The 66,167-nt window shown below is 39.8% G+C and overlaps 4 protein-coding genes across 4 annotated transcripts; 2 read left to right on the forward strand and 2 right to left on the reverse strand.

Moving 5' to 3' along the window:
* The first annotated feature begins 2,788 nt into the window (after positions 1–2,788).
* LOC135464223 (uncharacterized) lies at positions 2,789–6,797 on the forward strand. The gene is made up of 3 exons (XM_064741727.1): positions 2,789–3,093; positions 4,297–4,390; positions 6,619–6,797. The coding sequence occupies exons 1-3, from the start codon at positions 2,927–2,929 to the stop codon at positions 6,763–6,765; spliced, it is 408 nt and encodes a 135-aa protein (XP_064597797.1). The 5' UTR covers positions 2,789–2,926; the 3' UTR covers positions 6,766–6,797.
* A 5,399-nt stretch (positions 6,798–12,196) lies between these two features.
* Positions 12,197–13,497, forward strand: LOC135464101 (18S rRNA aminocarboxypropyltransferase-like). Its single transcript, XM_064741592.1, has one exon. The coding sequence runs from the start codon at positions 12,202–12,204 to the stop codon at positions 13,210–13,212; it is 1,011 nt and encodes a 336-aa protein (XP_064597662.1). The 5' UTR covers positions 12,197–12,201; the 3' UTR covers positions 13,213–13,497.
* Positions 13,498–27,227: 13,730 nt separating this feature from the next.
* LOC135464114 (sperm microtubule associated protein 2-like) lies at positions 27,228–34,221 on the reverse strand. The gene is made up of 4 exons (XM_064741606.1): positions 34,033–34,221; positions 32,822–32,883; positions 29,948–30,014; positions 27,228–28,713 (listed from the first exon to the last, which is right to left on the reverse strand). Exons 1-4 carry the CDS (start codon positions 34,107–34,109, stop codon positions 28,182–28,184), a joined length of 738 nt encoding a protein of 245 aa, XP_064597676.1. The 5' UTR covers positions 34,110–34,221; the 3' UTR covers positions 27,228–28,181.
* A 5,766-nt stretch (positions 34,222–39,987) lies between these two features.
* LOC135464074 (proton-coupled zinc antiporter SLC30A2-like) lies at positions 39,988–54,542 on the reverse strand. The gene is made up of 9 exons (XM_064741559.1): positions 54,444–54,542; positions 46,695–46,756; positions 46,010–46,120; positions 45,341–45,487; positions 44,138–44,291; positions 42,922–43,174; positions 41,729–41,834; positions 41,214–41,348; positions 39,988–40,483 (listed from the first exon to the last, which is right to left on the reverse strand). Exons 1-9 carry the CDS (start codon positions 54,485–54,487, stop codon positions 40,338–40,340), a joined length of 1,158 nt encoding a protein of 385 aa, XP_064597629.1. The 5' UTR covers positions 54,488–54,542; the 3' UTR covers positions 39,988–40,337.
* Positions 54,543–66,167: the final 11,625 nt, after the last annotated feature.

Genomic DNA, 66,167 nt, shown 5'->3' on the forward strand with positions numbered 1-66,167 from the left:
ATACATGTAGGAAGGTAAATTAGCCACCGTCCTCCTCGTGGATGTTGTACTTTATACCAGTAGGAAGGTAAACTAGCCACCGTCCTCCTCGTGGATGTTGAACTTTATACCTATAGAAAGGTAAACTAGTCACCGTCCTCCTCGTGGATGTTGTACTTTATACCTATAGGAAGGTAAATCAGCCACCGTCCTTATCGTGGATGTTGTACTTTATACCAGTAGAAAGGTAAACTAGTCACCGTCCTCCTCGTGGATGTTGAACTTTATACCTATAGAAAGGTAAACTAGCCACCGTCCTCCTCGTGGATGTTGTACTTTATACCTATATGAAGGTAAATCAGCCACCGTCCTCCTCGTGGATGTTGAACTTTATACCTATAGAAAGGTAAACTAGTCACCGTCCTCCTCGTGGATGTTGAACTTTATACCTGCAGTAAAGTAAAGTAGCCATCGTCCTCTTCGTCGATGTTCTAACTAATACCTATAGGAAGGTAAACTAGTCACCGTCCTCCTCATGGATGTTGTACTTTATAGCTATAGGAAGGTAAATTAGCCACCGTCCTCCTCGTGGATGTTGTACTTTATACCTACATGAAGGTAAATTAGCCACCGTCCTCCTCGTGGATGTTGTACTTTATGGCTATAGGAAAGTAAATTAGCCACCGTCCTCCTCGTGGATGTTGTACTTTATGGCTAAAGGAAGGTAAATTAGCCACCGTCCTCCTCGTGGATGTTGTACTTTGTACCTATAGGAAGGTAAATTAGCCACCGTCCTCCTCGTGGATGTTGTACTTTATAACTATATGAAGGTAAATTAGCCACCGTCCTCATCGTGGATGTTGTACCTTATACCTATGGGAAAGCAAATTAGCCACCGTCCTCCGGGTGGACGTTGTACCTCATGCCTACATGGAGGTAAATTAGCCCCCGTCCTCCTCCTGGATGTTGCACTTTATACCAGTAGGAAGGTAAATTAGGCACAGTCCTCCTCGTGGATGTTATACCTGACACCTCCAGAAAGGTAAACTAGCCAACGTTCCCTTCGTGGGTGTTGTACTTTACGCCTGAGGAAAGGTAAATTAGCCACCGTCCTCTTTGTGGATGTTGTACCTAATACCTGCAGGAAGGTAAATTGGCCACCGTCCTCCTCATGGATGTTGTACTTTATACCTACATGAAGGTAAATTAGCCACCGTCCTCCTCGTGCATGTTGTACTTTATGGCTATAGGAAGGTAAATTAGCCACCGTCCTCCTCGTGGATGTTGTACTTTATACCTATATGAAGGTAAATTAGCCACCGTCCTCCTCGTGGATGTTGTACCCCATGCTTACATGGAGGTAAGTTAGCCACCGTCCTCCTCGTGGATGTTGTACCTTATACCTACATGGAGGTAAATTAGCCACCGTCCTCCTTACGGATGTTGTACTTTATACCTATATGAAGGTAAATTAGCCACCGTCCTCCTCGTGGATGTTGTACTTTATAACTATATGAAGGTAAATTAGCCACCGTCCTCATCGTGGATGTTGTACCTTATACCTATGGGAAAGCAAATTAGCCACCGTCCTCCGCGTGGATGTTGTACCTCATGCCTACATGGAGGTAAGTTAGCCCTCGTCCTCCTCCTGGATGTTGTACCTTATACCTACATGGAGGTAAATTAGCCCCCGTCCTCCTCATGGATGTTGTACTTTATACCAGTAGGAAGGTAAATTAGGCACAGTCCTCCTCGTGGATGTTATACCTGACACCTCCAGAAAGGTAAACTAGCCAACGTTCCCTTCGTGGATGTTGTACTTTACACCTGAGGAAAGGTAAATTAGCCACCGTCCTCTTTGTGGATGTTGTACGGTACCTAATACCTGCAGGAAGGTAAATTGGCCACCGTCCTCCTCATGGATGTTGTACTTTATACCTATAGTACGGTAAATTAGCCTCCGTGTTCTTTGTAGATGTTGTACCTGATATCTGCAGGAAGGTAAACTGGTCACCGTCCTCCTCATGGATGTTGTACCTTATACCTGCAGGAAGGTAAATTAGCCACCGTCCTCCTCGTGGATGTTGTACTTTATGGCTATAGGAAGGTAAATTAGCCACCGTCCTCCTCATGGATGTTGTACCTTATACCTATATGAAGTTAAATTAGCCACCGTCCTCCTCGTGGATGTTGTACCTGATACCTGCAGTAAGGTAAAGTAGCCACCGTCCTCCTCGTGGAGGTTCTACCTCATACTTATAGGAAGGTAAACTAGCAACCGTCCTCCTCGTGGATGTTGTACTTTATACCTACATGAAGGTAAATTAGCCACCGTCCTCCTCGTGGATGTTGTACCTTTTACCTGGAGGAAGGTAAATTAGCCACTGTCCTTCTCGTCGATGTAGTATCTTATGCCAGTAGGAAGGTAAATTAGCCACCGTCCTCCTCGTGGATGTTATACTTTATACCTATGGGGAGGTGAACTAGGCAAGGTCCTCCTCGTGGATCTTTAATATTTTTTCTTTAAGTCAGTGATGGAGGACTATTAGGTTACTAATTAACAATGACACATTAGAGAAGGTCTTTAGGGTTACAGTAATGTCTGTGTTTTCGGATAATAAGGGGTTTAAAGTGTTGAGAATTTATCTGCTCGGCTATAGGCCTATATAAATATGCAGGCCTATACTCTCGTACCTTGCCCAATTATTCGTAAACGAACAAGTTACTTGTTCCGTTCTGCTCATGGATGTCCGTTCTCCTCGTGGACGTTCTCCTCATGGATGGCGGCTGCCCAGTGCTACTCGGGAGGAGGTTAACGATAGGTTGTGGTACATTGTTTCAACTTGCAACGTTTGCACACCGAGAAGACCTTGCAGCATTTCTTCAAAAATGATCTAGAAGTTAGTCGAAACATCTTGAGTTGCAGGTGTTGTCACCATTTCGACAGATGGCGTTATCTTTACGACCACGTGGTGAAATAAGAGATGATACTAAACGCACGAAATCAACAACTGTCAACAGGTCGGCTGCTACTGCTGATGAGGCTGCAAATGTGAAATCTACAAGGCGAGCCAATACACAGTACACAGAACACGTGTTTGAAGTCCAGTATAGGTAATGGAAGTCTTACGAGATAAGAAAAGAAATAAGAGAATTTGTACAAAAAACAGAATCTAAAAATTGAAAGTATGATGTAAACGGAATTGGACCTCGCTGGCTAAGTGATCTAAATCCCTTGGGTACATCTGTTCAGACGTGTAATTAAAGACAACACTAGACCAAATGTAGTCGGAGATACCACTGACATTAGGTTTGGCAAAACTTTGTTCGGCCAATGTCAGAGCACCCTCCATTTGAAAACCTGATGAAGTTGGCGTGGAGGTGTATCACAGCATTTGAGACAACAATTATCGGTCAAATACGTGTCAATGTGCTTAAATTTGCAGACACTTGTGTTTGTTATTTTTTTGCAGAGGTTTTATCGTAAGCAGAATGTCGATCTGTTATTTCCTATGCCGTATGGGCCTGAGATTCTTTAGTGATGGTCAAAGCGAACGACAGTACTGATGGCCTCGACAAGGGCATGCGACTGGTTTTTAATTTTAGGGCACTTTGACGTTGGTTTTGGGCCATTCTTCGCCGAACAAAATTTTGCCAAGCCTGACATCAGAGCTATCTCGGACTACACCAGTTATATTTATGCATTGATACAGTATCCCACATATAGTTTAAAAAGCATCTGGACCTACCTTTTTATATTTGTTATGTTGCATAATCGGGGTTTCACAGTTCAAAGTAAACAAAATCATACACATGGAGAAAAAGCACAGCCATGTTATCAATGTTAACCAATCAGGCGTGAGTTGTTTCTATAACCTGAGACAGGAGCTGTTTTTTACAGATGTCAGATTAACACTGTTCTGCCTTTAAGCCATACGAGGACAAGGTATAGGCGAGGTGACATCATGTTTTCAGTTTACTCTGAGATATTGTGCAAACCCATGGCCACTCTGGAAATTCCAGATTAAAAGTTCATGAAGTTCTCTTCCCAGCCATCTTTCGAAATAATTAAGGTTATATTATTTGTTGGCTTTTTTACGAGTCTTGTTCTGATACAAAAACAAATGGGACATTAGCTCAGACAAAAGGTAATACCAATCTTAAGTGATAGTATACTTTTGACCAGCTGTTGGTTCTAACAAACACCTTTCAGATCAAGAAATCTGATAATTATATTTTCTGTTTGTGGAAGAATACCAGTGAGTCATGACATATATGCAAATGAATTTAGGTCTTGTTTTCCTCTTTTATTTCAAGTGACTCCTTGTTGCGCCTGCTGTCTTACATAACATTCAGCCTATTTGTGGGTCTGTTTTTGATACAGCTTCGCTTCCTGTGGAATACTTACATGGTAAGAGTGTCTGGACACCTGCAGACTTTTTATGTATAGTAAGAGGCCATGCACAGGGCACATGGACCTTTAAGCTCAATGTACCCCAACATGCGGACTGAAAAAGTGAAATTGTATAAGTGAAATATCCCTAAGTGCAATAACACCAATTGAATAAATAAAATTTATTAGAAATTAGAGAAATTTGTTCTCCAGTGTCATGATGATGCATTGTGGATGTATCATTGTGGATGTATCAGTGTGGATGTATCAGTGTGGATGTAGCATTGTGGATGTATCATTGTGGATGTATCAGTGTGGATGTATCATTGTGGATGTATCAGTGTGGATGTATCATTGTGGATGTATCAGTGTGGAAATTCAACTAATGCCATCACTTTACATCGTTTTTAATCTGGGGCCTCCGTCGCTCAGTCGGTTAGCGCACTAGCGCAGCGTAGTGACCCTGAAGCCTCTCAATAATGCGGTTGCTGTGAGTTCAAGACCAGCTCATGCTGGCTTCCTCTCTGGCTTTACGTGGGAAGATCTCCCAGCAACCTGCGGATGGCCGTGGGTTTCCCCCGGGCTCTGCCCGGTTGCTGCTCACCATAATGCTGGCCGCCGTCGTATAAGTGAAATATTCTAGAGTACTGTGTAAAACACCAATCAAATAAATAAATAAATAAATAAACATTTTTAATCTTATATAATAACTGTAAAACATTTATTCTGAAGTACTAAACCTGGAAAATGTGAATTTTGGGCTGGAAATTTGATGTCTTTATTACAAGTATAAATGTGATATGGTTATAGGCTCTGCTTGGTTTTCTCCCACTGCAATGTTGGTCGCCGTGGTAGAAGTGAAATATTGTTGAGTATGGTGAAAAACACCAAATAAGTAAACAAATCTGGGAGGCATACAGTATTTCGTGTTACTATGGCTGTATGGCAGACAGACATGTACATGGTATTCCTTCAGGTGTACATATAGATCTAGGTAATGAAATTCCTGCATTCTGCAGATGATTACCAGGTGGGTTGTTGTGATGGTACCTAGCATGTTAATATGTCCTGTGCAGATGTTAATTACAGTATTACATCATCAGTTAGTGTAGACTGATGCTTCTGATGCTGAATTAACACATTCACACACCCCCACCCCCTCCCCCATCCCCCCCCACCCCCACCTTCTCTCTCTCTGTCACTATTCCCGCATCCTGGTCACCATATTTAAGGAGAAGAAAATTTAAATACCAGTTAAATACCATTGAAAGGAGTATGCATTTCCTCGCAGGTGCATGTCATAAAAAATAATTCTAATATGTACCTCAAGGTGATAAATTATTAATAATGTCAGCACCAACATCTGCTGTGAGCGACTCCATTTTGTCTAAGAACTAGTCCTGAAGTCTTCTATGTTAGGAGGAGAATTGCTGTCGTAAACCGCCAAAGTGCAGTTCGTACATTTCCGGTAGAACTCTTCTTCCCCGAAGGCAGCGAACAGTACAGTTCTTTTTCCGCTTGACAATCGGGAAACCGGAATGTGGGACGTAGGCTCCGAGTTTACACGAACAAGCCGGCAGTTTTAACGTCTCATTGGCTGAGAGGCAACACACCTCCGGCATAAATTATAGGGTGTTAAAATGGAGGATGCAATGGACTTTTGATTTAGACATTGTTTATTGTGCCATTCCCAAATTTCATGTGATATCTCAGTAGCAAAGCCTGTGAGTTTTAGAAGAAGGCTTTTAAAACTATGAAATCATTATCGTGGTCATTGTCACAAGCTTCAGGTATCTCCGATTGGTATACTTTTGTCAGGGGTCAGGGGTCGTCTGGACAAGCCGGTATTCGGTCCATCGATTCAATTATAAACTCCGCTGTGAGTTCAAATCCAGCTGATGCCGGCTTCCTCTCCGGCTGTACGTGGGAAGGTCTGTCAGCAACCTGCGGATGGTCATGGGTTTCTCCCGGGCTCAGCCCGTTTTCCTCCCACCATAATGCTGGTCATCGTCGTATAAGTGAAATATTCTTGAGTACAGCGTAAAACACAAATCAAATAAATAAATAAATAAATCAATAAAAAAACTCAATAGCTGGTTATATTTATTCAATTTCATGTTGTTTTTGGAAAGAAATATTCAAAATTTCACATAAACTGAATTTGAACACATTAAAAAGCTTCCCAATGTTTCTTTTGTTAAGTTTTTATTCACAGCAGTAATCATATGTTTTTTACCTGTTTTCAGATTTTGCAATACGATACCCCCACTCGTGCACCTATAATACCAGCTCTGCCTGATGACCTGCTGGCACACTACAGACATGATGATTGGCTGCATTTCCAGTATTTGAATGGTCAGCTGAGGGTCAACACCACATTTTTTGTCTGCTGAGATTTTCACTGCCACCGAGAAAAACCTCGAGGTTTTAGGTATGTATTAAGCTATAAATGAAAAGACATCCAAAAAAAGAAAACAGATTCATTATACTGTGAAATATTGTTAGGAACTTGTTATTTATTTATTTATTTATTTATTTGATTGGTGTTTTACACCATACTCAAGAATATATCACTTATACGACGGCGGTCAGCATTATGGTGGGAGGCAACTGGGCAGAGCCCAGAAACTCACGACCATCCGCAGGTTGCTGCCAGATCTTCCCACTTACGGCCGGAGAGGCAGCCGGTATGAGCTGGACTTAAACTGACAGCAATCGCATTGGTGAGAGGCTTCTGGGCCATTACACTGCGCTAGAGCGCTAACCAGCTGAGCCACGGAGGCCCCTAGGAACTCATTTTATCCACGAATATATAAGGTACCATAAGACTATAACCTACTATCTATTATGTGCATTCTGTTAGGCATAGGCTCAATTAAAAAACACACGATTTCACTCCACAGTTGTTTCCTATTCAGTTTTCTAAGAAGATAAATTGTTAGAAACTTTGCTTTTTTATTCACAACATAGTGGAACACTCGCTTTCAAATCGCAGTGGAACACTCAGATTGATATCCTAGTGGAACACCCGGGTGGAAATCATGATGGAACACCCTCTGAAATCATAGTGGAACACTCATAAGCACCATAATGCTGGCCGCCGTTGTATTTGTAAAATATTGCTGAGTACGGCATGAAACACCAGTCATATAAATAAATAAATTTTTTAATTGTGGGACACCCACTTTGAAATCATAGTGGAAAACCTGCTATGAAATCATAGTGGAACACCCGCTTTCAAATCATCGTGGAACACCCAGGTTAAAATCATTGTGGAACACCCAGGTTGAACTCACAGCAGAACACCTTGGGTTGAACTCACAGCAGAACACCTTGGGTTGAACTCACAGCAGAACACCTGGGGTTGAAATCATTGTGGAACACCTGCTTTGAAATCATAGCAGAACACCCGCGTTGAAACCCTAGTAGAACACCCATGTAGAAATCGCAGCAGAACAACCGCTTTGAAATCGTAGTGGAACACCTGTGTTGAAATCGCAGCAGAACAACCGCTTTGAAGTCATAGTGAAACACTTGGGTTGAAATCCTAGTGGAACACCCAGTTTCAAACAGGGTTTGCACAGTCTTTGAAACTCCTTGAATTTTCTGGAAAAACGAAATTCCGTTTCAAGTACAGTACTTGAACTTCCTGGAAAGAAATAAAAACTCCTTGAAAATTTCGATGTTGGATGGAAGCAAATGTTTGTTGCGTACATCATTCTTAATCCAAACGTGAGGAAAACTGAATTCCTAGAGCTAATTTTTCTAAAACCAATAACAAACGTTTCTGAGACGTTTGGCTGTTAAAGCATTATACATGGTCCAGTTTCCGTTACCTGGCCACTGCATATCCACACGTTTTACCTTATAAACTGGCTCGTTGTGTATCAAACAGATATGGTGTCTTGGCTTCTCTTCATTACCCTAGTAGGGTGCAGTGTTTTACTAATTCCGTTTAAACAAAACCGGGTCAAAACACACTTAAAGTATGTTGATGTGACATCATATATGGCTCTGCTTGTAGTTGTCCCCTCATTATCTATGCTTGATCCAGCTGTGTTACGTAGGCCTAATATTGTGAAAGTGTCAAATCAGCATAATCATAAGAATTCCCATACAGAGCAAAATTTAGGAGTTTATTCGATCGGGGCGAAAAAGTCGTTCTGTTTAAGCAAAGATCTTATTATACAAGTGGGGGGCCTCTGTGGCTCAGTCGGTTAGCGCGCTAGCGCAGCGTAATGACCCAGGAGCCTCTCACCAATGCGGTCGTTGTGAGTTCAAGTACAGCTAGTGCTGGCTTCCTCTCCGGCCGTATGTGGGAAGGTCTGCCAGCAACCTGCGGATGGTCGTGGGTTTCCCCCGGGCTGTGCCCGGTTTCCACCCACCATAATGCTGGCCGCCGTCGTATAAGTGAAATATTCTTGAGTATGGCGTAAAACACCAACCAAATAAATCAAATCAAATCAATGAAATATTATACAAGTCAACCATTTTGTCTGTTAAATAAACAAATCCATTTTGAAGGTACATGTAGCCAATTGTAGTGACAACCGATACCGGTACCTCTCAGATTGGGCAAGAAATAAAGAAAGAACTCATAAGGTTGAACTAATTTGACTACCTCTCAAATTGGGCAAGAAATAAATACACAACTCAGATGGTTAAACTGAAGAAGAAAAAAAGACTTTTTTCCCATGGAAAATAAAGCAGAAAAAGTATATTTGAAAGAAAACTGCAGTATTAAATAAACACAGTTTAAAGCTAAAAAAAAAAACTTTGTAAGATAAAAATATAAATCACTGTTAAAAAATCAAATCAGATTTTCTGTGTTTGTCAAGAATGTCTCAGATAATTGCCTTTCAGTAAATATCAGACCTGAACTATTGAAATTATTGTATTAAAATGGTTCTAAAATTTTGAAAGTTATAGTGCAACCTGCTTGATATAATTTTAGAAACTTTATTACTGGATTTGAACAGTAACATGTGCCCAGACAAGGCTGGTATTTAGTGGAAGGTTATTACTTAAACTATGTGGAAGTTTGACTGGATTTATGCACAAAATTTTGTACAAAATCTTTTATAAAACTACATAAAATCTTTCCATGAAAATTGTAATTTGGTCCTGGAAAACTCCTGAAATTTCATTTGTATTTCTCTTTCTGAACTATGTGAAACCATAATGGAACAAACAAATAGAAATTATATGGAAAACCCACTTTCAAATCATAGTGAAACCCCCACTTTAAAGTCATAGTGAAACACCCATGTTGATATCTTAGCAGAACACCTGCTTTGAAATCATATGGAACACACACTTTCAAATCATAGTGGAACCCCTGCTTTAAAGTCATAGTGAAACACCCATCTTGATATCACATAGCACTCAGATTGAAATTATAGCAGAACACCCAGGCTTAAGTACTAGTGGAACACCCAGGTTCAGCAGATAGTGGGACACGTGGGTTGAAATCAGAGTGGAGGACAGAACACCCTGATTAAAATCACGGCAGAACACCCTGTTTAAAATCTTGGCAGAACACACCGGTTGAAATCATACTGAAACACTAAGGTTAAAATAGTAGCAGAACACCTGGGCTGAAATCATTGTGAAACATGTGGGTTCAGCCAATAGTGGAACATTGGCTTGAAATCACCCAGATTGAAAGTCATTGTGGAACATTGGCTTGAAATCACCCAGATTGAATAGTGAGTGAGTGAGTGCTTGGGGTTTAACGTCGTACTCAACAATTTTTCAGTCATATGACGACGAAGGAATCATTAGGGTGCATGCACGTGTAATGTGCCTCCTTGTTGCAGGACGGATTTCCACCGCTCTTTTATTTAGTGCTGCATCACTGAGACGACTTACCGAAGGCAAGTAAGCCGCCCCGCCCGAGCCATTATACTGATACGGGTCAACCAGTCGTTGCACTATCCCCTTCATGCTGAACGCCAAGCGAGGAAGTTACAACTTCCTCTTTTAAAGTCTTAGGTGTGACTCGACCAAGGATTGATCCTGGATCTACCGGTCCCGAAGCGGACGCTCTACCAACTGTGCTATCCGGGCCGGTTCCCAGATTGAAAGTCATTGTGGAACATTGGGTTGAAATCACCCAGATTGACTGTCATTGTGGAACATTGGGTTGAAATTACCCAGATTGAAAGTCATTGTGGAACATTGGGTTGAAATTACCCAGATTGAAAGTCATTGTGGAACATTGGGTTGAAATTACCCAGATTGAAAGTCATTGTGGAACATTGGGTTGAAATCACCCAGATTGCCTGTCATTGTGGAATATTGAGTTGAAATTCACCAGATTGAAAGTCATTGTGGAACATTGGGTTGAAATCACCCAGATTGAAAGTCATTGTGGAACATTGGGTTGAAATCACCAAGATTGCCTGTCATTATGGAACATTGGGTTGGTATCACCCAGATTGACAGTCATTGTGAAACATTAAGTGAAATCACCCAGATTGAAATTCATTGTGGAACATTGGGTAGAAATCATCCAGATTGAAAATCATTGTGGAACATTGGGTTGAAATCACCTAGATTGAAGGTCATTGTGGAACATTGGGTGGAAATAACCCAGATTGAAAGTCATTGTGGAACATTGGGTAGAAATCACCCAAATTGAAAGTCATTGTGGAACATTGGGTTGAAATCACCCAGATTGCCTGTCATTATGGAACATTGGGTTGGTATCACCCAGATTGAAAGTCATTGTGGAACATTGGGTTGGTATGACCCAGATTGAAAGTCATTGTGGAACATTGGGTTGGTATCACCCAGATTGAAAGTCATTGTGGAACATTGGGTTGAAATCACCCAGATTGACAGTGATTGTGAAACATTGAGTGAAATCACCCAGATTGAAATTCATTGTGGAACATTGGGTAGAAATCACCCAGATTGACTGTCATTGTGGAACATTGGGTTGAAATCACCTAGATTGAAGGTCATTGTGGAACATTGGGTTGAAATCACCCAGATTGACAGTCATTGTGGAACATTGGGTAGAAATCACCCAGATTGAAAATCATTGTGGAACATTGGGTTGAAATCACCTAGATTGAAGGTCATTGTGGAACATTGGGTTGAAATCACCCAGATTGACAGTCATTGTGGAACATTGGGTTGAAATCACCCAGATTGAAAATCATTGTGGAACATTGGGTTGAAATCACCCAGATTGAAATTCATTGTGGAACATTGGGTTAAAATCACCCAGATTGACTGTCATTGTGGAACATTGGGTTGAAATCATCCAGATTGAAAATCATTGTGGAACAGTTGGTTGAAATCACCCAGATTGAAAGTCATTGTGGAACATTGGGTTGAAATCACCCAGATTGAAAGTCATTGTGGAACATTGGGTTGAAATCACCTAGATTGAAAGTCATTGTGGAACAGTTGGTTGAAATCAACCAGAGTTAAAGTCATTGTGGAACATTGGGTTGAAATCATCCAGATTGAAAGTCATTGTGGAACATTTGGTTTGAGTCATAGTAGACTGACTAGCAGCACAGAAAACATTGTATTCCTGTGTACATTGTAACTTTTAAACTGACCTTATACTATTTCTTGTAAAAATTCAGAATTTTATGTGTCTAAATTTGCAGACAAATAATAAATTTTTGTTGTCAGAATTGAAATTCTGGAAAAGATTCTTAATTATTTAAATATATTAATTTGGTTAATTAGTATAGCAGTAATGATGATAATTATTTCTGAATTTCACATAGATAACTTATGGTCTCATTTCTCAGTACTAATACATGTATAGTCTTTTTTCTTTAACCTTTATTTATTGTTTATATTCCATGACAGTGCTCAGAAAAAAAATTAGCATGCCAGGAAAATACAAAAGAGGAGGGGGTGCCGGTCGAGGAAAAGGAAACTTCAAACAAAGTCGGCGAAACGAGCGAGATAAGAAGTTTACAGAGGACAGGTTTGTGAGTGAGATGAAGGCGGCTGTGAAAGACGTTGAAACCGATGTATACGTGGCCGCCTTCCCGTTTCCGTTGGGCATGTGGGACTTGGAACAGTGCGACCCTAAGAAATGCACTGGCCGAAAACTCTGTCGAAAAGGGTTTGTCAAAACATTGAAGCTGCAACAGAAGTTTAATGGCCTTGTCCTGTCACCTGTGGGAGAAAAATGTGTGTCTCGCCAAGACCGAGAGATCATTCTTGCGAAAGGAATTGCTGTCGTAGATTGCTCATGGGCTCGCCTTGAGGATACGCCGTTCAGTCGAATGCGCACAAATCATCCACGCTTGTTGCCTTACCTGATCGCAACGAATCCCATTAATTATGGACGACCGTGTAAACTTTCTTGCGTCGAGGCGTTCGCTGCAACTCTTTATATAACAGGGTTTAAAGATCTGGGTGCGATCTTGATGAAGCGATTTAAATGGGGTCATACATTTTATGAGGTGAACGGCGAGTTGTTGGAGAAGTATCACCAGTGCGTTGACAGTGCAGAAGTTATTTCTGCTCAGCACAGATACCTTGAGGAAATTGAGCGTGAGAGTTCGGCTAACAAGAATGTTGATTGGACAATCATTGATGAAGAGCTTGATTTTTGTAATCCGAACAGAGGTGCTGGAAAGTATGCAGAGGAGTTTTCAGACGAAGACGATGAAGACGACGGCAACGACGATGATGATGATAGTGATGAAAATCCTGATGAAAGTGATGGTGAGGATGATGTAAATGATAACCCTGAAGATGAAAGTGGTGATGAATATGTTGATGAAAATAACGAAGATGATATACATGTAGGTGGTGATAATGATGAAAGTGACAAGGAGGAAACAAGGAAACAGTGGTGATGATAACATTGTCAACCATAATAATGGATAATATGTTTAGATGCTAGGGAAGTATATGCATGTACAATATAAGCGATGTAAATGTAATGTACCAAATGTTTGTTGGAAAGAGAAAATTTGCAAAGAACATTGACGACTGATGAGAAAAATTTAGCTTCAGCTATGGAAGGGATGCCTCCGTGGTTCAGTTGGTTAGCGCGCTAGCTCAGCACAATAACCCAGGAGCCTCTCACCAATGCGGTCGCTGTGAGTTCAAAGTTCAGTTCATGGTGGCTTCCTCTCCGGCCATATTTTCCCCGGGCTCTGCCCGGTTTCCTCCCATCGTAATGCTGTCTGTCTTAAATACAGTGTAAAAAAACAATCAAATAAATAAATAAATCAAGTAAGCTATTGAAGGGGTGGCCATGAAGCTAACAGTATTATCGGCTTTTTTTTAAATTATTTATCCAGGTTGTATTTAGAATGGATAATATTGAGTTGTGCAATTAAATATGCATATTAGGCACATTTGTATTAACATGATAAGTGAAGTTATATTATTCAATTTAAGGTAGAAACAGCAGTATGTATATAAATTTCGTGTCGGTATCTACATCTGACCAGGTATGAAAGCAGATCAGTTCAACTGATTCAATAATTAAATTGTTTGAGCAGTGCTCACTTGTTCAGTGCGATAAAGCGCTGGTCTGATTAGTCTGCTTAATTAATCATCTACCAGCTTTTGTTGGTTTGGCTGCCGCATTAAGCCAGGGTGGTTGTTTTTGTACACGTCTCCGGGCACCGACATTTCCTGCAGCTCTACAAGACCAGCATGCTGTTGTCTATTTGTGAGTCATTGTGGAACAGTGGGTTGGAATCACCCAGATTGACTGTCATTGTGGAACATTGGGTTGAAATCAACCAGATTGAAAGTCATTGTGGAACATTGGGTTGAAATCACCCAGATTGACTGTCATTGTGAAACATTGGGTTGGTATCACCCAGACTGCTGTTGTCTATTTGTGAGTCATTGTGGAACATTGGGTTGGAATCAACCAGATAGAAAGTCATTGTGGAACATTGGGTTGAAATCACCTAGATTGACAGTGATTGTGAAACATTGGGTTGAAATCACCTAGATTGACAGTGATTGTGAAACATTGGGTTGAAATCGCCCCGATTGAAAGTCATTGTGGAACATTGGGTTGAAATCACCTAGATTGACAGTGATTGTGAAACATTGGGTTGAAATTGCCCAGATTGAAAGTCATTGTGGAACATTGGGTTGAAATCACCAAGATTGAAAGTCATTGTGGAACATTGGGTTGAAATCACCAAGATTGAAAGTCATTGTGGAACATTGGGTTGAAATCACCCAGATTGACTGTCATTGTGGAACATTGGGTTGAAATCACCCAGATTGAAAGTCATTGTGGAACAATGGGTTGGAATCAACCAGATTGAAAGTCATTGTGGAACATTGGGTTGAAATCACCCAGATTGACTGTCATTGTGGAACATTGGGTTGGTATCACCCAGACTGCTGTTGTCTATTTGTGAGTCATTGTGGAACAGTGGGTTGGAATCAACCAGATTGAAAGTCATTGTGGAACATTGGGTTGAAATCACCCAGATTGACTGTCATTGTGGAACATTGGGTTGAAATCACCCAGGCTGCTGTTGTCTATTTTTGAGTTAACATAGAATGTAGCCAATCCCACGGCCAGTACATCAGCATTCGATTATTTCTGACAATTTACTTTAGTCTGGCATATAACTGACGTGCATCAGGTAAAGAGCATTTTATTTTTTTATGGTATGACTGTGTCACATTAAACGGCCATTAAATAAATAAAGAAATCAACACCAAAAACAATCAGTAAAATATGCTGATATAAAAGAAGTGAGAGATTTTAAGCTCAGGTTGCTGTCACGGGGCAGAGTGACATCAGTATAGTGAGAAACCACTTCTTCATCAGAGAAGGGGCTCGCTGACAAATAAAAGCGTCAGGCTAATCTTCACAACTGCCCAAATATTGGAAATCATCTGCAAGCTATAACAGTGCATGTTGTGTGTTTAAAGGAGAGGAAAACATAAAAATGGTGCCAAAAGCAGATGAAAGAACATCAAAACTTATTTGCAAATATGGTCTTTAAAATTTTTTTTTTCAAGAGAAAAGGGTATTTGAAAATATTTTTGCATGGTGGGTATTTGGGACTAACTTTGGTATTTATCACTTGTGCATAATAATGTTCTAAATAAGGGTGTGATACTTTTCTAATAAATTTATTGGAATGTAAATTTGTTGTTTATATCGAAACGTGTATTTAATTTAAATTATGATTATACTTATGAACATATTAAAAATATAAATATGATCCAAATTGAGGTTTAATACATTTGTTAGCTGAAAAGAACAAATTCTAGTGCAAAATATTTATTTAACCTATGTTACATCCTCATTTATGACATATATGTATATAAACAAAAACTATAAATAGCAAAAGGTGGTCCCAAATACTCACCATACAAAAATTATTTTCAGTCTTTTTCGCCTTAAGAAAAAATCAGAAAAAATATTGAAGATCTCATTTAGGAATAACTTTTCGCACTCTTTCATCTGACTTTCGTCATTTTTATATTTTCTCCACCTAATGAATAAAGTACATGTGTGTGAAGTGGAAGTGAAAAGACAAACAATGACTACACAGACATCAAACAATGACTACACAGACATCAAACAATGACTTCAGAGACATCAAACAATAACTACACAGACATCAAACAATGACTTCAGAGACATCAAACAGTAACTACACAGATATCAAACAATGACTTCAGAGACATCAAACAATGACTACACAGACATCAAACAATGACTACACAGACATCAAACAATGACTTCAGAGACATCAAACAGTAACTACACAGACATCAAACAGTGACTTTACAGACATCAAACAATGACTACACAGATATCAAACAATGACTTCACATACATCAGACAGTAACTACACAGACATCAAACAATGACTTCAGAGACATCAAACAGTAACTACACAGACATCAAACAATGACTTCAGAGACATCAAACAGTAACTACACAGACATCAAACAATGACTTCAGAGACATCAAACAATAACTACACAGACATCAAACAATGACTTCAGAGACATCAAACAGTAACTACACAGGCATCAAACAGTGACTTTACAGACATCAAACAGTAACTACACAGACATCAAGCAATGACTTCAGAGACCTCAAACAGTAACTACACAGACATCAAACTGACTTCAGAGACATCAAACAGTAACTACACAGACATCAAACAATGACTTCAGAGACATCAAACAGTAACTACACAGACATCAAACAATGACTTCAGAGACTTCAAACAGTAACTACACAGACATCAAACAATAATTACACAGACATCAAACAGTAACTACACAGACATCAAACAATGACTACACCGACATCAATCAGTGACTACAGAGACCTACATATGCACACCGTAGTACAGCAGGGCGGTTTACTGTCAAAGACATGCCTATATTTAACCTTGCATAATTTTTCATCACTTTCTTGTTTTTTATTTAGCATACAGTTGTTGAAAAATTCCCAGCAGTTTTATGGCGACTTACATATACATATGGGGTACATATACTTATATTAACTCCTTTTTACTCTCTGTATGATATTTCCTATGGAGATGCAAGGTGGCGTCTTCTCTAATCGTACGTGGGAAGGTCTGCCAGCAACCTGCGGATGGTTGTGGCTTTCCCCTGGGCTCTGCTCGGTTTCCTGCCAACATAATACTGGTCACAGTCATCTAAGTGAAATATTCTTGAGTACGGCATAAAACACTAGTCAAGTAAATAACTAAATACATGCTGGCTTCCTCTGTGATCATACATGAGAAGATCTGGCAGCAACCTGCGGATGGTAGTGGGTTTCCTCCTACCATGTAACTGAGATATTGTGGAGTAAAACTCCTGTCAAATAAATGCATATATGTAATTAAATCAGTCTTGTGTAGATACATATATGACCTTGTGATTTGTTCTGATTTGACCTTTGATTTGGTGTGTCTAGTCAGATCAGATACAAGATATTTTTGCAGTAATGCATATTTTTGATAACTCTCCTCTGTGATTTTTGACATTAGATATTACTTAAAAAAAAAAAAACACTTCAAGATTTTATATTATTGGCAGAAAATAAAGCCTCATAAAAAAAATAAGGCTTGTTTTCATCACTGTCTATTCCATCTGCTTCCTCAGTATTTTTTATTTATTATAAAAATTTTTGTTATAGTTGTGGCAATGTGTCGTGGCAAGTAAGGCTTTTCTCTGGTTGTTATGGCTATAAACAGTTGAGTACATCGTTGTGCAATGACGGGAAGGATCAGACAAAGGATTTATTTTCTAAACCTACTGATACCCAAAAGTGACCGTTATTTTTCAGATAAGTGATGGGAAGGAGTTTTTTTTTTTTATGTGGACTTTAGAATGTAGGATGTTTCAATTTTAAAATTGTTTGCTGCATTCATAGGCGTAAAAATGTTTCAATTTTCCTTCTAAACTTGAAATATATGAATACGTGATGTTTAAAAAATGTTGTAAAATATTTACAACAATCATTGAATGTCTTTATTTACAAGGAAAGTGTGTATGTAAACAGTATATAATACAATATGTGTTACATATATTTAAGTGAAAGGTAGAAATGTATTTATTGATATACCTGGTGAATGTCAATATACAACAACTTTGGTGGGGGGGGGGGGGGGCGGTAAGGGGAGGTAGAAATATACAACTTGTGTTTGCAAGCTCAGCAGTGTGCAGTGCTGTTGAATAAATGGAATTTCTGAATTACTTCGTCTGTGTTTGTCTCTACCATTATTATTCTCTTAGGATGGAAAGGGACAACAATTTTTTTTTTGTTTTACAGTTATGCCAACAGGAAAAAATCCAAAAATGGAATAAATATGAAATTAAAACTCTGCTTTTTTTTGTGGGGGGGTGGGGGTGGATCTTAATGTTTTCCCCTTATTTCAAAGCTTCAGTTTTATTCTAATTTGTGTTGAAAACGGTTTATTTTGCCAGTAAAGCAAACTTTACATTCATGTGGCCTCATCTTAACGTTTAAAAAAAAAATCAATAAGTAAAGAATTTATCAGCATCTTCATGCCATTGAAAAAAAACACACAAAAGAGTTGGTAAGCTAGGACTTGTCTGTAAGCTCAGGCACGTTGGAAACAATTTGAAAATTGATTTTGATTTTTTTTTTTTTTTAAGCGCGCTAGGGCAGCGAGCGTAATTACTCAGGGGCCTCTCAGCGATGTGGTCATTGTGAGTTCAAGTCCAGCTCATGCTGGCTTCCTCTATGGCCATACGTGGGAAGGTCAGGCAGCAACCTGTGGATGGTCATAGGTTTCCACCGGGCTCTGCCTGGTTTCCTCGTACCATTATTCTGGTCACCGTTTACGTTTACATTCACATGCTAAGAGCCTTGAGCAGACTGAACAAACACTTAAGTTCATATCTTCACTGCGATCAACAGTTTGCTTGATACCCATACATGTGTTTTGTTAGAACTGACACCGTACTGTAGAGGATGCAAGGATTGACTAATACTAGTATGATGGGTGGTAAGACTGGCTGACTGGTTGTGCTTTGTTAGAACTGACACCGTACTGTAGAGGATGCAAGGATTGGCTAATATTAGTATGATGGGTGGTAAGACTGGTTGACTGGGTGTGCTTTGTTAGAACTGACACCGTACTGTAGAGGATGCAAGGATTGACTAATACTAGTATGATGGGTGGTAAGACTGGCTGACTGGTTGTGCTTTGTTAGAACTCACACCGTACTGTAGAGGATGCAAGGACTGGCTAATACTAGTATGATGGATGGTAAGACTGGCTGACTGGTTGTGCTTTGTTAGAACTCACACCGTACTGTAGAGGATGCAAGGACGGGCTAATACTAGTATGATGGGTGGTAAGACTGGCTGACTGGTTGTGCTTTGTTAGAACTGACACCGTGCTGTAGAGGATGCAAGGATTGGCTAATAGTAGTATGATGGGTGGTAAGACTGGCTGACTGGGTGTGCTTTGTTAGAACTGACACCGTGCTGTAGAGGATGCAAGGACTGGCTAATACTAGTATGATGGGTGGTAAGACTGGCTGACTGGTTGTGCTTTGTTAGAACTGACGCTGTGCTGTAGAGGATGCAAGGATTGGCTAATACTAGTATGATGGATGGTAAGACTGGCTGACTGGTTGTGCTTTGTTAGAGCTGACACCGGACTGTAGAGGATGCAAGGATTGGCTAATACTAGTATGATGGGTGGTAAGACTGGCTGACTGGGTGTGCTTTGTTAGAACTGACACCGTACTGTAGAGGATGCAAGGATTGGCTAATACTAGTATGATGGGTGGTAAGACTGGCTGACTGCTTGTGCTTTGTTAGAGCTGACACCGTACTGTAGAGGATGCAACGATTGACTAATACTAGTATGATGGGTGGTATGACTGGCTGACTGGTTGTGCTTTGTTAGAGCTGACACCGTACTGTAGAGGATGCAAGGACTGGCTAATACTAGTATGATGGGTGGTAAGACTGGCTGACTGGTTGTGCTTTGTTAGAGCTGACACTGTACTGTAGAGGATGCAAGGACTGGCTAATACTAGTATGATGGCTGGTAAGACTGGCTGACTGGGTGTGCTTTGTTAGAACTGATACTGTACTGCAGAGGATGCAAGGACTGGCTAATACTAGTATGATGGATGGTAAGACTGGCTGACTGGTTGTGCTTTGTCAGAACTCACACCGTACTGTAGAGGATGCAAGGATTGGCTAATACTAGTATGATGGGTGGTAAGACTGGCTGACTGGGTGTGCTTTGTTAGAACTCACACCGGACTGTAGAGGATGCAAGGATTGGCTAATACTAGTATGATGGGTGGTAAGACTGGCTGACTAGGTGTGCTTTGTTAGAGCTGACACCGTACTGTAGAGGATGCAAGGATTGGCTAATACTAGTATGATGGCTGGTAAGACTGGCTGACTGGTTGTGCTTTGTTAGAGCTGACACCGCACTGTAGAGGATGCAAGGATTGGCTAATACTAGTATGATGGGTGGTAAGACTGGCTGACTGGTTGTGCTTTGTTAGAGCTGACACCGTACTGTAGAGGATGCAAGGACTGGCTAATACTAGTATGATGGATGGTAAGACTGGCTGACTGGGTGTGCTTTGTTAGAGCTGACACCGTACTGTAGAGGATGCAAGGACTGGCTAATAGTAGTATGATGGATGGTAAGACTGGCTGACTGGGTGTGCTTTGTTAGAGCTGACACCGTACTGTAGAGGATGCAAGGATTGGCTAATAGTAGTATGATGGGTGGTAAGACTGGCTGACTGGTTGTGCTTTGTTAGAGCTGACACCATACTGTAGAGGATGCAAGGACTGGCTAATACTAGTATGATGCATGGTAAGACTGGCTGACTGGGTGTGCTTTGTTAGAACTGACACCATACTGTAGAGGATGCAAGGACTGGCTAATACTAGTATGATGGGTGGTAAGACTGGTTGGCTTGGTGTGCTTTGTTAGAGCTGACACCGTGCTGTAGAGGATGCAAGGATTGGCTAATACTAGTATGATGGGTGGTAAGACTGGCTGACTGGTTGTGCTTTGTTAGAGCTGACACCGTACTGTAGAGGATGCAAGGATTGGCTAATACTAGTATGATGGGTGGTAAGACTGGCTGACTGGTTGTGCTTTGTTAGAGCTGACACCGTACTGTAGAGGATGCAAGGACTGGCTAATACTAGTATGATGGATGGTAAGACTGGCTGACTGGATGTGCTTTGTTAGAACTGACACCGTACTGTAGAGGATGCAAGGATTGGCTAATACTAGTATGATGGGTGGTAAGACTGGCTGACTGGTTGTGCATTGTTAGAGCTGACACCGTACTGTAGAGGATGCAAGGATTGGCTAATACTAGTATGATGGGTGGTAAGACTGGCTGACTGGGTGTGCTTTGTTAGAGCTGACACCGTACTGTAGAGGATGCAACGATTGGCTAATACTAGTATGATGGGTGGTAAGACTGGCTGACTGGTTGTGCATTGTTAGAGTTGACACCGTACTGTAGAGGATGCAAGGATTGCCTAATACTAGTATGATGGATGGTAAGACTGGCTGACTGGGTGTGCTTTGTTAGAGCTGACACCGTACTGTAGAGGATGCAAGGATTGGCTAATACTAGTATGATGGATGGTAAGACTGGCTGACTGGTTGTGCTTTGTTAGAACTGACACCGTACTGTAGAGGATGCAAGGATTGGCTAATACTAGTATGATGGGTGGTAAGACTGGCTGACTGGTTGTGCTTTGTTAGAGCTGACACCATACTGTAGAGGATGCAAGGATTGGCTAATACTAGTATGATGGATGGTAAGACTGGCTGACTGGTTGTCCTTTGTTAGAACTGACACCATACTGTAGAAGATGCAAGGACGGGCTAATACTAGTATGATGGATGGTAAGACTGGCTGACTGGTTGTGCTTTGTTAGAGCTGACACCGTACTGTAGAGGATGCAAGGATTGGCTAATACTAGTATGATGGGTGGTAAGACTGGCTGACTGGTTTTGCTTTGTTAGTGCTGACACCGTACTGTAGAGGATGCAACGATTGACTAATACTAGTATGATGGGTGGTAAGACTGGCTGACTGGTTGTGCTTTGTTAGAGCTGACACCGTACTGTAGAGGATGCAAGGATTGGCTAATACTAGTATGATGGATGGTAAGACTGGCTGACTGGTTGTGCTTTGTCAGAACTCACACCGTACTGTAGAGGATGCAAGGATTGGCTAATACTAGTATGATGGGTGGTAAGACTGGCTGACTGGGTGTGCTTTGTTAGAACTGACACCGTACTGTAGAGGATGCAAGGATTGACTAATACTAGTATGATGGGTGGTAAGACTGGCTGACTGGGTGTGCTTTGTTAGAACTGACACCGTGCTGTAGAGGATGCAAGGATTGACTAATATTAGTGTGATGGATGGTAAGACTGGCTGACTGGGTGTGCTTTGTTAGAACTGACACTGTGCTGTAGAGGATGCAAGGATTGACTAATACTAGTGTGATGGGTGGTAAGACTGGCTGACTGGTTGTGCTTTGTTAGAGCTGACACTGTACTGTAGAGGATGCAAGGATTGACTAATACTACTGTGATGGGTGGTAAGACTGGCTGACTGGGTGTGCTGGCTGACTGGGTGTGCTTTGTTAGAACTGACACCGTACTGTAGAGGATGCAAGGATTGACTAATACTAGTGTGATGGGTGGTAAGACTGGCTGACTGGTTGTGCTTTGTTAGAACTGACACCGTACTGTAGAGGATGCAAGGATTGACTAATACTAGTATGATGGATGGTAAGACTGGCTGACAGGTTGTGCTTTGTTAGAACTGACACCGTACTGTAGAGGATGCAAGGATTGACTAATACTAGTATGATGGATGGTAAGACTGGCTGACTGGGTGTGCTTTGTTAGAACTGACACCGTGCTGTAGAGGATGCAAAGATTGGCTAATACTAGTGTGATGGGTGGTAAGACTGGCTGACTGGTTGTGCTTTGTTAGAACTGACGCTGTGCTGTAGAGGATGCAAGGATTGACTAATACTAGTATGATGGATGGTATGACTGGCTGACTGGGTGTGCTTTGTTAGAGCTGACACCGTACGGTAGAGGATGCAAGGATTGGCTAATACTAGTATGATGGGTGGTAAGACTGGCTCACTGGTTGTGCTTTGTTAGAGCTGACACCGTACTGTAGAAGATGCAAGGATTGGCTAATACTAGTATGATGGGTGGTAAGACTGGCTGACTGGTTGTGCTTTGTTAGAACTGACACCGTACTGTAGAAGATGCAAGGATTGGCTAATACTAGTATGATGGGTGGTAAGACTGGCTGACAGGTTGTGCTTTGTTAGAGCTGACACCGTACGGTAGAGGATGCAAGGATTGGCTAATACTAGTATGATGGGTGGTAAGACTGGCTGACTGGTTGTGCTTTGTTAGAACTGACACTGTACTGTAGAAGATGCAAGGACTGGCTAATACTAGTATGATGGGTGGTAAGACTGGCTGACTGGTTGTGCTTTGTTAGAGCTGACACCGTGCTGTAGAGGATGCAAGGATTGGCTAATACTAGTATGATGGGTGGTAAGACTGGTTGTCTTGGTTATAGAATAAGGCAGAGTTAAAGGCCAAAAAACACTCAAATGATGTACATATATTTTTTAGATGAAAAAACGTTGGCACTGTCAAGGGAAATGGTTTATTTATTTATGATGTTTTTCCCACAGCGTAAAATGATTTTGGTAGCTGTCATTTAGAAAGTGAATTTTAAATGAAAATATATTGATAATTAGGAATTACACTTTCTGGATACAGCACAGATTCTAGTGTTGAAAATTGTTTCCGACCATTGTGGGTTTTGAACAAGTGACCTCTGTGACTAGGGGGCGAATCCACAAAGCCATTTATGACTAAAGTCTAAATTTTGAGATGTGATTTTAGAACTTATTTATAGACTTTAAATTAACATTTTGACCAATTTATATACCTGATCAGATAACCGATGTATGTACATTTTATTTTCCAGTACTGAAAACTTAGCCCTGTGAAGGGGTATTAAATTTTTGACAACTCAGAAAAGGCTTTCTGAAATCCGCCCCTCCAATACATGTTAACCATCTAGAACATTCGATCAATAGGCGTTCCACATACATAGACGGGAGCTGAACAAAATGCATCTATTTTCAGCTTACATGTATGCAAGAGTGATATTGACTTCAGCAGTCCAAGTGTTGCCTGGCCTTGGTGGATTATTCCTTGACTACCGAGCTCATGAGTTCAAATCCAACTTTCACCGGTCCAGCTGCACCTTTAAGTCAGAAGGGTTTGTCAGGAAACTGGCGAATGGCAGTTGTTAACATGAGGAGCATTCCGAAACCAGTTAAAACTGTGTGTGGAAAGATCTGCCAGCAACCTGCAGATTGTCATTGAATCCCCCTCGAGCTCTGCCCAGTTCCCTCCCACCAAAATGCTGACTGTCGTCATGCAAGTGAAATATTCATGTGTACGGCGTAAAACACCATTCAAATAAATATATTAAACCAAGTAAATATTAACATATTAAGCCATACTCCTCACAACACATGTGTCACTCTGTACATTCACCTTGTATCACTGTCACCACCTGTATAACCACTGGCAAATTTTGTACACAAACCTTGAACACAATCAAGATCACTGGGGTCATCATTATGAGGCAGATGGGATGTCAGAAAAAAGACAATCGGAACAGTTTTTTCTAATAATACTTTGTACATATGAGGTGGGGGGTGAGGGGTGGGGGGTGGGGGGTGGGGGTGAAAAGATGTTTCTTGTTCAGTTTAATCAGATTAATAAGTTTAATGACTTGAGACTTGGTTTATACATTGATATATACTAATGGAAAAAAGTAACTGTGCATCACAGAAAATGGGACAAAACAAAAGATGTTTGAAAAGTTATAAACCTAACCGTCAATAAACATTTAGCCAAGCATTTTTCATGAAATGTCATGTCACGTATCGCGCGTGGTACGTGCACTTCGTGTATAATCACATGACTCACATTCTGCATGATGTTTGACACATGAAGTTCACACACCTGATTTCGAAAATTGAAGAACTGTTGATTATTCTTTAGCCTCTAAATGTTGTGGAAAACACGTTAACTTCAACATAAACTATGCGTACAACATGCCACGGCTTACAGAAAATCAGCGTCTCCGCGCCGTGGGTATGCTGGAGATTGGAATGGCCCAGAATGAAGTTGCCAGACATTTTGGTGTCCATCGAAACACGATATCCTCTCTATGGCGACGTTTTCAACAGAATGGGAACACGAGAGATTTGCCCCGGTCCGGCCGTCCACGTGTGACGTCACGTCAGCAAGACAACCATATTCGGCTGACCCATCTAAGGAATCGATTCCAGAGTTCCAGTTTGACTGCTCGGACCATTCCTGGCTTACGCCCAATCAGTTGCAGGACTGTACGGAAACGACTGCGGGAGCGCAACATCCGGCCCAGACGTCCTGCCATACGTCCGATTTTGCTCCAACGTCACCGATAGGCACGTCTTGTCTGGTGCAGACAACATGTACGGTACAGGAGACAAGATTGGGATGGTGTTCTGTTCACTGACGAGTCGAGATTTCACCTGGACGGCTCTGATGGCAGGGCAAGGGTGTACAGACGTCCTGGTGAACAGTATGATGACGCGTGCGTTGTTCAACGTCGAGCGTTTGGTGGCGGCAGCGTTATGGTATGGGGAGGCATCACATCTCATGGGCGGACCCAACTTGCCATTGTGAATGGCAATCTGACAGGCCTGCGATACAGGGACGATATCATTCTGCCTCATGTGCAAGCGTTCATTCAAGGACATGGACGTAACATCACACTTCAGCAAGATAATGCCCGTCCACATGTCGCTCGTGTTGTGACGGATTTCTTGAGACAGCACAACATTCCGGTACTCCCTTGGCCAGCAGTTTCTCCTGACCTGTCCCCTATCGAGCACGCATGGGATGAAATGGAACGGCGATTACGTCAGGGCCCGAATCAGCCATTGATGTTAGCTGATTTGGGACAAATGTTGCTTCAGACATGGAACAACATTCCCCAAGCTTTCTTCACTCGCTTAGTGTCGTCTATGCGTCGTCGTTGTCAAGCCTGCATCAACGCCAATGGTGGACACACACGATATTGAGTTTGTGAACTGACTTTTGACACCACATCTCTTCGAGGGCGTGTCATGATGCCTAGTGTCAAATCATAAAGATTTCGAGATTATCCTGTCAGCAGTTAAACAGTGATTAAACAGAATACGAAATATCATATTCTTATCTTAATTCATTAGAACATGGCATAACTGCAGATGATGCACAGTTACTTTATTCCAGTAGTATAAATCAGCTGTTCAATTCCCTTTCATCTGAAGTATACACAAGATTTCAACAGACTCCTACACCTGTAGCAATTTTATTGATGATTTTATGGATGCTGGTTATGAGAGACTGTGCACATCCTGGCACTTAGCTGGCATGTGGCAGTGGTATGCAGGCAACAAGGTGAAAAGTAATGTGGGAAGGTATTGGGAAAGCAACAACTTTGGATGGTATTCTCTGAACTACAACTAATAATATTTATTTTCTTTTTCTAATCAGTGTTTTACGCCATACTCGAGAGTATACTCACTTATACGACGGCGTCCAGCAATATGGTGGGAGGAAACCGAGCGGAGCCTCGAGGAAACCCACAACCACCCACGATCATCTGCAGGTTGTTAGCAGGCCCTTACCACATGAGCTGGACTTGAACTCACAGCAGTCACATTGGTGAGAGGCTTCTGGGTTCTTGCGCTGTGCTGGCATGCTAACCCCCCAGCTGATAACAACCAGACAACAGAACAAAGTGCACACCATACAGTATGTAAATTGTGAACGTAATTAAAAGCTTGTTTTGGGCTAATGAGGCTGCAACTTTTGTATTAACTCCCATGTTATCTGAACAAAATTTTCACCACTGCATTTGTGCGAGCCTGGCATGTTGGCTCGAATAAAATGGCAAATGCCTGGATATCTGCAATAGAAAGCCAGAACAAGTCCAGGTGTCTCACATGGGTCATAGAGGTCAAATTTGTCTAATGGTGGCATTGATGTAAAGAGAGTATACAGAGTGGTGCATCAGCTGTGGGGAGTATGTGATAGTGCTTCAGAATGCCAGTATAGCAGCTATGAAACTCCTGATGAGTACCTAGCAAACGCAACAATTTTGTCTCTGAAACTAAACTGTGAAAATAAAATCTGTACACAGGCATACATAATTACTCAACGCCGAAGGTTGGAGCTTTATTGCTGTCAAAACATGTATGTATATATATATATGTGTGTATTTAGTATGATAAAAAAGCACATACCATTCAACTTTCATAATACTGATCAGTAAAACACCCTGCATAAAATGTAAAATATATCCATGTGAGTATAAAAACACTTGGAACTACTCAAAATCTCTGATTACTCAACACAAAAATGTATAAAATGTTTTACAATACTCAACTGGCAAATATAACAAGCCCATTAACAGATAACACAATTATGTAAATCCAAACTTTCTAAATTATTGTCATAAGTGACAAAAAGAAAAGGCATGACCAATTTATTATGAAGTTTTGCTCAAGACATCATTGATCTATATTAATTTAATAATAAACTTCTCAAATCACTTCAAATTTGGCATACACTGAGGCAAAACAAATAAAGACTACTAACCAACAAGTTTTAAACAATGTTTTTGGAAAACATTTAGATTGTTAATATCTCAGACTTCATACACAATTTCAATACACTGCTTTAAAAAAAAGTTTGATTGAATAACCATAACCATAAAAAAAACTTGGCAGTCTTAAACAGACAAACTTAATTTCTTGAAGAAAAAAGCAACAGTTGTTCAGTGCAGTATGAATTCTGAATTCAGTGTTATCTCCCCTTTTTGTAGATCAAAACAAAAAGGGGAGATAACAATTCTCACCATTCTGAAAAGCAAATTCTCATTGGTAATCTGGTCACAGAACAAATTTACAAGAGACTGAGGGATAGTACTCAACACAAGAACATAGCCAGAGTTTTGGATCAGTCAGTTAAGATTGATCCATTCTGTGAGATGCACTGGTGACATGAACAAACTCACACAAAATGCAACATTACATGTGTACTGTAAGTCAAATCATTTTGCATCATCACTGAAGTGCTCTTTAACTGATCGATCTTCAATTATATATCGGTTCAACATTGACAACCTAACAAAAGCATTACCCCAGGATGCACCCGTACAGATATTTCAGCTTTTACTTCTTGACCACAACTTTTCTGGGTAGCGGCACAGCCAATTCCTCCACCCTGGGGGTGGTGTGTGCGTGTCGTGCCGCAAAGGTCACCTTGTAAGGGTCGTAATCATCTTTTAACAAGCTGCGGCTTCGCGGCCTTGCCAACTGCTGCAGACGCAAGGACGCGATGGCTTTCATAGCGGAATCCGACACCGGCCACTGAATTTGCTTCTCCTCTTGATAGCTTGGATGAAGTTTCTTTGACTCTGCCAGTTGCTCCACTCTTCCTGAGGCCGTCGCCTTCAGGGCAGCAGATGACACACTTTCTGTCGGGTCACGAAAGGTCGCCAGGTCAGATTTCTGTCGGGGTACAGACAGGGCGTCAAGTCTTGCAGTCGAGGTAGCACGCGAAGCCCCTGGAGTAACAATGGTGTAGGGCGATCTCTCAGCCTTATACAGAGGGCTGAGGGGTTTAGGCTGGCTAAGACTCTCTGTCCTGGCTGAAGGAGAAGTGTTCTGGGCAGCTGATGAGACCAGCCAGATTGGGGTGGGCCTACATGGGAATAATCAAACAAATGAAAATCTAATTTCATCACTTCGAATTTGTCTATGCTTTCAGGCAAATTTTAATGAGATTTCCAGGCAACAAGCTATAAATAACCTTAAGACAAACAGTCAGATTGTTAGCGTCTCAAACTTCATGTAATGACAACAAAAATAAGAGAAAACTTTCATTTCTTAACAATATTTTCGATAATACATATACTAATTTACATATTTCAGTGGAGTTTAACGCTGTGGTCAGGAATGTTTCTCCTTCATCATGGCTGCCAGGTTTGTAGGTAGAGGAAACTGGGGTAATCCACTATCCCTCACCAGGCACCGGGCAACCCTCCTGAGCTACACCAGTATCCAAATCAACCGGAGCTGGACTCAGTATGTTCAAACACGTGACATTGGTCAAATGCCTAACAGTTGCAGTGAGTCAGGCCTTTAACCATCAAAGCCAGTGAAGAGCAGTGAGTAATATCAATGGGGAAAACGCCTGATTGAAGTTTTATGCACTTCACTGATACACTTTCATGATGGGAATCAAATTGTTTACATTGTACTTCATTCACTGGGTTTTTGAACTGTACATTATTTCTTCTAATTCTTGGGGCACCTGGTCTGCTCTTTCCAGGAATTATAAATGTAACAGTAGCAGATATATTGAGTTTCTTTTGTCTCACATGGTTAGACATCTGATGAACACCAAACTTATATCCTTACTTTCCAAAAGGTTGGTAAAGAAATGTAATATTCCATTTTCAGCACTACCGATATCTGTTGCAAAATTAGAAGAATCAGGGTAGGCAAGGAATATTTCACTAAAAAGTCAGCGGTTGTGTTTCTGGGTGGAAGACATAGCAGAGCCCACCACCCATTGGCCAGTTCTTGATATACCTAATTTCATTATGAACCTTATGTAACCATGTCAAACAGGTGGCAACGCAACCTCACATCAATTTATTTGATCACTGTTTTCCGTCGTACTCAGGACTATTTCACCTATTTGATGGTGGCCAGCGTTATGGTGGTAGGACGTGGGGCAGAACCAGGGGGGGAAACCCCTGATCATCCGCCGGCTGCTGCAGGACCGTCCCACGTATGACCTCTCACATAAAATCATCCTAACTCTATAAACTGTTTTATGTAAAATAATTGAGAGGTTATACTCTTTTAACTGAACAATTCGTAATTTCAAATTAATTAAGTCAAGCTGTGCAAGCAAAAGCATTTCTTACCTGTCTCCTTTGTAATTTTTGTTCAAATCTTTTGACCTGGAAAGTTCTTGGACCCTTGCAGAGGCGACTGAAATAATAAAAAAAGAATTAAGAATTTTTGGAAAGAAAATCTTTAACCTTCACAATATACACGAACACTGCAAAGCATATTAAACATCGTTAAAGCCAAATTGAAAGACCAAGATACGTTAATTTTCCAAGATCGTAGTTCCAAGGTGCACTTGAGGTTGATCAAATTACACATGATCATCTTGATTCAAACTCTTAAGCAAAGCAGTTTTAAAGGCACAGTTTTGATCTACAAAAGGGGAGATAACTCTGTAAGTTTTTAACAATGTGACTTCAACAGAATGCTGGAGATAGAGAAAAGAAGTGAGCAAATATTATAACCACAAGTGAAGCGGTTCTGTAGACATAAAGTGTAATCATGGTGGTGATGTCAAAAAGTTTTACACCGATGGATGGACGGACAATATCATAGGATAATAAGATGACCTGTAAAATGCGCAACCTATAAAACATCTTTCAGCCAAAATTTCTCACATAAATTTACAACTCAGTATTAAATGACTGTCTTTGTTCGTGACATTTTGGACATCATTGTTGATTTCCAATTTCAATTTGACTTCACTTTTTGGCTGGTTAATTTCCTGTTTATATGTCAGACATTTTGCCCACCTCGTCAACCAGGTTAACATATATAGGCACTATATATATAGGCATGTTTGATTAGGATAACGTAATTTGAGTCTTCAATTCCTAAATAATACAAAACATAGCTACCTCCATCTCTATAGTGTAAACAAACCTTATATACTGAATAAATATTCATTTAAAGTATGATACCCAGTTAAACCACAAGTACTGTGTTTAGTTTGCCTGGAATGTGTTCAAAGCTGAACACTGTTCCTCAGGCAATCAATAAAATTAGCAATTAGTTTGATCTAAATTAGCAAGCCTTATATATTACTGACTGCATTAGTAGCCTAGAAATATAAGCAATGTGCAAATTAAAACTTATCAGTCTCGGTCATTTTTATATCCCTTACGGTTGTAATGAGTGAAAATGCAAGGTGGCAATGCTCCTTGATCTTGAATGGGGGGCCTCTGTGGCTCAGTTGGTTAGCACACTAGCATAACATAAAGACCCTTTAACCAATGTGTCGCTGTGAGATCAAGTTTAGCTCATGCTGATTTCCTCTCCAGCTGTCCATGGAAAGGTCTGCCAGCAACCTGCGGATGGGTTTCCTCTGGGCTCTGCCCGGTTTCCTCCCACCATAATGCTGGCCGTCGTTGTATAAGTGAAATATTCTTGAGCACGGTGTAAAACATCAATCAAATAAATAAATAAATAAATAAATAACTTGATCTTGAATGGGATCAGAACTTTCACAATCTGCTTAGTGATTGAGAAAGCACTCTGAATGACGATAAACACATTTCCAAAGCATTTTCAATTTCTACAAAACAGTATTATATTTATACTGTATTAACACTGAAAAGACTATTTCAAAAAGGCCAGTATATAGAGTACACCTTTTTCATAATATCGCCCACCCCATAGTCATTGCATGAGTACCTGCTTGTGACTTGAAATAGCAGTCAACAATTTCCCGATGTTTAAATGCTGCCCTCATATTACCAGTCTGATCTTGGGAATTAGCTGAAGAAGAGACATCCATGCACCTGTGATAATTAAGTTTCTTTTATATAAATGAAGTATATGGGAAGGTCTGCCAGTAACCTGCGGATGGTCGTGGGTTTCCCCCAGGCTGTGCCCAGTTTCCACCCACCATAATGCTGGCCGCCGCTGTATAAGTGAAATATTCTTGAGTATGGCGTAAAACACCAATCAAATAAATAAATAAATATATAAATGAACGGTACTGTTTGTTCAAAACATCCAGTCATAAATGTGCCCTTCAAACATGTCACAAAAGAACTGGAAAAGTTTGTTAGAAATTATAAATTTGTAATCGTTTCAAACAAAGTCACGAACGTCAATTAAATCCTTACCTTATATCAATATATAAATGTAAAGACAATGAACTTGATCGAAGTATCCCTTTTAAATGATGGAAACAGAATAGATCTTGATTTATAACTGCTGGGTACAGAAAGCGAATGCCAACGTGTGGAGGAATTTTAAGCACATTTATTTGTTGCACAGAAGTGTGATACTTTGCCTGTGTCATCTCCTATTTCCTACTCAGCACCAATTCTGTACGTCGTTGTATAAGTGAAATATTCTTCAGTACGACGTAAAACACCAATCAAATAAACTCTGTATCCCTTTCATCGGGCCTACATTTTGCATGGCATACAGGCTTACTGTAAACCTTTTTCGACCTCTATAGCACTTTTTTTTCAGTGGAATTTGTGCACATAATTAGTATGCAAATGACACCAAAAATGATTTGTCACCAAAGATGCAAGCTTCATAAAACCGTGCAGATTATTTCTCTACACCCCATACATGTAGTTCTCTCGGAATGTCTCAAAATATTGGTCGCAGCATCCAGTGAAGGTTGAAAAGTTTGAAGAATTTCATAATCATTTAACCAATTAAGTTAGTGCAGTGCCTGTTGATAATAACTCATGTCTGCAGAACAGAGTAAATGGCTTGACTCTGCTTCTTACAGTATTCAGCCCATAGCTAAGGAGCGTAAAAGAACTATGTGACATCATCATTGCCTAATACACAATTTTTCCAACATAATCAACGGGACGTACATCAAATCGTTGGGTCCTTGGCCATACAACATGCAAGTATGAAAATGAAATCGAACAAACAGTATTTCAGAAAATCAAAAGACAGACAGATTGACACATGTATAAAGATTCCTTATCTGATAATTAGATACAAGTACTTACCACATGTTGTTGTGCCACCTGAAGCTACCGATGGCACATAATCCACCCAATATACTGATCGCCTGCAAATGAAATAATCTTTTGTGTTAAGAAATTCATTAAGTTCGCCACACACTATGGACATGAATGGAACTAGAAATTTCTCCTGAAATTTATGTATGTAATGGCTTTTCTTTTTATTTGTTCTTTTTTTCTTTTTTGACTTTAAACGAACATTTATTTTCATCAAAACAATATGTAAAAAGAAAATGCATATCGGTACTGTGTGCATAGTTCCAGGTTTAATTAATATTTTACCTGACAAATTCTGGACATTATCTACAACACTTGCAGCTTGCTTTATACAAAATCAGGAACTGAAAAGACGTTTCATTATACTAGCAGTCTTATAATCATGTATAATTCTGTTAACTTCATCAGTCTTGCAATACATGCTATTTTATTTATTCAATTTTAATATTCTTTAATGCCACTTTTTTTTTTTTTTTTTGTCAAGAATTTTGCACTTACATGTACACTACTGAGGTCAGTTTTATTGGCAGAGGATATTGATTTTTTTTTTTTTTTTTTTCTGATTGGTGTTTTTACACTGTACTCAAGAATATTTCACTTATACGACGGCGGCCAGCATTATGGTGGGTGGAAATCGGGCACAGCCCGGGGGAAACCCACGACCATCCGCAGGTTTCTGACAGACCTTCCCACTTACGGCCGGCGAGGAAGCCAGCATGAGCTGGACTTGAACTCACAGCGACCGCATTGGTGAGAGGCTCCTGGGTCATTACGCTGCGGTAGCGCGCTAACCGACTGAGCCACGGAGGCCCCGAAACCGATATTGATATGAGCAGGGTAAATCGGTTTCAAAGCATCCCAGTTTAGTGTGATCTCAAAGATTGGCTTCGTTTTTAAATAGTACCAAACATTATGTTTTTCTCTGTAACCCACGCAGGCTACTGTACGCAATGCCCTTAGAGGACGAAACTCCATGGCCGGGGTTATGACTGATATGCCTTCTGTGAATTAATGAATTTATTTAACAATGGGTTAAAACTTGCCCGAAAATCCGGTCTAAGGATGGCTTGTATTTACTGATGAGTGGATATATGCTGTGAACTATTAAAAGTTCACTGCCGATTTCTTGGCTAGATTTAAACCAACAGTTTAAATCATGAACACGATCAGACGAAACATTTGTTGTTGTTGTAACCTACCGATCCTGTCTGAAGCCAGTAGGTGTAGGCTTCGGCCGTGCAAGAAGGTCGATCCGAGTTGCGCTTGTCGTAGACATTTTTCACCTCTGTCAAACCAGGGATATCTCTCAATGAGGACTAAAACTATGTTCACATCAAATATTTAAAGTTCAACCGAGAAAGACTAACAGACACCGCTCTCGGTTGCCGCCATGTATGTCCCGCATGCGTTGTCCTTGGTTACAGCCATGACGACGACTCTCGCGTCTCATCGGAAATGCATAGGGCCTACATGCACACAGGCTATTTCTCGAACTCGCTTTGACTCGTAACTACTTAGGTCAGCCAGCCAGTTTCTCCTCTACGCACTGTATGGTTTTCTACATCGCTAAACACCCTCTCAGTTCCAATCCATCTTCAAATTTGTACAAACGAATACATTTTATATAATTAAAAAGGTGTTGTGGAGTAGACAGGCAAAATTGGCGAAGTATGGATTCGAACTGTGCTTGTGTACAAACGAGCACGTAAGCAATGATACGACGAAAACCAGTTTGGTTAACAAACAAGTTTATTGTTGCCTGAAGTAACAACTGAACATGATAAGCATCAAATCTGACAAAATAAACAAAGGTTGACCTGAACACAGAAATAATAACAACAGGTGTACCAGTAACAATAATACGACATAACAGAAATACGCATCATTCTGCTCTGAAATAACTTGACATAAAAACAAACATAAAGATCAAATGAGTGCTTATTGATCCCATAATATTATGACAATATCATAAACACAAGGCATACTATTACGTCAATATATACAAAATACCAAGAAAAAAATAATAATAATAATAATAATCCTACATATGTACAATGTATACGCTTTAAGGGCCATCTAGCCTGCATATAGTTCAAGAGGTTTATGTATATGCATTGCAGACTTATAACAACTCAAAATTTAATATTCCAAAACATTTTATTTAATGGAGTCAACACAGAGAACTTTTTTGTACGGTATTGAGAGTTCTGAAGGTATATCTTGTTTATAACGATATCTGATCAAAGCACGTAATGTCAAGGCCTATATGGCTTATCTACCGCTTACACATATGGACTTCTGTGACAAAAAAGAAGTCTTTAACCCACAATCTTATCAAAGTCAGTCAGCCAATCAGAATTAATTCTGCTGATAATACATTTATGATGTTCACAACGATATAGCCTCCAGTCACTCGGATACCGGTAGGCACTCTTACATAATCTGTATACGAAGGTTACTATTGTTCTTACATGTTCAAAGTCTTAATTTAAAAAAAACAAAAGACAAAAAAACATCATTAAGCACAAATTTAATTACCCAGTTTTTCACTTGGAGTGTTCAAACACGTCGCTGTGACTTCACAATACAGCTGTTAACAGTTTGTTTACAGTTAACCGTCTGCATCAAAAGATCATGACAGAAAAACACAAGTGAAATGCCTACACTGGGAGCAGTCGGTTTTAAAGTTCTAATTAATAAACGTACTTCAAATGAAATGATAAAAATATATATTGTACGACACCATGTAACTGGAATATAATTTATATCCAAATAAAAAGTATTTATTTACTTATTTATTTTATTTTATTGGTGTTTTACGCCATACTCAAGAATATTTCACCTATTTGGCCTATTTAACTCAGCCTTTTCGCATATGATTGAGCAAATTTGTGCAACTTTGTAATTTGCTTTCAGAGACAAAACCACATTGGCTGACTTGATCAATTTCAGGACTAAACAAAAGCGCAATTTTATCAGTCTACAAAGAATAACGTCTCCAAGATATGTCTGAATAAACACTTTGAAAGCACGCAAAAACGTTGAAGAATTACAATATACGACATGTCGTGAAATTAAGAAAATAGAAACAAGTGTTATCAAACAGTGTTAGAATCAAGGCTGCCACATGATGCACACTGGTATTACATTTTAACAACTATGTTACATAACAGTCTATGTAAATCACTGAATTTCCGTCATCATGTAATAAGGATACATTGTTATTTATACTGTAAGCAAATAACAGTAAAACGAATATAAATTGTAGCAAGATGTTTAATAAAACATTGAGGCATTTCAACAAGAGTTGCATAGCTTTGACTACCAAACACATATAATGTGGTATTTGTGAATACTGCATTAAACTTAATTACACATTTGATTTGTGTTTTGTATAACTCGGACATAATATTTCACAACCACACAATTTATTAGCTAGCCTTACTGATCACAACGATGGATGTAACAAGACATTTCCCTCATTAACTCATCAAGTAGCGCAAATCGCACAAGAATTTCAGCTCGAAAAATACAGTGATAGTTGCGTGATAGAACGAAATACCGGTATATCTATATATTGTAAAATTTCCCTAATTCCTCAAATTTTTCGCATATGAAAGAGCAATTTTTATTGCCATTTATCCACATTCTCAAACTGATTTTGGAGAAAAAACAGCAGTCGTTAGATTGACCAATTTCAGGGCTTCACAAAAAGTCTAATTTTTATCAGTCAACACAGAATAAGGCCTTCGGAATATGCTTGAATAAACACCTTGCAAACATGCGAAAAAGTTGAAGAATTACAGCATGTGATTTGTGGTAATCATAGTCACACGTATATGGCCACACCAAGTTTAGTTGTTGTTTCATGGTAAGATTTATGTGATTGGTGTTTTACGCCGTACTCAAGAGTATATCACTTACTCGGTGGTAGCCAACATTAATTGTGGTAGAAGGAAACCGAGCAGAATCCGGGGGGAAACCTTTAAGTGAAGAATAAAGGTTTTAATGTCAGTGGAGGGAATACAAATGAAAAAGAACAAAGTAAATCAGCTGATTATTATGGCATACTGTTTTCCTGTTGAAGACATATTTTACATGATTGGAAAGCGGGGAAAAAAAGAGGAAAAATCATTAAAATAAAAAACATGGGGGTCTCACAAAATAAAAGGATGGATTTTCCCTTTTTCCCCATTTTTGCATTTTTTAAACAGTCCACACACCAAATAATGCACGAAATGAAAATGGTCTCACCAAAAGTCACAGAGCGACCTAAAACTACCGATGAAGTCCTGAACTTCAGGGGAGTTCTCGCTGTGTCTGTGAACCTATTTAATGAAGTCCACTTCCTTTAATGATAGTTTTCCTTTAAAATCCATTCAGATTTAGCCTTTAATTTATGTTAACTTTAAATAATTACGTACACGGTATGAAAATACAAACATGACAATTAAACTATTAAATGTAATAAAGAAATGTTACACACTATCACCAATCAAAACCCACTTATGTTAACTTCAGTTTTATCGGTCAAAATGTACACAGATTGACAAGATTTCAATAAGTTTGAAATTTAGCTGTGGAACTGAAAACTAATATATGTATATATTTGTTCATTTTCCTGTTGCACAGTCACTGAAGATGTAGTTTTAATATAATGTTTGCACGTACTGGCACATCCAATCTTTTTAAATATTAGAAATTTAATTAGAAAAGTCAATTAACCTTTGAAAGGGCTTTAAAAGTTTAACATCTCAATCTATATTCAACATTCAGAATTCAAAGGAACGGGGAACTCTACCACGCCTTTATTATAAACAAAGCAGCCCGTGAACGGTTTTCTTCTTTCCTTTATCACGTCGTCACAATTATCAGTGAGTGAGTGAGTGCTTGGGGTTTAACGTCGTACTCAACAATTTTTCAGTCATATGACGACGAAGGAATCATTATGGTGCATGTATGTGTAATGTGCCTCCTTGTTGCAGGACGGATTTCCACCGCTCTTTTATTCTGTGCTGCTTCACTGAGACGACTTACCGAAGGCAAGTAAGCTGCCCCGCCCGAGCCATTATACTGATACGGGTCAACCAGTCGTTGCAATATCCCCTTCATGCTGAACGCCAAGCGAGGAAGTTACAACTTCCTCTTTTAAAGTCTTAGGTGTGACTCGATCAAGGATTGATCCTGGATCTACCGGTCCCGAAGCGGACGCTCTACCAACTGTGCTATCCGGGCCGGTCACAATTATCAGTATATGTGTGCTCACAAAGCACCCCACTCATATGAGGTACACAAGCACTGCAGCGTCACAGAGGAAAACGATCTGTTCTGCTGGGATTTGGACAGTTATTGGTAGCTCGATCGTGTCTATGGAGTTTCTCACTGGTCCAAGCATGTTATATAGCCATACGACACATGAATATGTATATGTAATGACACATGAATATGTATATGTAATGACATATGAATATGTATATGTAATGATACATGAATATGTATATGTACCAGTACGTACATAATGCATTAATGAAGTATAATCCAATGAAAGTGTATAAGTACCACAGCACTTGCACTGGCACCAGGCAGCCATCTTGGATCTACTGAAGACGATTTTCACGATCTCTCTCGGAGCAGGCCTTCCTCTCCTCATGTAGAGAAGGGTCCGAACAGTTCCGAATGGTCTGTTGTGGACAGAATAGTGTTGAAGTAGCGCCGATGCCTTTAGCTATTTGGCCTCGTGAAAATCATGAAATTCTTGTCTTTGAGATCCAATATGGCTGCTGGGGCAATATAAAATCTGAGCATCAAATGAATATCAGTATAAGATATACAATGAATAATACAAAAGTTAGAGAGATCAAATACATGCATGCTTATAGAAAAAAGCACTAGCTGCTTCAGTCGTTAATATTAGGCCTAAATGTACATACGTTATTCAGCCTGTTAAGTCTATAATGAGTATTACCCAGAATGCCACATTACCCAGAATGCTCCTAATCGCACCAAGTTCCGGAATTTAGGTGTAGAACACACCATTTACTATTTTGTCTATATAGCTGCAAAAATTACTACTATGTCTAGGCATTTAAGTACAGAATTAATTATTTAAATACTTTCACCATATAAAGCTGCAAAAGTGGCATTAAGTTCACAAAGATAAGTATAAACAACACAATACTGAACACTTTGAGCGTTTAACCGAACCCTAAAAGGGTCTCTTCAGCAGTTTCTCCATGAAGTCTGCTTAATTTCTTATCAAAAGAATTAAGTAATGGCATCAAAGTATCTTTTTAGGGCCTTTATATGCTTCGATCTTGAAGGGTGGGTTTACGCGCCAAACTTCAGGGAAAATGCAGTAATTTTTTGTTGGCATATGTGGCCATAGATGCCCAGTGATGTGTGGAACTTTCAATATTATCCTAAAGATCTACAAATTTTTCTTCTAATTTTGATCTCTGATAATATGAAATTGTAGAATAACTTTTTCCTAAACCAAGCACCTTGAAAGGTGCACAAAAGTCATTCCATTGAGCTGCATAAAAGTGTAGAACCCTTTCATTCACTTTTACGATCATGAAATGTTGATCTTTTGTCTTTATGAGACAGTCCACCAACTCAGTTCAGGATCAGAATTCTGTCTTAGAGCCATTTAGAATCTGACTCTCTACAATCCACTCCATGAGTAGTTCACTTCACAACCACTTTCAGTTCTCAGTCTTTAGGATTTTAACACTCTACTGTCTAATATTTCACTTTCAGTATCACTCTCAGTCTTTAGGATTTTAACACTCTACTGTCTAATATTTAACTTTCAGTATCACTCTCAGTGTTCAGTCTTTAAGATGTTAACACTCTACTGTCTAATATTTCACTCCAATATCACTTTCAGTTTTCAGTTTTTAGGCTGTTGAGTGAGTGATTGATTTGCATCAGTCTTTTATCTAGTGCTGCTTCACTGAGATGCCTTACCGAAGGCAATTAAGCCGCCAAACCCGAGCCATTATACTCATACGGGTCAAGCAGTCGTTGCAACTATCCCCTTAGTGCTGAACGTCAAGCAAGGAAGTTACAACTTCCACTTTAGTAAGGTCTTAGTTGGGCCCGACCCATGATCTACCGACCCCGAAGCGGGCGCTCTACAAACTGTGCTATCAGGGAAGGTTTAGGATATTGACACACTATATCTATCACGTCCGCAAATGATCTCTTTCAGTTTTCAATCGTTAGGATCTTGACACTTAGGATCATCTTCACGTCTCAGGATACGGACACTGTCTACAGTCTAAACGTTCAGCCAAGGATCACTTTCAGTTTTCAATCGTTAGGATCTTGACACATAGGATCACCTTCACTTCTCTGGATACGGACACTGTCTACAGTCTAAACGTTCAACCAAGGATCACTTTCAGTTTTCAATCGTTAGGATCTTGACACTTTAGAATCATCTTCACTTCTCTGGATACGGACACTGTCTATAGTCTAAACGTTCAGTTAAGGATCACTTTCAATCTTTAGGATCCTGGCACTCCTTACAGTCTAACATTTCACTGACAAACTCCTCGATTTGCAGTGTAGACTCTGTGATACCATATTTCCTCTGTACCATGGCAGCTGCCTGTTTTAACACAGCATGAGGATCTATGCCTTTCTCTGAAAAACAAGAATCAAAGATGATTAAATATCAACTCTATATTAGAGGTCTATATTAAAGAACTAGTTCAAGTACATATCTGATCTGTATCTGTGGAATTGTGCCAATCATTTTAAGCTGTTATTTTATCTGCAAATGTCAAACATCAGAAATGTACATTGTGTCAGTGCTTAAGTTTTCATCTTTGAATGTCAAACCCATTACTGTTAGTTACCAATGGTTACTCAGCGACAGGATATCCAAATATATGGTGTCAATAAAAATAATAATCATACAAGGATTACTGACACAGTATATTTGCGTATCCTATCGCTGAGTAACCATATAACGTATTTACTCTGCCAAGACCCATCAGTTCAGTGCAGAAGACCGATGTATACGTCAATCTCTTCTGAGATGTCACCATTGTATTCACAGCCCATCAAAGGGGGATAACCTAGTCAGCAGACACATTTGACGTCGCCTGCGGGATTCGAGAATATATCTCTACCCCAAAGTGACCATTGTTGTCCAATGAAAAGGGACGTATTTTGTCTGATGTGGGATAAAAATTAAATCAACAACTTGAAATCAAATGTCAAAAAATGAAAAATATTTCAATAAATATTTCAGTATTTCACATCAGTACTTGATATCTCATGAAAAAGCATTTTAAGACCGGGACATCACACTGTTGTGAAAACACCAATTCATGGCTGTTGTGTGTTGGATATATTTTGAGCGACTTACCAACAGCAATATGAGCGGACAGAGCTGTTTTGGATATAGTGAGCGACCATACTCTCAAATTATGCACTTCTTTGACGCCTTGAATTGCATAAAATGACATTTTTACATCACTAAAGCTTATTCCCTTCGGTGTACCTGAAATCATGAAAAATATTGTTTCACTTATTCACGAGAAATTATCTTATTCCCTAAAAAAAAGGTCCTGACCCATACCAGATGATAATTTTTGATAGGCTACCTCGGGCATCAACTAGTTACTTTCACCTTCATATTTATGTTTAGTTTGACTTTGACTTTCAAGTTAGGATTTCTCACTCATTTTATGTTTTTTAATAAAACGTTTCACTTTAAGTTTCAATTCCCATTTCACACTCACTGTCAGGTTTGTATAGTTTTACTTTCACTTTCAAGTTAGATTTCACTTTCATTTCCATGTTTATATAGTTTCACTTTCACTTTCAAGTTAGCTTTCACTTTCTTTTTCATGTTTTTGTTTCACTTTCACTTTGACTGACCTTCCATGAGCACCCTGAGAATGTCCCTGAGAATAGTGATTGTTGTGACCAACACAAACGCAGAAAAGACAAATGTACAGATTGGGTCTGCTATCTTCCATGTTGGCTGTGATAAACAAAAAATAACTAATAATTAAATACAAATATTAAATACATGTACCGCTTATCCATATGTCACAGACAATTTGATGGGAATGATTTATTTATTTATTTGATTGGTGTTTTACGCTGTACTCAAGAATATTTCACTTATATGACGGCGGTTAGCATTTTTATGGTGGGTGGAAAACGGGCTGAGCCCGGAGGAAACCCACGATCATCCGCAGGTTGCTGAAGCACCTTCCCACTTACAGCCGGAGAGGAAGCCAACATGAGCTGGACTTGAACTCACAGCGACCGCATTGGTGAGAGATTCCTGGGTCATTACGCTGCGCTAGCGGGCTACCCAAATGAGCCACGGAGGCCCCCTGATGGGAATGACCATTGGTCAATCATAGTTTACATGCTAGATGACAAACGGGGTCAGGCAGCAACTTGACTAATTCTTCGGTGAATGAATATTCCTGTAATTTTAAACTTTCCGTCAAATTACAATGTCGTTCTTTTCTAGATAATAGTCCTGCCCCATGTTAAAGTCATGGTGCACAACAAACATGATACCCCACCCAGTCGCAGTGCCCCGACACTGGGCGCCTCGCCCACCCAGTGGCAGCCCGCCGACGCTGGGTGCCACGTCCACCCAGCTGCAGCATACAGACGCTGGGGGCCACGCCCACCCAGCCGCAGAACGTTGACTCTGGGCGAAACGCCCACCCAGCCGCTGCCCGCCGATGCTGGGCGCCACGTCCACCCAGTCGCAGCACACCAACACTGGGCGCCACGCCAACCCAGCCGCAGAACGCCAACAATGTGTGCCACGCCAACCCAGCCGCAGCGCACCAACACTGGGCGCCACGCCCACCCAGCTGCAGAACGCCAACACTGTGTGCCACGCCAACACTGTGTGCCACGCCAACCCAGCCGCAGCACACTGACATTGGACACCACACCCAACCAGACAAAGTACACCGTCACTGGATGTCACACCCAAACAACCACTGAACACCAACACTTGGCATCACACCTAATCATCCACAGTACACACACACTAGATGTCACACTCAACCAGTCACAACAACACAATGTCAACTTACTTTATAAAATATAATAAATGAAGCTATAAGAACACCAACACTCTGTATGAGGTCCCCCAAGACGTGAATAAACGCTGCCCGCACATTAACATTTGTCTTGTGTTTTACTTTAGGAGTAGCACCACTCTCTTCTATACAATTCTCCACACTGTGGCTGTCTCCGTGAGAGTGTTCTCCTGAGCTGTGGGAGTGTTCTCCTGAGCTGTGGGAGTGTCCGTGACCGTGAGCATGCTGGTGTAATGTTAGGCCCATTCTGTTCACAAAATAAAACGATGCAATTAGTGTAAAAAAAAAATAAAGAAAAAAAAAACATTCAGCCAATTTTGCCAGAAAAACAACAAGTGGAAATTTGTTATGTGAAAGAAAGAAACATTTCGGAGATCATAAAAAAAAAAAAAAAAAAAAAAAAAAAATAGGGGGCCTCCGTGGCTCAGTTGGTTAGCGCGCTAGCGCAGCGTAATGACCCAAGAGTCCTTCACCAGTCCTGACTTGCCGTGAGTTCAAGTCCAGCTCATGCTGGCTTCCTTTCCGGAAGTACGTGGGAAGGTCTGCCAGTAACCTACGAATGGTCGTGGCTTTCCCCTGGGCTCTGCCCGGTTTCTTCTCACCAAAACGCTGGCCGCCGTCACATAAGTGAAATATTCTTCAGTACGGCGTAAAACACACCAATCAAATAAATAAATTTTTAAAATATTTCAGACTGAACAAAGTGTACAGTGGAGTACAGATGTTTAGAACAAAACATTTAATAAATATTTATTTCATTGGAATTTAATGACCTAATGAACAATATTTCTCTTTAGCGACACTTTATTTTGTGTTTACGGGCAAGCCGACACTGAAAAATCCAAAATTAAAATAAAACTGATAATCCACCTTTTTATTTTGTACGACCTTGATATATTTATGATTTTTCACGTTTATCAAGGAATTCCGATCAAGAAAATCTGTCTTGAGTAGCAAAAAAGTACTGGGATAGTCCACATTTCCAACAAATTAGAGGATTTTTAAGTGTTATTTTCATTTTAAACCCTCCTCCAACATTGAAAACAGATTTATTCTGGCCATAAAACACTAATTTAAACTGATATGGCCTCATATACATGTTAACAGTTTGGTCTACACATGTACGTGGGCAGAACGGAGTACAGGTGAAAATCACTGCAATCAACCGACAAGCATGGTGTCATCAGGTGAAGCGTTTATTGTTACTCACACCAGGTTGACGACAACTCCACAGGCAGCTGTAATCATCATGATCGTGGCGTCTATTTCGTAATCTTCCTCTACAATCCGCAAAATGGCCACATACACCAGGATTCCCGTCACCACCCAGATGAACAGGACGGACACCAGCGCTCCGATGATTTCTGCAAAGCACAACACAGTAACTCAGTAATTATGCAGAAGAATTGTGCATTTGCCATGCCTACTTATACATCTGTCCACCAGCTTCCGTCAATTTGTACATATGTGGAAAACGTTTGTACATATGTGGGAAACGTTTGTACATAAGTGGAAAATGTTTGTACATAAAACGTTTGTACATAAGTGGACAACGTTTGCTCATAAGTGGAAAACGTTCGCACATAAGTGGAAAAGTTTGCACATAAGTGGACAACGTTTGCACATAAGTGGACAACGTTTGCACATAAGTGGACAACGCTTGCTCATAAGTGGAAAACGTTTGCACATAAGAGGAAAACGTTTGCACATGTGAAAAACGTTTGCTCATAAGTGGACAACGTTTGCTCATAAGTGGAAAACGTTTGCACATACGTGGAAAACGTTTGCACATACGTGGAAAACGTTTGTATAACTTCAAGACAAAGTCACTGATTGCTTTTGTATATCATGTGCAATAGGTCAAATGGATGTAAGATTTAATCAATATTTAATCAAATATGTTTTGTCTTCGTTAAACTTTTTGTAGGTGGACTTCATTCTTTGAGCAATTCGTGTTATTACAATCATGGTTATAATTTAGTAAAGGACCTAAAATATTTCCCCTGCCTGATTTTGAGAAATATTTTGTAACGTTTACTTGCCTTTAAAAACGCGGTGTATTGGATAAAATTTTATAACATTTACTGTACTTTCGTTATCATCACTTTCATATCACCACTTTTGTTATCATCACTTTCCTTATCACCACTTTCATTATCATCACTTTCATTATCATCCTTACCATTATTATCACTTTCATTATCATCCTTACCATTATTATCACTTTCATTATCATTCTTACCATTATCACCCTTGCCATTATCACCACTTCCATTAGCATTACCATTATCACTATCATTATTACTACAACAATCACTACCACATTAACAGGATCCTCATTGGCGAAATAGACTGTGCTTTAATTCGGGCACTAAAGGCCTAAGAAAACAGAACTAAGAAAACCATATTTTACCTGCGCGGTACCAGCCAAAACTCAACTTCTTAGTTGCTGGCCTCGATCCTAAGTACAGTGCCAAGAGACTGATCATAAAGCTGGCGAAGTCCGTCAACATGTGAGCTGCGTCTGACAAAATGGCCAAGCTGTTACCAAGAATACCTCCTGCAATAGATGCCAGACCACATATTTGTTTGTATAAATACTTAGGTAATGGATTTGTGTTTGTATTATCATTCTTCTAGTTTGATAAATATGAAAAATATGCTGTTGCTAGGCTTAATAATAACGTTAACGATAACTGAAAAGTCAATAGGTTAAGGTCACTGATATTGAACAGTGTTCATCCCTATGATTTATGGAATTTGTTCAAGAGATCTACAGTATCCAATGAAAAAGGTATACTGCATGGCTGTTATGACCTTGAAAAAAATAGATCAAGGTCATTGTAAATGTATAGTGCTCTGCCCTCATGATTTAATGAAAGTGTAGCATAAGATTGGTGTATCTGCCTTACCTACCGGAAGGTCAGGAGTAAATTATTAACTGTATTCTATTCTAGGATTTCAAGTCAGCGAATGTGTTGAATTAAATTGGGATAAAACGTTTTTCGTTTACAAGACTTGTGCAGAAATGGTAAAAATAAGACAAACTCTAAACAGGCTGACCAAGCAACGTCAGTGTTACCTAGAGCTTCTCCCACCATGAACACCAAACACAACAAACTGGCGATTATTAAAGTTCTCCGCGCTTTGGTATCAAGCCTCTTCTCGCTGACGTTGCCATGACAATGCTGACCTGATAACCAAGGAAAACAAAAACTGCAACAACAATATTACTACACTTTTGTCATTCAGAGAATATTCTAGTTAAACTTATTTTTGACTGCCATGCTTGACTAGTATATCTTATTGGTTACTGAAGAATATTTCACTTACAAGTATAGGCCTACGTCATGCGTTTGACCGAGGTCAAGGTCGCACGAAAAGGGAAACAAAACAAAACATGGAAAGCTATAAATGCATCTAGTTCGGAAGCAGAGAAAAAACAGTGCAGCCGAAACAATACTCATATGTTATAGTTCCTTTGTACTAAAGGTGAAATTTTCAAAATTAAGTTTCAGGTCTTCGCTTTATTCGCTTATTTCGTTGCGCCGTCAACAATGTATAGGTGGAATACATTATGGATGCTTTGTAACATGTAACATGTCCCAGACCAAACAAAGGAATGAAAGCATAAATAAACAAAAAAAATGGTTGTTGAACGTGAACAACTAAGTTTAGCTTTACAGTATTATTTTTTCTTTTCGGCCACGGTCAACTGAGACAAAATATTCTATGTAAAACAGGGAGAAAACAATAAAAGACCATACCAGAGTTTATGACGTCACCATTGATAGCACCATTCAGTTCCGGGTCAATACTGTGGTAACTTCTGATCAGATCATGAAAAACAACAGTTCTTTGAATTACTTTAAGTGATATTAGAGACAACATTTAAACACAATTACACGCTAAACACCGGGGGCAAAAAAGTCTATCTAGTAACCTGAGTACAAAGCTGCACTGCCGAGATTAATTTATTTGACTAGATTTTTACACCGCACACAAGAATATTTCATTCATAAGTCAAAGACAAGCACTATGGTGGTAGGAAACCGGGCACAACCCAGAGGAAACCCACGACCGTCTGCAGGTTGCTGGGAAATCTTCCCACGTAAGGTCGGAGAGGAAGCCAGCATGAGCGGAGCTTGAACTCACAGCGACCGCATTGGTGAGAGACTCCTGGGTCACTGCGCCGAATCGGTCAAGTAAGACAGTAATGCCATCGCATAATATAGTCTTCGCCGGTTCTTGAAAAAGCAAGACTTCTGAAAGTCTGAAAACATCTGAAAGCAAAAATCTGAAGCACGAAAACTCACTTCGGAAAACCTGGATTTTCGATTCAAAGGTTTTCACGACGAAGAGCCTGTGGACAAGCATTTATTCTATTGACATTTAAGAAAACCCATAACGGTACATCTCGGTAATATGCTACAGATGTGCGACTTTTATTTTCCTATCGTATATGTTTGCCTATAATTCATATGTTTCACTGCAACGTAAAATTCATAATTATTATCGACATCAAGGCAAGGAGACAACTACAGCGCAAGCATAATACAATCCGAAGCCAGCCAGAGGCAATTATTTTATAACCCTGGTCCGATAACGAGAAGTTGTTCGTTATAATTAAATGATTGGTCCACACATATAGTATCTATATGACCCACACATCTTTGCGCACTTACCTGGCCCCCGAAGCCAGTTCCATACACATCAATTTTCCATGTCCATTCACCATTATGCCACTATTTATAGATAACTTACATCCAGATAAATCAATAACTTATAATCACTACTCAGGCAGTATGGTACGATTACCACGGGGCCTGTACGAATATATAAGCCTACGATGCCCAGACAAACGCATTTGTGGTGCGAGATGACAATGGTAACTGACGCAGAATTCAGGACAACATCTTTAAAACATCGGAGTGTTTTGACTTTTATAGGGGCTTTATACTTCGGTTATACTGCACACAACGTACCGTGTGCAATAAACTGAGATTTAAAACCCGTTTTCGGAACTGTCTACGTGGAAAAATATGGGATCCGTGTGCAATCCACGCTGTAATTGCATGACGCCTTATCAGAGTTTTATCATTTTAAGATTAGAATCATGGCATCGAGGCTGGCAGAATACCTCAAGTTCGAGGGGTCTAGCATAAAGAGCGACGTATTGGGGGTTTTCCGCTCCAATTATATGCAGTCCAGACGCTTGACCCGATTATCCCATACAAGGTCAAGTGCCCTGTTCTCGCTTAACATTTGCGACCCATATACACAAGCCGGGTCAAAGATTTCTAAAAACAGTTCTGTCTTATTAATGGTACAAGACTTGTGAACTACGAGTTTGAAGTAAGGTCACAACTATATACAGAAACAGTGACGTAATGAATTAATTTGAATGCACCGCTTTGGACCACTCGGGTAATGCTCCCAATGACTGCTTACGTCATTTTCACTCCGGCTGTTAATAAATCTATTTGAACCACGAGGGTTTCGTTATCACACACACCTGTTATACTTATAGATGAAGGTTATAGGGAGTCCTTTACTAGCTTGGGGACTGTATCATACAATACTGTTCTCGATATTAGAATCATCCGCCATTTATTTATTTATTTGATTCAAGTGTTGCACCGTACTCAAGAGCATTGTGGTAGGAGGAAAACGGGCAGATCCCGGAGAAAACCCACGACCATCTGCAGGTTGCTGACAAAGCTTCCCACGCACGACCAGATAGGCAGCCGGCATGAGCTGAGCTTGAACTCGCGGCAACCACAGCGTGCGGCTCTTGTTATTGCGCCGCTCTGGAACGTTAACCACCTCGGTCACGGAGGCCCCTAATCGCCCTTAGGAGCCGCTCTGGCCCATAGCTTCACACATGACGTCACTAATCCGTGTGTTTAGCATCCACATTTCACACTGAACCTTTAAGACAAAATTTTACAGTCCTATTTATGGAATGCAAAAGCGGTCAAAAATTACAACCAAGACCTATTCACTATCAATCTGAATTTGTCTTCCCGATTGACGAATTTCTAGCAGCAAAAATTCAAAACAATATTCTAATGACTATTCTTATTCCTACTGTTGTCCTTCCCATGAACAGTCACTTGTGTACTGAATAGTCTTACTTCTTAAATGAAATTCGGACTTGATATAAATGTTTGTCTTGGGCGACAACGGATGAATGAATGAATGATTGGCAACATTGATACGAAATCTGTGCCTTGAGGACTGATTTTTATGTTTGGTTTGAATATGCATGTTTTACAGATAAATATAAAATGTCTTGGTTTTAATATCACGTTTGGCATGTCAACTTGAGAAAATTGAGCTAATATTCTGAATTTTGTTTTTGATTTTTTTTCTACTTTAGCATTCCAAACATATCAGGCCGTTCAATAATAGTAACGGCCATATTGCAGCGCTGTGGTTATATAACGTCCAAGAATTTAGGTGTCGTAAGACTTAAGTATGTTCCAGTTAATAAAAGCAAAACTAATTTCCAACACAACTACACAACTACAACTAAAATAAGAAAAGAGAGCGGGAACACGTGGAGAGCATTTTCGCTATACCTGAGGTCATCTTTCAAAGACTCTAGCATTTTCAAGGAATCGCCAGTGGAGAAGAGAAAAATAGTCTCTGACGCTGTGAAGGTTTTGACTACATATATTTTACAAGGACAGATCCTATGCCCAAATATCTACTTCCACTTAGATGACCCCTACTATACTGCAGTCACCAGAGATTCGAATATATTCTTATATAAAGCCTTCAACCAATATGGTCCAGGTCAATAATCGCAAGGTCAACTTCCAAACCACCATTCAACACAACAACAATAAACTAACATAGGATATAAAGATAGAATCCAGAATGGATTCACGCATAGAAAAGCAATCAAAAGTTTTCAATGATGACTAAAGGACGTCAAGAAACGCTCCAGATGAATGAACTTTATCACTATCGAAACAGTGTATATACCTTGCTAGTTTGTGTAGTTTTTGTTGTTGTTCATCAAAATAGTTATCTCAGTCAAATTTGCGCTTTGATTGTAACTGTTCATATATCCAGTGTAGTGATCTATATCACAATAGGTCACTTATCAGACACGTATGTGCTTCTCAAAGCACAATTCTACAGACCAAAGTTTAGATAGGTATACTACTTCCCATTAGTATCGTATTGGGCCAAGACGTACAGGGAAAGGTCTGGACAGCACCCTGCGGATGGTCGTGGGTTTCCCTCGGGCTCTGCCCAGTTTCCTTACACCATAATGCTGGCCGCCGCGTATAAGTGAAATATTCTTGAGTGCGGCGTTAAACTCCAATCAAATAAATAAATATTGTTTCAAGACTGGTATTAAAAATTAACTCTTTGAACTCTTTTGAACAATGGGCCCCGTAGTTGCCCGGATATGCGAAGGATTTGATGAAATGTGATATCAGAACGGCATATTTGTCATTTAATAAAAGAGATAGTTTTTGCTCAAGGGAAAAGCTACTCGTACAACGCACGCGCAAACCTGCTCCTAAATCTAGACATGCAACTTATAAGACTAGTATGACAATGCACACTGACCGAGAATAAAGTGTGTACAGATGTGCATATCACATGTGATATATCCTAACGGGTAAATGTGTACGTACACGATGACCGTGTAAACATCACTGCTAGTGCGATAACGTTCTAACGGCATGAATTGACATGTTGTGAAACAGCCTAACTCGTACAAAGTTCACAGTATCCTGACCTCCATGATGGAGCCTTGTTGCTAATTACTGTATTTACTGTAAACCTTCACACATACATAAATATGACCAACACCCTCCCACTACAGCAATACCAACAACAACAACAACAACACCTCCCCCCCCCCCCCACCACCATCCTACACAAACTTTCCCAGATTGTTCCACTTTTGGACATAGTGGACGTCTTTGCTAAATATCATGCTGGCATGAATTTCGCTGAGTGAATAAACTAATGCACCCATGAACGACCATGTGTAGTCAAAAGATCTCTTTGTGTAAATAACTCTGTATTTCAAAATAAAAAGTGACCCAGATGCTAATTTGAAATCAATCTATATACCGGTACCGCATCCTATTAGTGAATGATTCTTGACTATGGCGTTAAGCAAGGAACAATTAAACACACATATATACCGGTACGGTAAAGTGATAAAAGTACTTAACTAGGCCGAGTTACTATCTCAAATTAATACTATTAATAGGAAAACAACAATTTGATCGTGTTTATGAGTCAACAGAGGTTTCATATCGTGGCCCCCCTCATACTCATTAAATTGGCACGTGTGGAGATAAAACGCCTTCCTCCTGATTATGACTCGCTGGACATACCATAATGTATCTATTTATTTATTATTCATAGTACTTAGTTTCACCATTACTTTGCTTATACGTGTATATCGAACAGTACGAACAGGGTCTTACAGGCAATGGTTAAACTGCTGGACATGACATGCCACAAAGAAGCCAACCAATATCTCCAACAAGGAACTTCTTTCCATTCCGATTTTGCACATTTTGTGTGTTATCTTGAGTGCCGACATTTGCATACAACTCATAGATCGCGAATGGCGTTCCATTTAAGCCGACAGTCAAGAAATTCAGTTCCAGAATAACCTGAAATACCAGCAGTCATCAGTTTTTAGTTCCGCAGAGAAGATAGTCGAGTTCTTTTGGCATGACGCTCACTAACTATATACACAGAGAACTTAATTTAGCCCCGACCCAACCTCCCCTACTCCCACACCACACCCGGTTTCACTTTGGCGATTTTGTACACGTGCGATTGATGTTCTCTGTATCAAAAAGAGTGTACAATGTGATTGGGTGTAAACCACGTGACCCTTTGGCTAATGAAAAACGGCAAAGTGCTTGGAATTCATGTGTTTTAATGATAACAGATGCATTTCTGTCATCAATGGTTTTGATGTGAAACAATCACTTTACAAGTTATGGTTCTGAAGTGGACGGTGTTGAAGCAGTGGTTGAAATCACACACTAAAAATGTCATATGCTATCTATTGTAGTGTTTTACGGTAATGCAGGGTGTATCCGGGAGTGTCTGGATGACGGCCTCTAGACGCTCAGTCAGGGGAAGTCGCTACCATTCCTCGTGCAAAGCAGCTTCCAAAATGGGCCAGGTGGATGCCTTGCTTGCACACGACGACTATAGGGTCCAGGTTGGGAGCTGCCTTGTTCGAGGAATGACAACGGCTGTGATTGTGTGTGATTGTGTGTGTGTGTGTGCGTGCGGGAGGGGAGGAGGGGGAATCCCTTGTTCACACACGACGACTATCTGGCCCAGTTGGGAGCTGCCTTTCTCGAAGAATTGACAACGGCTGTGATTGTGATTGTGTGTGTGTGTGTGCTTGCGGGGGGAGGGGTGGGGGGGGGAATGCCTTGCTCACACAAGACGACTATCTGGTTCAGTTGGGAGCTGCCTTGTTCGAGGAATGACAACGGCTGTGATTGTGTGTGATTGTGTGTGTGTGTGTGCGTGCGGAAGGGAGGGAGGAGGGGGAATCCCTTGCTCACACACGACGACTATCTGGCCCAGTTGGGAGCTGCCTTTCTCGAAGAATGACAACGGCTGTGATTGTGTGATTGTGATTGTGTGTGTGTGTGTGCTTGCGGGGGAGGGGGGGGGGGGGGGGGGAGGGGGAATCCCTTGTTCACACACGACGACTATCTGGCCCAGTTGGGAGCTGCCTTTCTCGAGGAATGACAACGGCTGTGGTTGGGGTTGGAGGGGGGAGGGGAGATCCCTTGCTTGCACACAACGACTATCTGGCCCTATGGGATACCGGCGGGTTTTTCTTCCCACAATTGGTGGCGCTAGTGGGAATTGCGACTTACACGTCACGTCTTTTGTTGCGCGACGCTAAACATGTTGCGTGCTGCTGTTTCATCTGTGACGTATTTGATCTAGCCATTGTGACATTGGGCTGTTGACGCTGCAGTGGAATGTCCAGCGTCATTGAAATGACGTAATGCGTCCCACTTCGGGACTCCTGCCGGTATCCCATTGGGAGCTGCCTTGCTCAGGAATAGAAGCCACGTCCATTTTGAATAGCTTTTAAATCAATATCATTTGACGTATACCATTGTTGGTGTGGAATAAAAGGGCATTGTATTTACTATATATATATATATCTATCCTCAAAATCAATCAAAAAGCACATAAAATTATCTTCAATGACATTATGGCGTTAAGCCATAATCATTCATTCAATGACATTATGTTTCCTCTCACCATAACGCTGGCCGCCGTCGATTAAGTGAAATATTCTTGATGTATGTGCTTTAAAACATTTACGGTGCATCAACCACTGACGTTATAAATGCTCTACATTTACCTATTGATCCTGTATTAAGACAAAATATGTATCTTAGTTGCGCTTTGATTGCAACTGTTCATGTATACGTGGTGATCTTTCGACTACTAAAATATCTCGAAATACAAACTCGTCGGCACACAGTGGGGAGGCTGGATATTTTTTAATTCCGTGAGGTCGCGCTAGTGTAAAGCAGGACCTCGAACCCTTGTTACGCCAAGAACGGTTTGTAGCGTAACGTCTACACTGTTACAATGTATCAGTTTCTCTTGTATCGTCGTATTGTTAATAATATGACGTCATCATGATGAGCTGGGAAAGGAACATTTCACGTCAATAAAATGACGTCAAGCTCCTGCTGCCGCGCGTTTGACAGGTTCCCGTTTGCCCAGTGTGACCTGAAAATTTTTCTGATGTGATGATGAAATGAGGCGTGTAGAGCTGATTTGATGGAATGGTTCAAAACTTGTCATTTGAGTCTATACGTCATCGCTGGGCGACTTGACTTGTTCTTGTGTGACGTCAAGTAAGGCAAAAGTAGAATCGCAAGATCCGTAACATGTGCCAAATAGCCACTGATATAGGCCTATACCTCTGAAAATGGTTATAACTTAGGACAACAATCCAGATTACAAGAAGGGCCTATACCTTTACTTAACCTGAACTACATGTAAAGTACAGCATTCACTGAACGGTCCCTCCTCCCTACCACTCTCTTTAATTTTTTTCGCACATATAGTACGGTTATAAATAACAAGATGAAATTAAGTTTTGACATTTCTTCGGAAAATATATTGGTTTCAATGAAGTATAGAGTAAAAACCGGGGCATACAGTTCGTGCCTTAAAAGTGGGATGGGGTCTGTGTCGATATAAGCATCAAAATTAAGTTTCTTATATACATTAACTATAACAAATAAATATAATCAGCATAAATACCAGTGATGTAAAGAAAACCGGAAATGATTATCGCCATCTTTTCTTGTCTATTTTTCTTTTTTTTTCTTTTTTTTGGTAAAATTTGATTTGTTTTTAAATCGGGCAAAAACCTTAAAATCTACATCACCGTAACAAGTAAGTGCACATATTCCTCATAGTATAGACTTGCTATAAAGTTCAACGAAACAGTCAGTGGATCTTACCTGTTGGATTCTGTTAATTGTATTAGCGAACCCTTTTCCTCCATATTTACCCAGGTGTAAGTTTGTACCTGTTTCTACCTGTGCGAGTCGTTTCCGTGTAATGTTTCGGGTTGATCTGCGCTACCACCCATCGACAAGGCCCTTATAACCTCCCCCTTCCCCACCCCCACATGTAAGTGAGAACCTCAGCATCTGCTATAGTAAAATCCCGATGTTTTCGTCCCTTATGTGCATCACGTAGAATGAGATACATTCGCAGTTGTTTAAACTGCATGCGATGTCAGCATGTAATGTAAATCAGTCAGAGTGGATCTAACATTATACTCACGCGATTTAAGCAAGCTAATTCCAAGGAAAACTTTCCTTTTTTAAACGTGGCCAAGTCGTATAATTAAGGTAATTACAGGTGTTAGCCCCGTGACCCCGTATCAGAGGCAAAAATTAGGGAGGTGTGCAACAAACCTAACACACAGAATCTCCCCTTAAGTAACGTGTGCATCACTGATATGGAAATATACTCACTGGCCTTTACAAGTTTCTTGGTACATGTTCAAGGTGAATTACTAACGATGCAGGAAAGTAACAGGTGAACGTATTATACAAACAACAAATTACTTAAAATGTGACATATACCATATTCTTGATATGGGAATCTATCCCTTTCAGACAGTATACTTTTCTACTGAACAACAACGGTCACAATAAATATTACTGAGGTATGTAACAAACACTGAGGAATAATGTACGGCATTCGTGAATAATGAAACAAACATTGGTGAACAATGTAACAGACACTGGTGGACAATGTAACAAACATTGGTAAACAATGTAACAGACACTGGTGGACAATGTAACAAACATTGGTGAACAATGTAACAGACACTGGTGGACAATTTAACAATCATTGGTGAACAATGTAACAGACACTGGTGGACAATGTAACAGACACTGGTGGATAATGTAACAAACTTTGGTGAATAATGCAGCAAAGTGCTTGTGAGTTTCTAAGTGTAAGTTTGGGACAGTACATGTAAGATAAATGAAGCTGGTAAGTTACAAGTAGCATTGTGATTTTTCCTTTGTTTACTTTCCTTTATTTATTTATCGTATTACTGTGATACGAGCGTCATAGACCGAGCATTCTCCAAGTCCTAACGGACATTACAGGAGAGTGGGAATCCACAAATGTCTCTGTCCATGGCCGGGTTTGATCCCGCACCTTCTGGTCCACATTATAAATTATAAGGTATTGTAAAACCAAGCGACCCCGTGTAAACTCTTCAAGACGACGGTCATGCGGACATTTGCCATTTTGCTCGCGCCTACCAGCGTTATTCGCGCGTTTGAAAACACTAAATAACATGGACAGCAATACAAAGCTCTGCTTCACGGAGGAACAAGTCGGACAATGCGTACATGCTATGAATTATCTATTAATTTGACTGGTGTTCTACGCCGTATTTAAGAATATTTTCACTTATACGACGGCGGCCAGTATTATGGCGGTAGGAAATTGGGCAGAGCCCAGGGGAAACCCACGACCATCCGCAGGCTGCTGGAAAATCTTCCCACGTACCGCCAGAGAGGAAGCCAGCATGAGCTGAACTTGAACTCATAGCGACCATATTGGTGAGAGGCACCTGGGTCATTGCGCCGCGCTGGCGTACTAACCCCATCGGCCACATGCTATGAAGATTGTTCCGTTCATACTATAATTTTCGGTTATTATTAAGTTTAGTAATCAGAACATGCTAAATAGTATATCAGACACACTGGTACCGCTCTGGGGCAATACCAGCTACAGGCCTGTACACTTACTTATTCACACGGGGTCCCTGTGTTAAAGGGTCAGTTTTTTCTACATCTTATTTCATGACAAGACCCGGGCACGCTTAAATCAGATTTAATTTAAGAGATTAATTAATTAATTTCTAACACCGAAGTGACGCACGTGGAGCATGTGGGCAGAGCATCAACACAAACCTACTGTCAGCATACACTTTGTGGAGAAGAAGCAGAGGTGTGCTGTAGCTATATGCCTATATATATATATATATATATATATATATATATATATATATATATATATCATATGAAAGACATTTAAGCAACACTTAGACACAAGTGGATCGTTGTTTATAGACCTACACTATGACACAAATCGCATCTTCCTCGGACACGACGGACTGCGTAGCTAATCTAGCCAGGAATGTATACTGTTAGTGTTTCAACTAACATATGTCAGCCAGTGATCATTACCCTTGTCATCAGACATTTACTAGACGTTGAAAAGGTGGGAGTGACATCATTTAACTCGTTGTCTATTTACATTTATATATGCCTTTCAGTGTAGCCTATAACACAGCGAGGGCTTGTTTCATTAGGCCTGACCTGCTCCGGTTGTATAGACCTGAATTTTTCTCAGTTATAAAGTTTCTTGTATGAACGCCCCCTTGCATTCGTTGATTGTCTTATTCAACGAGGTCAATGAGATCATGGAAAGTCATTCTTAAGAATGCCGGAAATTTGTACATGCACTGCATTCTGAATAAAAAGACCCCGGCCTTGGTGCTACTTGATTCGGAAAACAATACATTACAGATATCATATATGTATACATTACATATATATATGATATATGTATATCATATCATCACCTACATAAGGTACCAAAGTGGATGCCGACTCCGTTCTCAAGCCGCCTTGTATGGATTTGTATTTTCCAAATGTTATGGATTAGCAGCGACGAAATATTATTTTATTGGGAAAGTCAGATAATAGTTCACATCAACCACATTGTCAGCAGACATAAAATACACACTATACCAATAAAATCAACCAAATGGGAAATTCATGAGCATAGTAAATATCTTTACCATCAGACCAAGAAGATTCATCATTCGTACTTCATAATTTATCATTCGTATATATCCATGCAGATATCATACATTCGCGAGTCCACGCATGCGTGGGTTCGACCTCCGTTTCCTTCAATTAAAACCAAGACGCAGGAACAGTGGGTCATCTAGGTGAAAATCCTCCAACAAGATATGTAGATCTAGAAGTAAATGCCTTCACTGATGAAAGGTTTTATTATCGTGTAGTTAATTTAAATTATTAGATATATTTATTTGATTGGTGTGTTAGGCCGTACTCAAGAATATTTCACTTATACGACCGCGGCCGGTATTATGGTGGGAGGAAATTGGGCAGCGACTGGGGGAAATCCATTTCTACCTACTTAAAATGATTGTCAGACACCATGTGAGTTGTCTAAGTTGGCAATATTCCCTTGAAATAACGTTAATCAAAAATACTTATACTATACCCAGGTTACTTCCTGCATTTCACAGCTACATTACGGCTATAGGCCTACACTACGTATGTATACTGCGTCTTTCGTGAGCAAGACGTGACATTGATATACAGGTTTACGAACAGTAATCAACTACTTATCTATACCACATGATGTATATAAGTGCTGTGAAAAAGCCTTTGATGTGAGGAGTACATATATATTTGGCAAATATAGCGCACACCTGTCTCATCTCCACGCAGTGTATATGCTAACATAGTATAATGTTGTTGTTCCACGTGGGTCACTTTCGTTTTCTAAATTAGTTCATTAATCGGTTATATTAAAACTGATTAAAGAATGCGAGGGTTTTTATGACTAACACTTATTCCACTACACATGAGGCAAAGTCGAAAATTTGCGGAAAGTGATAACGAACTAGGGCTTCAAGGATGGCAAATCTCGCTGGTGTTATTGTGGCTTTGGCCTACAAGCCATACTTTTTACCTCAACATTGTTTAAACTTCGATCTATTTCAGCCCGAAGCCTACGCTAAATCTGTACTTCGTACAGGTGGACTAAACATTGAAGGCAGTGAAATGTGTTGACCAGATGGTCCCGTTTCCGAAGCAAAAGTTAGTGAAGTGTGCAATAAAACTGTCAGGGATAAGACTTCGTTAGGTATCGTGTGCATATAGTTGATACGGGACCTTAGCAGGTGGTCAGTGTGTGTCTATGCAATGCACTCACGATATAGGTAAGCCACCTGTACCCTACGTAAAAACATTGGTTAAGTGTGCAAAAATACGACAAAAATTAATCGTGTGGGTGACAGATATGGAGCCGATTTCTGGAGAGCTTGAAACCCCAATTCGAATACAAAGTGATTACAGGGAATCGATGCACTCTTTGACAAAAGCGAAGATTTGGCTCGTACGACGAAGCCCGGTGAATTAGAGATCGCAGCTGATCCCAGCTTGATTTTTATTTAATTATTTATTTTGACCGGTGAATATTTCATTCATATGAAGGCGATCATGCAAAATTCTGGTCGGAGGAAACCGGACAGCGCCCTGAGAAAACACAAGATTACCCACAGGCTGCTGGAAGACATTTAACCCAAGATTTACGGCGGTTACCTACGTCTTCTTCCTCGCTGGTTGTCTCGCACCTAGTTGTATGTGTGTATGTGGGTGTGACTTAATGAGGCTTAACGGCTAACAACAGGGGCAACTGCCTGGACACCTGTGCAGAGCAACCATCTAAGAAACCAGGAATATTTATTAATTTAACTGAGGTTTTATTTTATTTACACTTCAGCAGCCAGCTTGCGTTTTAGTTGGAAGAAAGCCAGCATGAGCTGGAGTGAGGTGTGGAACAACCTCCACGAACTTGGAGAAGTCTGATCCCAGTATCAAAAATCAATCATTCGTACTAATCCCTTCCCGCTGGACGAGGCGTTACTTGGTCATTTTATATCTAAGCTATCCAGGAATCAAACGATGCGGGCAAAGTTTCTGGATTAGGGTTAACATTGGTCTGTGTATTTATCTAAGCGCCATCAATACCGACAAAACATCTGGACAGAGCAAATACGGGTGAAGTGTGGAGTACACTTAAACAGAAATTTGATCACAGTGCCGTAACTATAATACGAACTGAGTGATGCCTGTCTTGGTCCACTTGAAAACAGCTTAAATTTTTCGTCGTAAGCAAGAGAACGCCTTTCACAAAAAAAGTCACGAAAAAAGTTACGAAAAATAGGACTTCGGACGTTTTATGAAAGTGGGCCCGGAAATACGTTGCTGTTTGGTCTGCAAATAAGGTATATCTATGCCGATTCCAAACAGCTATTTCATATTTACTCAAATAAAAATTTGAAAAAACAATTTTTAAGCTTATTTTTGGGCCTTAGAAATTAAAATTTCGACAGCCTTACAAAAGACAAGACGTTTTCATAGCTTCAACTTTCAGTACCAAACACAAAGCATTGTGATGAGATTTTTAGCCCGGGCGACACCCGTGTCAGTGTTTAGGTACCCTATCACTAATGTTCGCTGCGGGATGTTTTACCTTTAAGCAATTTGCATATGCTTATCATGCATCAACAAATTAAAATCTTGCTCCGTTTAAATGTCAAGAAATTGAAACCCAAAACTGGCAATCTATAAACAGTGTAGATTTTTTTCACATTTTAACCAATTTCCAGGATTTCCAAAGAAATTCAAGGACATGCAATTTCCACGATTTCCAAGGTCTGAAAATTCCAATTTCAAATTCCATGACTTTCAAGAACTTTCCAGGGCGGCACGAACCCTGCATGGGTCGGGCAACTCATCCAATAAAGTGTGCACACCCATGTCAAGAACTGCGTGAGGTAACGGAGTGGACGCATTAACATACAGTCTGGCAACTGATCCAATGAATTTGTAAATGAATAAATGTTATCCGGCAACTCAGCCAATGAATTGAGAACACTTGCATACAGTCTGACAACCGATCCAAGGAATTTGGGAATAAATACAAGTAATCCAGCAACTCTGCCAATGAACTGAGAACACATACATACAGTCTGCCAACTGATCCAAGGAATTTGGGAATAAATACAAGTAATCCAGCAACTCCGCCAGTGAATTGAGAACACATACATACAGTCTGCCAACTGATCCAATGAATTTGTAAATGAATAAATGTAATCCGGCAACTGAGCCAATGAATTGAGAACACATACATACAGTCTGCCAACTGATCCAATGAATTTGGGAATAAATACAAGTAATCCAGCAACTCCGCCAATGAATTGACAACACATACATACAGTCTGCCAACTGATCCAATGAATTTGTAAATGAATAAATCTAATCTGGCAACTTTTTCCAAAAAAAAAAGGAAAAGTAAATGAATAAATAAAAGGCAACTAAATCAATGAACCGTAAATGCACAAACAAGGTTAACAAACTCGTCCAATGAATCTTGTGTAAATAAAAACGACAGTGTGTAAGTCAGGTGGCTGCTTCAATGAAAAGCAAATGAATAAAGTCAGGCCAATGAATGGTATTTAAGGAAACAAATTTAAAATGTATCACAATGTCAGACAGCTTGTTTAATGTATTACGAAGCATATTACAAAAGGGGGGATAACCTGGCACAAACAGTCTAAAATCTCAGCCAATGAATGGTGAACAAACACTTAGTCTGGCAAACTCTAACAAAGAATGGTGAACAAATACTTAGTCTGGCAAACTCTAACAATGAATGGTGAACAAATACTTAGTCTGGCAAACTCTAACAATGACTGGTGAACAAATACTTAGTCTGGCAAACTCTAACAATGAATGGTGAACAATTACTTAATCTGGCAAACTCTAACAATGAATGGTGAACAATTACTTAGTCTGGCAAACTCTAACAATGAATGGTGAGCAAATACTTAGCCTGGCAAACTCTAACAATGAATGGTGAACAATTACTTAGTCTGGCAAACTCTAACAATGAATGGTGAACAATTACTTAATCTGGCAAATTCTAACAATGAATGGTGAACAATTACTTAATCTGGCAAACTCTAACGATGAATGGTGAACAATTACTTAGTCTGGCAAACTCTAACAATGAGTGGTGAACAAATACTTAGTCTGGCAAACTCTAACAATGAGTGGTGAACAAATACTTAGTCTGGCAAACTCTAACAATGAATGGTGAACAATTACTTAGTCTGGCAAACTCTAACAATGAGTGGTGAACAAATACTTAGTCCGGCAAACTCTAACAATGAATGGTGAACAATTACTTAATCTGGCAAACTCTAACAATGAATGGTGAACAAATACTTAATCTGACAAACTCTAACAATGAATGGTGAACAATTACTTAGTCTGGCAAACTCTAACAATGAATGGTGAACAATTACTTAATCTGGCAAACTCTAACAATGAATGGTGAACAATTACTTAGTCTGGCAAACTCTAACAATGAATGGTGAACAATTACTTAATCCGGCAAACTCTAACAATGAGTGGTGAACAAATACTTAGTCCGGCAAACTCTAACAATGAATGGTGAACAATTACTTAGTCTGGCAAACTCTAACAATGAATGGTGAACAATTACTTAGTCTGGCAAACTCTAACAATGAGTGGTGAACAAATACTTAGTCTGGCAAACTCTAACAATGAATGGTGAACAATTACTTAATCTGGCAAACTCTAACAATGAATGGTGAACAATTACTTAGCCTGGCAAACTCTAACAATGAATGGTGAACAATTACTTAATCTGGCAAACTCTAACAATGAATGGTGAACAATTACTTAATCCGGCAAACTCTAACAATGAATGGTGAACAATTACTTAGTCTGGCAAACTCTAACAATGAGTGGTGAACAAATACTTTGTCTGGCAAACTCTAACAATGAATGGTGAACAATTACTTAGTCTGGCAAACTCTAACAATGAATGGTGAACAATTACTTAATCCGGCAAACTCTAACAATGAATGGTGAACAATTACTTAATCTGGCAAACTCTAACAATGACTGGTGAACAAATACTTAGTATGGCAAACTCTAACAATGCATGGTGAACAATTACTTAGTTTGGCAAACTCTAACAATGAGTGGTGAACAAATACTTAGTCTGGCAAACTCTAACAATGAATGGTGAACAATTACTTAATGTGCCATACTCTAACAATGAATGGTGAACAATTACTTAGTCTGGCAAACTCAGCCAATGAACGGTGAACAATTACTTAATCCGGCAAACTCAGCCAATGAACGGTGAACAATTACTTAATCCGGCAAACTCAGCCAATGAACGGTGAACGAGCCAGCATAAGAGTGAAGTCAGGCATTGCAGCTCATCCATTAAACTATTTACATATAAACAGAGCCAGGCAACTCATCCATATGAACTGTGTACACATAAGCAGAGTCTGGCAACTCATTCACTGAAGTGTTTACACAGAGTCTGGCAACTCATTACTGAACTGTGCACACATAAATAGATTCTGGTCATTCATTACTGAACTGTGAACACATAAATATAGTCTGGCAACTCATTCATTGAACCCTGTACACATAAATAGAGTCTGGGCACTCATTACTGCAATGTGTACAAATAAATACAGTCTGCCAACTCATTTGTTGAATTGTGTACACATAAATACAGTCTGGGCGCTCATTACTGAACTGTGTACACATGAAATTAGAGTCTGGCAACTCATCGATTGAACTGTGTACAAATAAATAACAGAAGGACAAATGATCCGGTAAATTTGGTTAATTCAAGTGAATGAATAAAGCCAGTTAAGTAAACCAATAACTAATAAGAAAACAAAAAGTCAGGCAAATGATCCAATAAAAAAGCAAATGTATGAATAAACTAAAGTCAGGCAACCCAACCCGAATCCAAAATAAAGGCAGCTTAACTCAATGAATTGCCTCAAAGTCTCAACTAAAGAACTTACTGTAAAATGTGTAAAAACAACCCCCCCCCCCCATCCACACACATCATGAAGTAAAGAATCATCCAATAAATCAAAAATAAACATGTAAATTATGTCAGGAACTCAATGGTGTCAAAACAATGGTGAGCACAAAATCAGCCAAGCACCTGATCCAATCACGAAGGAATACAAGATGATAATGAATAAAAATTCATCCCAAAAAGTGCATTTCAGGCGGAAGTATGGGTAATAAAAAAAAAGTCATTTTGGTTCTAAAACTTACGTATTTCCAACAGCATAATATCCTTCATGTATCTTTAAAAAAAAATTCAAAGTGCTTTAGTAATATTAACAGACCTCTCAGAATCTAGCAAAATGAGTTAATGGGTCAATGTTGCAGTTTTAGGTCAATCAGAGTACACAAAATCAAGTAACTCAACCAATAAACAGAGAACAAATAAACAAATAGTCAGTCAACTGCTCAAAAAATCGAAGAAATGTGGGCTGAATTCGTAAACTTCAACAGTCAACAGGTCCAATGAAAAGAAAATGATTCAAGTCAAGCTTTTTTCAGCCAATGAACTGCAAATGTGCAAATAAGCCTCATAAAACTAATCATAAAAGTATGTAAATAAAGGCAATTAAATTAACTAGTGAACCATGCATGAAAAGTCAGCTCTCACAATGAAATGGTAAGACATCAATAAAGCCAGATAACTCGGTGAACTAACTATACAAAACTATTCAGTCAGGCTAGTCAGCTATAAATTGTAAAATACTTAAAAAGTCACCCAACTCGTCCAATGAATTGATGAAGTTCAACATTTAAACTTTGTTGTGTAAACCGGTGATTGGTAGACGGGCTTTCAGTGCGAGTCTAAACCAGAGACAAATCCCAGGAAACAACAACAACGGTGGTTGAACTCTGAAACCTTTCCAAACATGAACGAACTTGACACTTATCGTTTGAGTGTTCGTTCGTTTCATTCTTTTAACCAAACCCAATGCAAGGGTTTATGGGGACGGTCCCTAAACTGAGTCAATGAAATATACAGTATTTAAATGATCATACCGTAAGTCAAGCACTTCAACCCATCAGGTTTTAATTGCAGAGCCAAAACTATTTAGGCTTTCACAAAAAGTCCTTTTTGTTATAAAATATTTCCAATCTAACACTTTCTAAGCTTTCGAGAATTTTCTACGCGCCAAGCTTTTTAACATTTCAGTTTATTTCAGATACTATTTTTTTTTTTCACTCAAAATTTCATTTTGGGGGGCAATTTTGTACAGATGTGAGAGAATCATTTTTCCACTGCCATTTCCATTTTCAATTTATCTGATTTCACATTAGCTAACAGCTGGGATATACTGAAAATACAGTTATTGTATGATAAACGTGGTAACACAGCACTGTGAGTAATTCTAGACCAGTGACGTCTAATAAACTGCAACTAACGTCACTTCATTTTCTTTTACCTAATTCTGCGTAAGCAATGGTGTTGGGGGGAGGGGGGCATGTAAATTGCTACCATTTATGCATTTACATGAACAGTTAGCTTAAAACCCAAACTGACGTAAATTGACAAGAGGCCATTACTTCACCAGTTATGCGCAACCATTTGCCAGCTATCGCAGCTCTGGTTTTTCTCTCTTAGCAGTACATCTTACTTGTATACAATGGAAAGTTTTAAATGCAATGCTATTTCTTAAAGAACTGTTTCTATCCCTACATTTTTCACTTCTTTTCTGTCAGTATCTTGCCGTGTTGATAATTCCCAGAGTCAGTGCAGTGTGACTAGATTGGTAAAATTACACAGTACAAGCATAATGACATCATAACACTGAGCTCAGAATGAAACGTCATGAAACAAAGGTTTCTTTGTCCACATCATAACACTGAGCTCAAAATGAAACGTCATGAAACAAAGGTTTCTTTGTCCACATCATAACACTGAGCTCAAAATGAAACGTCATGAAACAAAGGTTTCTTTGTCCGCATCATAACACTGAGCTCAAAATGAAATGTCATGAAACAAAGGTTTCTTTGTCCACATCATAACACTGAGCTCAAAATGAAACGTCATGAAACAAAGGTTTCTTTGTCCACATCATAACACTGAGCTCAAAATGAAACGTCATGCAACAAAGGTTTCTTTTTCCACATTCATGGCGTCTAGGTGTAAACTATCAACATGTAAAAACAGATGCAATATCTATAAACTGTGCGAAGTAATGCTTTTATCACTGAAGGAAATTCCGATAGTTCACCTTTATATAAACAGGGGCATAGGAAGTGGAGCGGGGGGAGGAATTCATGGCCCCCTACTTTCAAAAGTGTGTGTGTGTGTGGGGGGGGGGGGGGGTGCATCATATCTTTTGCCTCCCCCCACTCCCGACCCCCAACCCCACCCCCCACTTTTCAGGTTCCCGAAATTATAAATACATATAACACAAACTGGTCCCTTCGCCGAATAAAACATTACACTACTGCAAATATATTTTCTTGGTAAACTAAACGTCGTAAACTGCAATTTTTCCAGTGCATATTACTATTAATATAGGGCCTACATGTTTTTTTCGTCCTTGGGCCTACATATTTACATAATTCTCCCATGGAAGGGCAAATCATCTACAGTGTAATTTTAAAAAGTGGACTTATTTGTCTCCAAACACAATCTTTTTTTTTCTAATTTAGTGACTGTGTTTCAATGCAAAGACGTTGCAGTTCTATTCAGCCCAAAAAGCAGAATAATTAATATATTTGTACAATATATGCACTCATCGATGTTGAGTTATTTATTTCATTATGGTTTATCGTCATTCCAAGATCATTTCACTTAGGACGGGTTGCAAAATTCATCAGTGAAGGAAAGTAACCGTTGTAACCACCGACTTTGGCGCGTTACTGACAATTCCCCTAAATCAGACGCACGCCTTTTTCTGAGCCAAAGGCCTGATCAAAAAGTGTATGTATACATGTGAA

This window comes from Liolophura sinensis, chromosome 3, assembly GCF_032854445.1.
Source record: "Liolophura sinensis isolate JHLJ2023 chromosome 3, CUHK_Ljap_v2, whole genome shotgun sequence".
NCBI lineage: Eukaryota > Metazoa > Mollusca > Polyplacophora > Chitonida > Chitonidae > Liolophura > Liolophura sinensis.

Coding starts and splice junctions, on each gene's coding strand:
- LOC135464223 (XM_064741727.1), top strand. CDS start 2,927: ATGGCGTTATCTTTACGACCACGTGGTGAAATAAGAGATGATACTAAA. Junction 3,094..4,296: donor GTGTTTGAAGTCCAGTATAG/GTAATGGAAGTC, acceptor TTTTATTTCAAG/TGACTCCTTGTTGCGCCTGC. Junction 4,391..6,618: donor TCCTGTGGAATACTTACATG/GTAAGAGTGTCT, acceptor ACCTGTTTTCAG/ATTTTGCAATACGATACCCC.
- LOC135464101 (XM_064741592.1), top strand. CDS start 12,202: ATGACAGTGCTCAGAAAAAAAATTAGCATGCCAGGAAAATACAAAAGA.
- LOC135464114 (XM_064741606.1), bottom strand. CDS start 34,109: ATGTCTACGACAAGCGCAACTCGGATCGACCTTCTTGCACGGCCGAAG. Junction 32,884..34,032: donor ACTGGCTTCAGACAGGATCG/GTAGGTTACAAC, acceptor TTTCATTTGCAG/GCGATCAGTATATTGGGTGG. Junction 28,714..29,947: donor AAAAATTACAAAGGAGACAG/GTAAGAAATGCT, acceptor ATTCCCATGTAG/GCCCACCCCAATCTGGCTGG.
- LOC135464074 (XM_064741559.1), bottom strand. CDS start 54,487: ATGGAGGAAAAGGGTTCGCTAATACAATTAACAGAATCCAACAG. Junction 46,757..54,443: donor CAATTAACAGAATCCAACAG/GTAAGATCCACT, acceptor TGATCTGATCAG/AAGTTACCACAGTATTGACC. Junction 43,175..44,137: donor GGAGTTGTCGTCAACCTGGT/GTGAGTAACAAT, acceptor TTTTGTGAACAG/AATGGGCCTAACATTACACC.